The sequence below is a fragment of the Hibiscus syriacus genome, unplaced genomic scaffold (genome assembly GCF_006381635.1).
Source record: "Hibiscus syriacus cultivar Baekdansim isolate YM2019G1 unplaced genomic scaffold, ASM638163v2 tig00111129_pilon, whole genome shotgun sequence".
Classification (NCBI taxonomy): Eukaryota; Viridiplantae; Streptophyta; class Magnoliopsida; order Malvales; family Malvaceae; genus Hibiscus; species Hibiscus syriacus.
The window spans coordinates 437,697-509,785 of NW_024062990.1; the positions used below are offsets into that span (position 1 = coordinate 437,697).

At 35.7% G+C, this 72,089-nt stretch overlaps 4 protein-coding genes across 4 annotated transcripts; 3 read left to right on the forward strand and 1 right to left on the reverse strand.

Moving 5' to 3' along the window:
• The first annotated feature begins 15,376 nt into the window (after positions 1 to 15,376).
• On the forward strand, positions 15,377 to 15,965 carry LOC120154388. The gene is given in 1 exon segment (XM_039166161.1): positions 15,377 to 15,965. A coding segment is annotated over 1 exon segment (318 nt). The 5' UTR covers positions 15,377 to 15,469; the 3' UTR covers positions 15,788 to 15,965.
• On the reverse strand, positions 15,803 to 29,656 carry LOC120154404 (tubulin beta-6 chain-like). The gene is made up of 3 exons (XM_039166166.1): positions 29,360 to 29,656; positions 16,203 to 16,372; positions 15,803 to 16,049 (listed from the first exon to the last, which is right to left on the reverse strand). The coding sequence occupies exons 1-3, from the start codon at positions 29,654 to 29,656 to the stop codon at positions 15,803 to 15,805; spliced, it is 714 nt and encodes a 237-aa protein (XP_039022097.1).
• Positions 29,657 to 30,331: 675 nt separating this feature from the next.
• Positions 30,332 to 32,216, forward strand: LOC120154405. The gene is made up of 5 exons (XM_039166167.1): positions 30,332 to 30,606; positions 30,748 to 30,992; positions 31,069 to 31,166; positions 31,266 to 31,588; positions 31,898 to 32,216. The coding sequence occupies exons 1-5, from the start codon at positions 30,332 to 30,334 to the stop codon at positions 32,214 to 32,216; spliced, it is 1,260 nt and encodes a 419-aa protein (XP_039022098.1).
• A 3,736-nt stretch (positions 32,217 to 35,952) lies between these two features.
• LOC120154420 (rac-like GTP-binding protein ARAC3) lies at positions 35,953 to 38,008 on the forward strand. The gene is made up of 7 exons (XM_039166177.1): positions 35,953 to 36,309; positions 36,732 to 36,819; positions 36,910 to 37,019; positions 37,123 to 37,186; positions 37,317 to 37,381; positions 37,475 to 37,540; positions 37,644 to 38,008. The coding sequence occupies exons 1-7, from the start codon at positions 36,211 to 36,213 to the stop codon at positions 37,737 to 37,739; spliced, it is 588 nt and encodes a 195-aa protein (XP_039022108.1). The 5' UTR covers positions 35,953 to 36,210; the 3' UTR covers positions 37,740 to 38,008.
• Positions 38,009 to 72,089: the final 34,081 nt, after the last annotated feature.

Sequence of the window (72,089 nt, forward strand, 5' to 3'; positions counted from 1 at the left end):
ATGTGATAGAAGAATGTATAGATTATTATGCACTTTCTACGGCGATAGAAGTAATTTGACACATAGATATTATTTTTTTGGTAAAGAAATTATTAGTAACACAATTTAAACAGCCACAAAGCTCCGCATATCATCTTCAACCAGCGTGGTCATGTCACCCGACGCGACTTGAAACTTGCACTCATACATGTTGGAAGCACACCTCCCAATCCCGCTGTAATAAAGCCGAAACATAACCAAAATTGTAACCCCGTTATGGCCACCCTTAGCAACCTAAATCATCCTCAACAGCTCAGCACTGTCAACCTCCACGATCAGTCGACGACACCCCAACTCTCAAGCACATAACAACCCGACGTAGATGCCCCAAAGCTCTGCTTCAGCAACAGAGCAGATACAGATGAACTTAGCGAACCCCATTCACCAAATACCTTCATGATTTCGAATAACACCACCACAAGAAGAGATGCCAGAGCTACGATTGTGAGTCCCATCTGAATTAACTTTCATTCACCCAACTGGTGGCCATTGCCAAGACTGAGAACCATAAATCGGCTACAGTGGTAACCCCTAGTTATCAACTTAATGTTATCGCCTTGGTCGTCATCTCTAATAACTGACGGCTCTTAACCAAAATAGGACGAGTGTTTGTACCAACCGTACCAAACGTCATCGAATTGCGATGTAACCAGATGTTCCACACTATTGCTCTAAACAAAATGTCCCAACTCTCCAACTGAGCTATAAATTCCTTATTGTCACTAAGGTTCATCACTAGCCACACCTATATATCCATGGCAAGAAATTCCTACAACTTTGTTAGTTTAACCACCGCAGACCAGACCGACACAGAGGACGAGCAACCTCGCAGAACGTGGCTTATATCCGAACAACTTTTTAAAACACTTCTGACTTCGATTTAAGCCTAGAATCGGCTAAACCGTAGCTCTGATACCATTAAATGTAACACCCCAACCCATATTCGACCCGGATACGAATCCGAGGTGTTACATTGACCTTTCTAAAATATGTACTTGTATAAAATAGGGAGTAATTTAAAACTTTTATAACATATAAATGACTAATTTACATAAAAGACATTTTCATTATTACAAAACCAATCAGAGCATGTATATTTCACTTATTATTTACATATAACTATTCGAAACATTTATAAAACTGTTCATAGCTTAAACAATAGATTCTTTTGAAAACATGCTAACTAGAACTTTATATACTAAAATACATATTATTCACATCTTTTCTGATCTGACCTTTAGTAAGGAGAACTGACATGTCTTGCTCCACATTGCTCTTTACTCTTCTCGAAACCTACGTGTAAATCACTTACACGCTAACTCAAAGACTTAGTGAGGCATATAAACATATAAAGTAAAAGGTAATTAATAATCGTTCCTAAACAATTTACTACTATCATTTCATACCACTCATACTTTTACATGTAACAAATATATGCATACATATATGTCATTATCATTCATATCTCTTATCTCATGTTCCTATGATCTCTTATGTCCATGTCATATAACATATATCATAACCAATTGCACATATACATATCATGTCATGTAAACCATATATATATACTATCATAAAACACGTACACCCAAGCAACTATATTATCATCTTCATTTCTTTCTTATTTTATCACTATCATTGATTCCTTTCATCATATGATCTTATAAGTTACCATTTGTACAATCAATATCACACATGAAATTCCACAAGGAAACAAACATATTATCATATCACTTTATTAATATTATCTATTTAATAGCCCATGATACTCATGTGAGAACTAAAGATATGCGAGTACATAGAGGTGTGCACTAATGTTGTCACCACAGCTCATAAATTGCACCGAAGTGCACATATAATTGCACCGGAGTGCCGCGTAGAATTGCACCGTAGTGCCATATACTGTCCATAAGGACCACATATCATTCCTTAAGAATCATATACATATACTAGGGATTAAGTATGTGTCTCACCAGACTTCACACATGTTCCAAAGAATACATATATGTCCCGAAGGACCACATATCATTCCTTAAGAATCATATACATATGCCAAGGATCAAATATGTGTCTCACCAAACTTCACGCATGTTCCAAAGAATACATATATATCCCGAAGGACCACATAGACCCTCGACTCTTGGCATACCAACTATACCCCTAGCTCTCATGACACATAACATGGCATACCAACTATACCCCTAGCTCTCATGACACATAACATGGGCATTATCTTTTATATCCTTTTATATATTCATGTAATATCATATATCAATAAGCTCATGGTTTCATTCACATATACATGTAATCACGTAGTTCATGTCAATTCTCATATGAGTTCATATTCATATAAACATAGGATTCACCCTCATGTATCACATATACTTCTCTTTCATATGGCTCATAACATTTCTCATGTGTTCATATGACATGTAAATCATTGTCATCTTATCATGTTATCACATAAACATATCATCTTACAATACATACAAAACACATCAATACCTATCACATATATCTATCATTTCATTATCCTTATTATTATTCTTATCATCACCATTAATCCCTTTACTTACCATATTCATATCATAACACATACTCATGCACATATAAATCATAACAAATACATACTTCTATGAATTCATGTTTTTCACTATTGGAAATAGACTTATCACAAGTCTTATTTTCCCTGAACCTCATATACTAGAGAATGTGCACTCACCTTAGCTTTGCTTGATTCGATTATAATCCTTCAATTGATCCGGAACGGGATCACGTTCTATATCTACATCATCATACATAGATCTATATTAGTATATATAATACTCTAATGGTTCACTCTTTAGACTAAGAGAAAAGGCAATTTCATCTTTTAATGAAGGTATGCATCGATGCACTACTGATGCATCGTGCATAAAATGCTTCGATATGGTATTATTACTGGGATGCATCGATGCACTACTTATGCATCGATGCACGAATTGCATTCGATGTATTTTATTTTAAAAGTGCATCGATGCCTTCATGTGCATCGATACACCTTCAAACGATTTTTGGGTTTTAACCTGATGCATCGATGCACTATGTTCAACTTATCAACTCCATTCTGGAAATTCACTCAAGAACTCCAAATCTTTAATCTTCCCTAACTCATTTATCTTTTGATTTTAAGATAACTTAAGCTTTCCTTAAGCCTAAGTATCACCTAAGAATCATACCCAACTTTTAATTCAACAAATAACCAACTAATTAAGAAACTCACCTTTGAGTTGGAGCTTCACGCACAAAGAAGAAAGGAGGAGAAGAGAATTCTGGAAACATTGTTTCCCTCATTCCCCACGTGTAAAATATATATATCCCCACTATCACATTTTTTTTAATTCCTTAAATGATAAAATGACCATTTTACCCTTTAGTTCCTTTAATAATTACTAACAACTTTTAGGAAATACTTCCAAATAAATCACTGAACTAATCAATTCTTCTACTTTAGTCACCAAATTCTGAAACTTTATAATTTGGTCACTAACCCATAGTTTGGGATGTTACATTCATAGAGGCAGGCAAGAAAAACCTGGTATGCAGGTTGAAGAAGAGCTTGTAGGGTTTAAAACAAGCTCCTAGATAGTGGTACAAGAAGTTCGATAGCTTCATGGGTAGCAATGATTTTACCAGATGCCAAGCAGATCATTGTTGCTATATCAAGAAGTTCGACAACAACTTCGACAACAACTTCAATATTTTATTGTTGTATGTTGATGACATGCTTGTTGCAGGTTTAGACATACAAGAGATTATAAACTTGAATAAAAAATTGTCGAAGCAATTTGCTATGAAGGATCTGGGCGCTGCAAAGCAGATTCTTGGGATGAGGATTAAGAGAGACACAAAGTCGGGGACTTTGATGTTATCACAGGCTGAGTACATCAACAAAGTACTCTCCAGATTCAACATGCAAGATGCTAAACCTGTAAGTACACCTTTAGGTGTTCATTTTAGACTCTCCAAAGAACAGTCACCAAAGACGGAGGGAGAACGTGCACACATGGTGAAGGTGTCGTATGCCTCAGCAATTGGAAGTCTGATGTATGCCATGGTTTGTACTAGACCAGATATTGCTCATGCAATGTGAGTTGTTAGCAGGTACATGAATAATCCGGGCAAAGTACAATGGAAAGCAGTCAAATGGATCCTCAGATATCTGAGGGGTACTACAAACAAAGCACTTTGTTTCAAAGGTGGAGATACGATACTGACAGGCTATGTAGATGCTGACTTAGCCGGAAATATTGACATAAGAAGAAATACTACAGGGTATGTCTATACTCTAGGAGGAACCGCAGTGAGTTGGGTTTCTCAACTACAGAAGATAGTTGCTCTTTCCACAATTGAAGCAGAATATGTCGCTGTTACGGAAGCCAACAAGGAGATGGTTTGGCTCCAAAGTTTCTTGGAAGAGTTAGGCAAGAAACAAGAAAACAATGTTTTGTATTGCGATAGTCAAAGCGTTATCCATCTAGCGAAAAATCCGTCTTTTCATTCCAGGACGAAGCACATACAATTGCGATATCATTTTATCCAGTCTCTTCTGGAAGATGGGATTTTGAAACTTGAAAAGATTAGTGGAGCTCAAAATCCGGCAGACATGATGACAAAGACGGTGACCACGGAAAAACGGAAGTTGTGTTCAGCTTCAGTTGGCATGCTAGAGTAACAAGACCAGAAATGTTGCTGCATCGATCCAGGTGTGAAGACAGATTAAAATCAGTCTTCAAGTGGGAGATTGTAAAGTCAAAAAGGCGTATGGCATGGGTTTTTCAACAAAGGAAAAAGGCGCATGGGTTTTCAAAGGGTAGGCATCGGATTGTTGGAAATTCAACAATTTTTTGGCACCAAATAGTGCTTATTTCAAAGGTTGGAAATTTGTGTTGAAAATGGTAATGGTTAAAGCATACATTTAGCCATTGTATTTTAGGGTAATTACAAGATTAGTCCCTAAACTTCAACTATAAATACCCTTACCCATTTAGCTTCAAAATCATCCCAAATCATTTCTTTCTCCCAATACTAGAGAGTTTTCTTGAGAGTAGTAAGTGTTTTGTAAACACCTGTAAATTTTCTCTCTTTAGTAAAGATCTATAGCAGTCCGGAGACGTAGGCATAATTGGCTGAACTCCGTTATCAATTTCGGGTATTATTTTTCCACTTTTATTTCACATTCTTACTAACCTGGTTATAGGGAAATTACTCGTACTCATTTTATTTCCAAACAAGAAGTGACGTCTCACCCGTTCGACATTCTTCATAACACGGTCACAACAGGTTAACCACAGAAACATCTTAACCTTTTGGAGACCTCGAGCCTTATTGATCAACATCCAAACTATCTCTCCGATGCCCCGATCCTGATCCTCCATACTTGCAGAAGCTGAACCAACAGAGAAACAATGATCCTCTTGGAGATGTCAACCCACCACATCCTGACCATAACATGGCAAAGGACCCTTGGTGGCAGCAAGCTTCAACAGAATGTTGCTAAGAAGGAGCGACTCAATGAAGGCACATTTCCAATTCTCTGCATCGTCTATCATGTCTATAACCGTTAATCGGGAAAAATCGATAGCTCCAGCCTCCGTCACATGATCAATCAAAGGGACACAATCCGCAAACCAGACATCGAACCAAAAATCCACTGATCTACCTTTGTTGATGCACCAATTCATATGTTGTCAAACATCATACCAAATAATCGATAAGCCTTGCTAAAGCTTGGAGCTGCTTGCACGTCTAATATCAGCTGGTACCAATACTGTGCATTTATATTTAGCCCTTAAAACCTTACCCACAAATGGTCCTTTTTACTATATATTAAACGCAATCTTTATAATAAAATCATCATTTTGTCTAGTAAGATGCCGAAAACCCAATCCTCCTTGTTTAATTGGACGACAAACATCCTGCGATTTGACTAAATGGATTCCACCTTTACTATCAACACCGCCCCAAATAAAATGCCGTATGATCCTTTCAAGATCCATACATACTCGCTTCGGGATTATCGTAGATTGCTTCGTATACATGGGAATAGATGATAACACTGACTTGGAAAGCGTAACCCTTCCTGCCAAAGAGAGATTTCATTGGCCACCAACTCAAGCAAGCTTGAACCATCCAGATTAAATACTGATAAGAACCAGTCGTGACCTGACCATCTAATAATAGAACGCCAAGATACTTTCTAAAATCGATCACCTCCCGAAAACCAAAAAAATGGCTAAACTGAGAACGATCCATCAAGCTAACATTCATAGAAAATAATATTGTGGTCTGAGCCACACTCCCCTTTTTACCCGTAGCCGAGCAGAACTGCGAAAGAACTGTACGAATCAATTCTCCCTGGTTCAAAGAAGCTTAAGCAAATAAACATATCATCCGCAAAAAATAAATGAGATAGACCAGGTCCTGAACTTGATGTACGAAAAGGTTTCCATCAACTCATATCTATTTTTGCTCGAATCACTTGAACCAACCGTTCGATACACAGAACAAATAAATAATGGGGACAAAGGACCCCCTTGTCGAATACTGCAAGTAGAAGTAAACGCCTCGGTCGGGTCCCAATCCAAAGAATACGAGTACTCATGGTGGAAACACACCGCATAATTAATCTAATAAGTGAATCAGGAATACTCAGATCACCCAAGGTGTCTTCAATGAAAGCTCATTCCAACCGATCATAAGTCTTTTCTAAATCAATCTTGATGGTCATCCAACCCTGCTTTCTTTTCCCAATACGACCAAAATTTTACGCATTCCAAATTTTTACATTCTCTACAAACTCCTGCAAGTTAAGTCTCAAGATCCCCATTACCTCGCCACACTGACTGAAGAAAATCGTGAAACCGAAGGTGTTCATTCTAGGCCGTAATATACTGAAAAGGTCGACAAATCGCATTGAAATCCCTCGATTAGTTGCGAAAGAGAATGGAACGATGATCGGATCCCAAGTGATCAAGGTACCCAACTTGGGCATTCGAACTTGGCCACGAGATCACGTATAAGGTTGATCCTCATAATCTAAATCCACTATACCAGCGTCTTGAATAAACTCCACAAAGTGTTTACTACCCCTCACCACACGGCTCGCTCCCCCTTTCAATTCCTCTGAATTAGTTATAGAGTTAAAATCACCACCCAACAACCAAGGTTCAGATTCCCTCGGATCAAATTCCAATAAGGACTATCATAAATTCCTCCAAAAAAGACGGGAACTTGCATACACCACTGGTAACATACACCAAATTCCGATGCTCACTATACCGACAACGACAATGGATGAATTGATTAGAAATATCAAGAATATCCATCTTAAACAAATCGTTCCACATCACCCATAGGCCACCACAAAATCCTTTGGCTTCCACCTGAAAGGAAAATGGAAACTTCAACTTAGACAAAACCTTGTCCGCTCGCACACCACTTACGCGGAGTTTCAGTAAAGCAACCATGCTCAGCTGTACTTTGTTCGCAATATTATGAAACATACATCTGAAGGTAGGACTAGCCACCCCTTGGCAATTCTAAAACATGCAATTCATTAATACAAACCAAATAGAAGGGAAAGAAAAAACCTTAGTCCTGCATTGGATCCTCCAGATCATCCCTAATTTTGGACTCCTCTATCGAGTCACCATCACTCAGCAATCTCGCTTCAACAACCTCACTTGAATATGGGAGTCCAAGCATTGCATGTTACCATCGGTCAATTTCCCTAGCTGTTGTGAAAAACTCTACACCCATTCTTGAGCCATTAACCTGCCTCCCATATCATTCGTCTTTACATCTACCTTAGGTCCTCGAAGAACACTCCAATTAGGTGTAAGACGAACCCCTTTTAGTTGTTGACTCAGTTTCGGAACAAGAGACCTTCGACTATCTTGAACTTTTTCCAATATCAAAATTTCCTTATGCTTACCAGGAACAGGTGACATCGAATGCGTCACCGCTTTTGCTGATAGATTGTTTGCAAATGGTATCACCTGAACCCCCTCCAGCGTCTTACTGTCTCGACCCTTCTTCTTACTAGGATTAGAGGAAATATGTGTGACATTAAGTTTAACAACTTTCTATTGTTTGATCGTGGCATTGTACTCCACTACGACCTTCCCTTTAGACCTTTGTTGTGCCACTTGCTCATGAGGCACATTCTCGCCAACACTGAATTTCACCATATTGTCCTCACCTGGGCCATCGGCCAAAACAGAGAATCTTTACTTACTAGTGCCCTCTATCAACCTTTGAATATTTGTTTTCCCCTCTACCTCATTCGTCAACTTACGCTTTCATTTCTCTACTACCCTCCAGGGACCATAAAGGTATTCCCCCTAAGAATCCAACATAGGACCGGATTGAACTTTATCCACTTGACCCACTACTTCTGGGGTAATCCCCCTCAGGTCCGGACTTACCACACTCTCCGCTCGAGTGACCATAGGTGCCACACGAATAACAAATATTAAAAAGACCTTCATACTCTAGCTTTTGAATAAAGCTGTCAATCTCAATACCCGACTTCAACAGTTTATTTAAATCCAAAATCAAAGCTAGTCTGGTAAACTTGTCGCGGTCAGCCACTTGTGTATTGTAATCCACTTTCATCACTCTCCCCACAACTCCTGTAATACATCAAAATTAAGCATTTGAGTAATATCTATATTCTATACGAAAGCCCCTACAACCGTACCCAAACAAGCATTTGAGATGGATGTTTTTCAGCGAGTAATATCTATATTCTATACGAAAGCCCCTACAACCGTACCCAAACAAGCATTTGAGATGGATGTTTTTCAGCCTTTGAGAACGACCTAATCCAAGGCTGAACCATGAGGTAACTACCATAAATCGTCCAAGGCCCCTCAGTCAAGGCTTTAACATAATCTTTGACATTCGAAAACTTAGCTAAGTAATAGTTGTTGTCTAAGTCTACGAGTTGCACTTCTCCCATCGGCTTCCATAATGCCACAAGCCTTGATAACAAAGCTTTATACCCAATTGAACGATCAAGTAGCTGAATCATAAGCACTTGATTTCCATATCGCAGAGATAGGTCCTGAATTGTCCACACTCCACAGTACAATCCTCATTCAAAACCTCAATGTTATCCATATCGCATAAAAAACGAACCCCCTTCGATAACTATTGATTTCCTGTAACGATATCATTCAAAATGGCCTACTTGATTCCCCACCTATTTGCACAACCCCTAGTTCACCAAGCTGAGCTGACACATCCTCCCCACTATCGTCCTCCATATCAATTGCATCCTCTATATGATGCGCCTATAATCTCCTCTCTACACCACACCGTTTTTAGCGTCCCTAGACGCCTTCAGAGGTGAGCCTGGCCTCTCTAGTGCCGGCAGAGACGACAGCAGCGTCCTAGACTCCGTGCGACCGACCAGATTGGCCCAGAACTTGCGTAAGACTAGGGTTCACGTTAGGGTTTTTGTTCTCCATTTTAATTAATTTTGATATTTTTTATTATGGTTTTACACTTATAGATTTTATTAATTTAGTTGTAGTTTAGATATGCAGTTATGTTTTAAAGTTTAAGACTTAAATATATATCTGGTATTTGAATTAGATAATTTCTTCTAAATATGAACTGCAAAAAATATTTATTCCTTAGTTGGTATTTGAGTTAAGTGTACTTTTGATTTTTTTTTATTAACCGTGTTAAGTTTTGATATCGTGATAATTTAAGATTATTTTAATAACAAATGACCCTTGAAAAAATTGGTAAGATACAATCTTATGTATTGATGTTATTGTAAGTTAATATAGTTAATAAAAGTACGAAAATAATGGGGCAATTTTAACCAAAAAATTAAATAGCATCGATTTGATATCCTTTCCCAAATATTTACCAGAATAGCACCTTTTTTATACATAGAGGGAGATATGTGTTTCGTGAAACGCACCTAACTAATGTGGCAATAAAACGCTTTAAAGGGGGAGTGCATTTGTTCGATGTGTCCTACCATGGTGGAAAGCGCTTCACAGAGGATACGCCTTTGAAGGCGCATTATAATCCACATGCCTTTAAACCCAATTTAAGATTCTATTTCAATTGTTTAGGGTTTTTTAAGTTGAACATGGTTTAGGGTTAGGGTTAGGGTTAGATGAAAATTAAAAACATAATTCACTAAAGTTTACGAAAAACTAAAAAACATTAAATAAAAACATTTCAATTAATAAAATTCTATCGATTTCTCCTTCTTGAATGTGTTCCACATGGTGTTGGTTATCTATTTTGATAAGGGTTTATTCTTATAGGTTGGTTTTCATCTTCACTTTTCTCCTCCTCCTGCTTATCACCATTGCCATCATCGATAGTAGCTACATTTTGTTCATTAGGGATGTATGACAATGAAAGACGAATATAGAACAACGACCTTGGAGGTGTATGTTGAATCTATTTTGATAATAACAAATTTAAGAGCAAAAATGTTTTTGGGCTAAATTAAATTTATTCATAGTTTTTAAAAATAATTTAAAATCCATAAAACTTGAATTTGAACACAAAAATGATTTTCTAGAAAAGAAGTATCGATATTGTTCTTACAATATCGATAACACATGAACAATATCGATATTGTTCTTGTAGTATCGATACCCAAGGTAAAAGAGTATCATATTTGAACACAAAAATGATTTTCTAGAAAAGAAGTATCGATATTGTTCTTACAATATCGATAACACATGAACAATATCGATATTGTTCTTGTAGTATCGATACCCAAGGTAAAAGAAGTATCAATACTCTCATGGAAGTATCAATATTGTCTATTTGTTTTAAATGTGTTCAAATTCCAGTAGGCATTTTTGGTACAGATACTCAAACGAGTATCAATACTACTTTGTATAGTAGTATCGATACCATGACCTTAGTACCGATACTTCCAACCCAACAGTAGAAAAACGACTAGTTTTTATTAGTGCAGTATCGATACTCCAAACCCGAGTACCGATACTCCCTAGTTTGGGCAGTTTTATTTTACAACAATTAAGTCCCAACGGCTCCAAAACATCTTCAACGGCTAGAAATGGTCACAAACACATTCCAACATATAAAATGAAGTTCAAGACACTCAAATCATTTAGTACATTATGATATCCAAGCATTGATCATCAAGAGAAAAGCTTTCATTCTTTATTATTCATTTTCTCTTGTACTCTTGTAAATAGTATGTTTTTAGTGAGTTTAATTTGTAAACACCTTCCTTTGAGAGGTTTCTTGTTTACATTCTTTTTATCCTTTTGGAAAAAGGGGTTGGTTTCTTGTTTAGCCATTGAAAATTAGGGAATTGTAAAAGATTACTCTTGAGCCTAGAAAAAGAAAAAAACAAATTACTGAATTTGTTAGAAATCCTTAGTGTGGAGCTAAGGTAGTGGATGTAAACTTCATTGAGGAAGTTGAGCCACTCTAAATACTTGTGCAATTTTTTTATCTTTTCTTTCCATACTCCCAAAATTTTTATTTAGCTAATCCACCCCCTATTGGCACTTTTTCGGTTGATCGATGGAGCACCATGAATCCCAACAATGTATGACTAATCATACCACCACTCAATGAGAACTGTGAAAACTGTGAAAAAACTAACATCGACTTCTACGATCCATATTGAAGTGGAGGTGTTTATGGTGGAGCACCACCCATCAGATAAGGAACATATAAATCAAATGTTAGATCAATAGGCATGACCATATAATATCCACCATGAGTTTCATAAAATCCTTTGGGCTCTGTACGTAACATTGCAGTGGTGGCATATGAACCGATAGTAGTGGCATCTAAATTGGAAGTTGTGGTATCTTTACGTGGTATGGTAGCATCTGAACGTGGTGCGGTGGCATCTAAACTAGTGGTGTACCCATGTAAACTGGGAGGCTTGAGATGTAACTCGGGGTGCTCATAATTGGGGGTGATAGTGGATGTTGTGATAGTTCTGGTGGTGTTGCTGAGGACGAATCGAAAGCGTCTACTCTTCATCCAAGAGTGGGGGAAGATGATATTATGACGATGGATTTTTTTTTGACAAAGATGAATTGCCCCCTTATGCTCCCTCTGAAAGTAAAAACGACTTCCCATTTTCGTTGAACCGTTCAATATAATCATCTAAAATTGAGGAACTAGTTTCTAACATAAACTATCGAGGGGGCAAGCGTTGATATATGTTCTCCTACATTGATATCCAGTCTTTGTGCTTCATCACTCAATTCACCTCTTTCTTGCCTCGTCTATCAATGTGATTTTTAGATAAAATTATCAAACAATGGAGGGAAGTAAAATCTAGATATCAATTTGAGATTTTTTTTATGTGTCGACTTGAAAGAGGGTTAATTCAAGTATCAATTTGAAAACAAAATATTTAAATACCAACTTAAAAATATTTAATTTAAATACTAAATATATTATTTCAATAAATGCTTGATGGAGAACCGATGTGAAGATTGGTTAATAGAGTAGTTGTTATCACCTTAGTAACTATTATATTTTTCGTTCAAGTCTATATACGCACGTTAAATTTTTGGCAATTTTCCCAATAAAATACCGGTGATCGGTATATTTACCGATCTAACACCGGTCATATTATATTTTCTGATCTAACATCCGTAGCAGTAAAGCGCGCCCCCTGAACCGCGCTATACGCTGATTTGGCGCCACGTGGGTATAGCGCGCCCCCTGCCCTGCGATATACGGTGATCTGACGCCACGTGGGTATAGCGCCGCCCCCCCTGATCCGTGTTATACCTGGGTATCTGACACTTGGGGTATATCGCAGTGCAGGGGGCGCGCTATACCCCTAAATACCCAACCCTTCACGTCCCATCTTCCCTATAAATACCCCCATCCTCAATCACTTTTATCACACCAAATTCTCTAAATTTCTCTCAAATACTCTATCTTTTTAAGGTATATTTTATAATATTTTTACTATTATGTATTTACTTTATTTAATATTTTAATAATATAATTCTTTTGCAGATATATAATGGAAGGCAATCTACTTGATCAACTTGTTCAGCCAGCCCATAGTGTGAGCTTAAAGATTGACCCCGAACAGTACGCACTTGAACAAAATGTGCATACATCTCAATAGCGGCGTCTGAATAATTACTTTGAGCTTCAACCATCATTTGAACATTATCATTGTTCGAAAGTTCGAACGCTGTATAAGTTAATGGCAATAATGATGTTGGAAATCTGTACTGCAATGACGACATTCTTCTGTTACTTCCAACATGAATCTTCCTCGAAATCTTCGTTAACAGCTCCTCAAGAGTTATGTTTCTCTTGAATGATATTTTAACATGCTCATTTGATACGAAAAAACGCCGGTTTCATCTTCTTGAATTTCACCATTATAATAAACAATAGCTGAAAGTCGCGTCATTCTTTGAGTTTAAAAGTGCGTCAATATTATATCTGCAAAAAAAATAACTTAAACAAACCTGATTAAATAAATTATATATGAACGAAAATATAACACAAAATTTTTTTTACACATCAACGTAAATAATTTAAATAATAGAATTTTATATTATTACCTGCACCGCAAAACTATTTCGACGTATGCTCACGCTTTTCAATTTTAAAAACATAAAAATTAATTAAAAATAATTAGTATAATATTTTTTTCAAATAATGATAATAAACAATAAGTATAATTAAAAAATTATAACAAATTTACCTTATAACAAAAAATCGCACGAACTTTTAAATCAAATATAAGAAGATTGCCAGAATTATTACTCGTTGACGGAATTGTTGTATTAATTTATAAGAGAGGAGAGATGCGAGGAGATGTGAGAACCGGAGGAGTGTATTTATAAACATATAAGGCGCGGTACCTACACCGCGTTATATGTAATTATTATATAGCGCGGATCAGGGACCGCGTTAAATATAATTTTGGTACGACGTATAGCGCGGCCCCTGATCCGCGCTATACTCCTACGTGGCGTATAGCGCTGAGCAGGGGGCGCGCTATACTCCACGTGACGCCAAATCAGCATATAGCTCGGTTCAGGGGGGCGCTTTACTGCTACGGGTGTTAGATCGAGAAATATAATCTGATCGGTTTTAGATCGGTATATATATCGATCACCGGTGATTTTTGGGGAAAATCTCCTAAATTTTTAACTGTTTATAATATTTTAAAATTGTTTAAAATAATATATTTAAATTTAAATGTCAATTAATTATATATATTAAATTTTATGTTAGAATTTATTTATTTAAAAATAAAATAAAATTTGATTTAATTTTATGGTGAATAAATATAATATTATATACATATGAATGTAAATTGGTGTCACGTCGGTGTTAATGTTTATGAAAATTAAATTAGAATTTATAAGACTTAATAATTTGTTTGTGTCGTATTGACTGCAGAGCTCGAGGGTTCAGAAACCGAATCCAATAGAATGGAGGAAGCCCAATCTGCAGAGAGGAAATCTTGACCGTCCATATATTTAACCTTAGTTTTGTTCCAGGGTTTATCCTTGGTTAAGTTTCCAGCAACCCTAGGAAATTTTCCCCGGTTATATAAGGCTTCTGAAACTCATCTAGACTTCATCCTCCTCCTTGCTGCAAGTTGCTTCTCTCTGAAAATACTTAAATACTATTTTTATAGTAATACAATTCTATTGTTTTTTTGGCTGCAAGTTGCATATGATGAGGATCATTGTGTATGAGAAGCTCGCCAATATTTTAATGCGAGCGATGTTTGTACCTTATACTTCCATGACTCTGATGCGTTGAGTCTCTAAATTCATTTATTACTTGTCCTACATTCTTTATAGTTTTCCCTATTTTAGTACCTCTCCTCTGGAGTAATGTCGTGTGTCTTTTTCAATCCACAATTGCTTCCTCTGAATTTCTTTGGCTGTAACCTTTTTTTTTTTTTGAGAAATTCTTTGTGAATAACTATTTGTCTGCGAAAGGGTTTTTTTTCTGTTGCCGCTGTGCCTATTTACCACCCGCGCTTAATCATGAATTATGATTTTATTTGCTTCTTTTTACAATGAAAAGCCCAATTTAAACTGATGATGAAACACATGATTACTTAAGAAACAAAATTAAATTTTCATCTATGGGTGTCGTAAGTAAAACGGAATTTGTTTTATTTGGAAGTCTGAAAAAGCCAAACAATATTATCTCAGGAAATACAAGTGCAAAGCAAGGGAAAAAAATTAACAGTGATAGTCACGCAATTGTTCGTATATAGGCAGATAAAAAGTTGCAATTCTCATTCAGCAACACATTTTAGGACTCGAAGTTCTACTCGAGACCTTCCTCCTCGTATTCATTCTCATCTTCGATAGTTGCATCCTGGTATTGCTGATACTCTGCCACCAAGTCGTTCATGTTGCTTTCTGCCTCTGTGAACTCCATCTCATCCATTCCCTCACCGGTGTACCAATGCAAAAACGCCTTGCGACGGAACATTGCGGTGAATTGCTCGCTTACCCTTCTAAACATTTCTTGGATGGATGTCGAGTTTCCAACAAACGTTGATGACATCGTCAGGCCCTGTGGTGGAATATCACAGACGCTGGATTTCACATTGTTGGGAATCCACTCCACGAAGTAGGATGAATTCTTGTTTTGAACATTGATCATTTGTTCATCGACTTCTTTGGTGCTCATCTTGCCCCGGAACATAGCCGAGGCTGTCAGGTAGCGACCATGACGAGGGTCAGCAGCACACATCATGTTCTTGGCATCCCACATTTGTTGTGTCAGCTCCGGGACGGTGAGAGATATGTATTGCTGAGAACCACGGGATGTGAGTGGTGCAAACCCAACCATAAAGAAATGAAGACGTGGGAATGGTATTAAGTTCACAGCCAACTTCCGAAGATCGGAGTTCAATTGTCCGGGGAACCTTAGACAACATGTTACGCCACTCATGGTTCCAGAAATTAAGTGGTTCAAATCTCCAACTGAAAATTGAAAATGTAATTAATGTTAGGTTCAGCTAACCATCCATCAAAATGAAGATTATATCACTCACAGCTTGGAGTAGTGAGCTTCAGAGTCCGGAAGCAAATATCATAAAGTGCTTCATTGTCAAGGACCATGCATTCTCTACCTACTGATGCACAGAGAGGGTTGCATTATAAGGCTCCACCACGGTGTCAGAGACTTTAGGTGAAGGGAAAACAGAGAATGTCATCATCATCCTGTCCGGATATTCCTCTCTGATTTTCGATATCAAGAGAGTTCCCATCCCAGAGCCTGTTCCTCCTCCAAGTGAATGGCATATCTGGAACCCTGGTCCAGAAGTTAACAAACATAAACAAGTAAGAGTCATCAGCCAATTCAAAAATAGAATAACATTGTTTTAACTAGCCACTTTGACTTTATTGCTAACTTCTAACAGTTAGACTCAAGGATTGTTTTCAAACTAACCCTTCCCTAAAAGATTAAGAATTCAGTGGACAGATGAGATTATTTATCATGCTTTACTATTCATTCTTCAACTCTTGAATAAAAGATACTAAGGTGCTCATATCGATGCTATAATTTACTATGTGAATTTTTCGTAGGGGCAACCCATAATAATGTTCATATGATAGCTGGTAAGAGTGGCAAGGACCCTGAGGCTCCACCAAATGCATTAAAAAATTCATCGAATGCCCTAAGATCTAGAGTATTAAAAAATCTTTTCGGTACAATAAAGGACAGCAAGATACATGGATGGAGGAATCACCATCACAACAAGTAAGATATCAACTCATGTAGATAATATGTATATATCACAAAGGTTGATAACCCATGCCCTTCTTTTCCTTCACAGCGGACAAAAAGTAGCTTACTAATCACAGCTCAGTGAGTATCATCTACAAAATATGACTCCTGTTTTAGAAAAAAATACAATAGCTACATTAATATCCAACTAAAGATAAAAGGGTAGATAGTTGACGAAAGGAAGCAATCATTCCATATCATTTTCACCTTTAATTGTTATCAGGAATATGATTCAAGATCTTAGAATTCCTTAAAGTTTATATTGATAGTGAAAATGAGATTGTTTCCTCTCGACTTGGTCATCGCCAAAAGTTTAATAGCAAAAGCAGTTGTATAGCGCTGTCGCGGAAGTGATATGGCAACTCAAATGGATAAGAGTTTCGAGCTTTGCGGTAAAAGGGAAACGCCCATGAAAGTACATTAAAAGATTCAACGAAAAATCCATGTAGATTTGTATAAATCTGCATTTCTAAGAGAAAATGAAGATTATATATAGAGAAAATAACCTCAGTGACCAAAAATTCCATATAATATACGATTTTAACCAACTTTTTCGGATTTGCCAAAATGACCAACAAAATCGCAATGCGATCGCTAATTCGCAACGCGATCTCCATTATCGCAAATTCGCGTTGCATTTTCGCAATGCGATAGTTGAAAATCGCGTTGCGATGGTCTACAGTATCGTTGCGATTTTCCCAATTCGCAATGCGAATAAGTAAATCGCAACGCGAATTGGGAAAATCGCAATGCGAATAAGTAAATCGCAACGCGAATTGGGAAAATCGCAATGCGATACTGACTATCGCAATGCGATAATAAAAAATCGCAACGAGATACTTACTTTCGCAACGCGATACTGACTTTCGCAACGCGAATTGGGAAAATCGCAATGCGATTTTCAAAGCGCCATTAGTATCCTGGCCAAGTATTTTATTTTTAAATTCCAAACATGAATATTAATATATTGGAACACTGAATGTCCACAGTATATCCCGTAAATCGCAACTCATAACCTAAAACCTAAATCAACTCAGTCCCATCTCCATCTCTCACTCTCTCACCCTCTCCGACGAAATCCGTCCCCATCTCCGGCGAAATCGTCTATCTCCATCTCTCAGAGCCACCTCACAATCAGAAATGGAAAATCAACCAAATCAACCAACGAGGGTTAGTTTTTTTTAATTATTTTCTTTTTGAAATTTTTGCATTATTATTAGGTTTTTCATATTGAATTGATGATAAGTTTACTGGTAATTTCAATATATAGATTAACCATTTCACTTAGATGCTTATTAAATCAACCAAGAATCGCAACGCGAAATGCAAATCGCAACGCGGATTTAGTTTCGCGTTGCGATTCTCTCGTTGCGATAGTCATTTTGCGTGGTTGCGATTTTATTTAACTAAGTTATATAAAAAACTTAATCACATGGAATTTAGTCAAATGGGATAGAGAAGGAAAGAAGGCTCAGGCAAATGTAGTGGACCTTGAAATGACATAATTGGATTTTTACAGACAAAAAACAAAGATCCACTGGTTCCAAGAAGGGGATTTAAATACAAAATTCTTTCATCAAAGGTTGAGTCAAAAAAGAAGAAAATACTATAGAGTTATTAAGAATGAAAATGGGCAGTCCTTGACATTTGATGGCATGATGCTGAATTGCTAGATTTCTATGGCAAGCTTATTGGTGTTGTTGACCCTAAAGTTGTGAGCTGCTCTTCTGAATGGCTTAAGGATCTCCTGGGCAACTCCTTGCTGTTGATGCAGAGAGGATTCTTGAGGGAGAGGTTTCAGATAGAGAAATTAGGAAGCCTTGTTTAGGCAAAGGAAAGACAAAAGTCTTGGGCCAGATGGCTACACCTCCTGGTTCTTCAAGGTTGCTTGGGAAATTGTGCACAAAGACTTCCTCAGTGCAATGAGGTATTTTTTCCAGACCCTCATACCTTTTTCCTGCATTCAATACCACTTTAGTCTTAGTGCCTAAGTCTTTAAATGCTAGTATGGCCAAAGAATTTAGTCCTATTTCCTGTTGTTATGTTGTTTACAAAAACTATAACTAGGATTTTGGTCTCTAGGCTAGCCCAATTCTTTCCAAGATGATTTCTGCTAGCCAATCCGCTTTTGTTAAGGGCAGAAGTATCCAGATAACACTTTACTAGCACAGGAAATTGTTAGGGGTTATTCTAGAAAGAACTCTCACTAGGTGTGCAATTAAAGTGGACATGCAGAAAGCTTTGATTATTTAGCTGGGATTTTTTGTTAAATGTTATGGGTGCTAGGGCTGCCTGCTAGGTTCTGTAACTGATCAAAATTTGTGTTACACCCCAGGTATTCAATTGCTCTGAATGGAAGCCTTGTTGGGTTTTTTTCGAGGTGCTAAGGGTTGTTAGACAAGGGGACCCTCTGTCCCCTTATCTGGTTTGTGATAGTCATGAATGTGCTATCCAAATTGCTTGATGCTGCAGCCAAAAACGTAATTTTCAGATTTCATCCTAGATGTAAAAGAATCTCTCTTACACACATCTGTTTTGCTGATGATTTTATTTTGCCATGGCTACATGGATTTGTGCAGGGAGTGACAAGTATTTTAAATTGTGTTTTAATTATTATTGGGCTCAAACTCAATGTTATGAAGACTGAGCTTTTTACTTGTGGATTAATGGGGATGATTGGTATATTCAAAGGACAACTGGTTTTAGGGTGGTCAACTCCCTGTCAGGTACTTGGGGGTGCCCTAGTGACCCGGAAACTCTCTAAGAAAGACTGTGCAGCTCTGCTCGGAAGGATCAAGGACAAGTAAGGCAGTGGTCTAGTAGAAAGCTAAGCTTTGGTGTCGGCTGCAGTTTATAAAAGCAGTTTTGTTCAGTATTTTTAATTATGGAGCATGTAACTCATTTGCCTAAGGGAATCATTCAGGAAATATAAAAGAGTTGTATGAGATTCTTTTGGAAGGGCAGTGATTCTTCTGCTCGAGGTGCAAGGGTTAGTTGGAGCCAGATTTGCACAACTAAGTTTGAGGGTGGTTTGGGACTGAAGAGTCTGCCTGGGTGGAATAAACTTGATGTCTATTACTAATTAAAAACATTTTAGCAGATGTTGGTTCTCTATGGATTGCCTGGATTAAGGCTTACTGTCTTAAGGGTAAGGATTACTAGAACATGATAGCAGACCCACTTCAGTTCTATCGCAATGCGAAATAAAAACCGCAACGACAAAATCGCAATGCGAAATGAAATTGCAACGACAAAATCGCAACGCGAAATGAAAATCGCAATGCGATTTGTGTTTCGCGTTGCGATTTTGTCGTTGCGATTTCATTTCGCGTTGCGATTTTGTCGTTGCGATTTTCATTTCGCATTGCGATAGCCATTTCCGCGTTACGATAGTCTTTCGCGTTGCGATTTTAAGTTTCGTGTTGCGAAAGTAAACTATTCTTCTTCTGGAATGTTTTATATATGTTGTCCTTTTAAATGTTTATATAAGTGCTTACTTCTGGAATGTTATCTGAGCATTTTGTGAACTATGATAGAATAATGATTTGGGTGAATACAATGCTAGTTTGAAACATATTTGTCTTTGTTTAATATCATGTCTGTTTATTACTGATTTATGTATTAATTTTTTTTAGCGGCCCGATAAGGTGGATGCTTTACGTCGGGTTTTCCTTGCACGACGGAGTTCACGCATCAGACGGCGTGGACGTGCTATTACGTCTCCGTTCACCCCAATGGTGCGAAGACTCCGCAAGAAGAAGCCCGACTCACCGGTCATCCCTCAAGAGTCCCCTCCAATCGTTCAAGAGGCCCCTATTCTCCCTCAAGATTCCCCCCACCGTTCAAGAGGCCACTGTCATCGTTGAAGAGGTCCCTCCCACCATTCCAGAGCCCGATTCATATGGGGTAATATATCGAAGTATTGAGAAACCCCCACCGGTTCCGGACATGATAGATGAGAGTTGGCTCTCGTATGAGTTACCGGCTAGTACCCTTCCGGTATCTGAAGTGGAGGAGACAACTACCGGAAACAATTGTGGATAATACCCTTTGGGCTAAGACCGCAGTTGATTTTTATCTACATGAGCGGAGCCAAGGGTGGTTTACACTGACATCAGCAAACTCAACGATGAAATGTTTTTGTTGCTTGATCGGTCTTGGTGGGGTGTGCTATTAGGGGTTGAAGACAGTGGCTATTTGGATGGGGAGGTAAGTCTTATATTTGTCTTATATATGATTTTGATTAATTTGTTTAAAATTAATGTAATTCACTAATATATGTATTTTTTGTAAAACAGCATATCGATGCGTGGGTGTCACGTCTACTAATAATAAGGAAGCTTAGGAAAAATAAAAAAATTCGCTATATACAATAATGCCGACGGCTTTTCACGCAGTTCACTTGAAGAATCAACGAGATGAATCATTTTGTTGGGCAATGGACAAGCTAAACTTTATCCTACATGGTGGGAGGTCGATAAGGTTAGTGTTTATTTTTTAAATTTTTTAAAGGTGTTTATAAATAAGTGCGCAAATAAATGAATTATTACTTATGATCGCAGGTGTTTATCCCTGTTTTGGAACGTCGTCACTGGCTTCTCGTCCAACTTCAGCTCCCATCCCTGAAGATAATAGTGTATGACAACATGATCAATTACATATCACTGTCTGATTTGAGAGATATTTTCAAGGGATGGAGCTCTCATTTGGCTAAATTCTTGGATGGGATTAAGTATTGGAGTTATTCTGGACACAAGAAGCCAAAGAAGTTCAATGTCACAGTTGTAAGAGACGAGACCGCGCCACAGCAATCGCCGGGAGCCAGAGGGGATTGTGGTCCTCTCGTATGCCTTTGCTTGGCGCGTTTGACGACGGGAAGCAGAGTTTTACCTCCCACCGATAGAGATAGAGCTGCAGTAGGCTTGTGGTTTCGGCATTATATGGCTAGAGCAATATATTCGAGACGCTGCCTACCTGCATCCGCGTTATGAAAGTGTCCATTGTTAATTGGTAAGTCAAATGCAGGTTTTGTTAACATATATACTCCTTTTGGTTTGAAAATGTTTGGTTAAGTACCTAGAATTCAATAATTTGCTGTTTGTAGGTTTTAGATGTGTAGGAAGTCTTGTTTGAGCAAATGTTTGGTTTCTGCAGGTTAATCCTTAAGTGAGCTGCGTGAAATGGATGTACGGGGTCACAAAGTTGTTGGTTCATTGATTCAATAATTGATGAAGAAATAAGAATTATTATTATTTTTTGATTGTTTAATTGATTTGTAAAAGATGATTTGTAAATGTTGATTTGTTTAATTGATGTGTAATAATTTGTGTTGAAATGTAATAGTTGATTTGTTGTTTTCAATCTGCTTTATGTTGAAGGCAAAACAGACTATCGCAACGCGAAATGGCTATCGCAACGAGAAAATCGCAATGCGAAATGAAATCGCAACGAGAAAATCGCAATGCGATTTTCATTTCGCATTGCGATTTTCTCGTTGCGATAACCATTTTCGCGTTGCGATAGCCATTTTCGCGTTGCGATAGTCAATGATTGGTTAACATATATACTCCTTTTGGTTTGAAAATGTTTGGTTAAGTACCTAGAATTCAATAATATTGTTAAAAGTTTATGCATGTTAATCCTTGTTGCCTTTTTCATTTCGCATTGCGATTCTATCGTTGCGATTTGCATTTTCGCATTGCGATGGTCAAATGATTGCCTTTCGCAACGCGATTCTGACTTTTGCAACGAGATAATACAGAATCGCAATGCGAGTTTCAAAGTTCGTAACAGGTTTTAGTTTCGCAAGCCAAATTTTTTGTGTATATATATACGCAGCAGCAACAACTCATAACCTAAATCCCTAAATCGCAACTCATTCCATCTCCATCTATCACTCTCTCCGGCGACATCCGTTCCAATATCCAACGACATCCTTCCCATCTGGCAACAGGTCTTAGTTTCGCATCTCGTTTGTTTGTTACAACCATGAAATCATCTAATGTTGATCATGTTTGGATAGATTTGTGTTTTGGAGGGTCATGGGAGAATGTTCATGGTGTTTTACAATATATGCCTTTACCCATGAATCTTCAACTAAAACTGTCATTAAAGAAGTTAACTTATGAAACCCTAATGTTACGTGTTTCAAAGAAATTGAATTTAGAGCCCCTAAGTGGATTTAGGCTATCTTATCAGAGAAATGGTAAAGTTTATTTGTTAACCGACAATGAAGATGTTGAACGATTCATTGCTTACATTAATGTTTCAAGTGATGATGTCACATTGTATGTTGTTGAACCTAGAAGTAGTATTGTTGGGTCAGTAGCGGGTAGTAATCAACTAAGTGGGTCTCAAAACCCACAGCCTTTCTCTAATCTAAATCCAAATCAACTTTCAGCACCAAATTCCGGTTTTCGTATTGACCAATTAGACGATGAGCCAAGAGAAAAAAATGTGAGTACTAGTCAGTATTCGAAATTTGATCTTGGTCAATACCCGGACTTTGATATTGGTCAATACACGGATTTTGATGATGTTTCAGAAGAAGAAATAGACCATGCGTGTAATGATTTAAGACGTGTTTTGCCTCAGTGTGCTCAAACACTAGAAGATGTCGGGTTTGAAAGATGGTCAAGAGTACATCAACTTGGAGCAAGATATGGTTTCATGACGTCTAATAGTGCAGAATCAATTAACGCTCTAAGTCGTCATTCCTGGAAATTACCCATTACTATGTTAATGGAGTTTTTTTCGAGCCTCTATTCAACAGTGGTACTACAAGAAAAACCATGCAGGTATTATTTCTTTGAATTCGTAACTTATCATATATTTTACTATTATTTATATAATTTACAGGAACATTGGAACATCGTGTTACACCATGGACTAAAAAAAAGATAACGAAACGTGTTGTGAAGTCAACGTCATGGAGAGTTGAACCATGTTCAAACACTTTGTTTGAAGTACTGGATAATAACTTAAATGGGCTTGTCGATCTAAATGCAAGGACGTGTAGTTGTATGAAATGGAAAACATCTGGTTATCCATGTGGCCATGTTATAAAAGTTGCTCTTCATCTAAACCAAGATGATTCAAGCCATACGCTATGGATTGCTACACTACAGAAGTATATCGACAGACTTATGCCAAGATTGTACCCTATTTCACATCCTTCTGAGTGGGACATACCAGATGCTTACAAACATTTTGCCACCAGCCATGGACAGAAGGCTACCTGGCCGACCAAAAAGTCACGATCGTATACCGTCTAAGGGTGAAGAGAAGAAGAGATCGACATGTAGTCGGTGCAAGGAAAGTGGTCATACAAGGTTGACATGTGGATCCCAGTGCCATCACAATCATATTTTCCTCTACCAAAATATGGGATCATCATCAAAATCCAAAGCTCATATGGTGTCAAGAAAAAGGCAATCAAAATCGCAATCATCTTTAAAATCCCAATCACAACTGGCTTCACCTTTTGGGACTGTTAACTTAGGTGATTTTAAATGCAAACGTTGTATTATGTAGATTTATGTGTGAACTTTGAACATTTTCAGTTAGGCATGTATTAGTAACTTGAGTTTGAAAATTGATATGATCTGTTCCAGTTGTTATCACTTAATAGGCAATCATCTTAATGTCCATCGCAACGCGGAAATTACTATCGCAATGCGAAATGAAAATCGCAACGAGAGAATCGCAATGCGAAATGAAAATCGCAACGCTAATTTTGCAATGCGAAATGAAAATCGCAACGAGGGAATCGCAATACGAAATGAAAATCGCAACGGGAATTTAATTTCGCGTTGCGATTTTCATTTTCGCGTTGCGATTCTCTCGTTGCGATTTTCATTTCGCATTGCGATAGTACTTTTTGCCTTCAACATAATGCAGATTGAAATCAACAAAATCAACCATTACATTTCAATCAATTAAACAAGCACAATAAGAATTATGTTAACATCAATTAAACAATCAACTTTTACAAATCACCTTTTACAAATCAATTAAACAATAAAAAATAAGCAATAATTATTAGAGAAAATAACATTTCTACTATTGAATCAACTTTTGCAGCCATACATCATTTTCACGCAGCTCACTTCTGAGATTAACCTGCATAAACCAAACATTTGCTCAAACAACACTTTCTACACATCTAAAACCTACAAACAGCAAATTATTGAATTCTAGGCACTTAACCAAACATTTTCAAACCACAAGCCTATAAACATACCAATTGTTTATGGACATTTTTATAACGCGGATGCAGGTAGGCAGCGTCTCGTATATATCGATCTAGCCATATAATGTCGAAACTACAAGCCTACTGCAGCTCTATCTATATCGGTGGGAGGTAGATACTTTATACTTCCTGTGATCAAACGGTCCAACGCCAAGCATACGAGAGGACCAAAATCCCCTCTGGGTCCTTTCGTTTGTTGTGGTGCGGTCTCATCTCTGCTAACTGTAATATTGAGCTTCTTTGGCTTCTTGTTTCCAGAACGAGTCCAATAATTTATCGCATCCAAGTATTTAGCCAAATAAGAGCTCCATCCCTTAATAATATCTCTTAAATCAGCCAATGATATGTAATTTCATGCTGTCATATACTATTGCCTTAAGGGATGGGATCTGAAGCTCGACGAGAAGCCAATGGTTACGTTCCAAAACAGGGATAAACACCTGCAATCATAAGTAATAATTCATTCATTTGCGCACTTATTTATGAATACCTTTAAACTCAATCTAAAATAAACACTAACCTTATCGACCTCCCACCATGCAGGATAAAGTTTAGCTTGTCCATTGCCCAACGCAAATGATTCATCTCGTTGATTCTTCAAGTGAACGGCGTTAAAAGACGTCGGCATAATTGTATACCGTATTTCTTTTATTTCCTTAAGTTTCCTAATTATTAGAAGACGTGACACCCACGCATCGATATGTTGTTTTACAAAAAAAGACATATATTAGTAACTTACATAAATTTACAAAAAAAATAATCAAATGAAAATATAAGAAAAATATAAGACTTACCCCTCCATCGAAATAGCCATTGTCTTCGACCCCTAATAACGCCCCACCAAGACCGATCAAGCAACAAATAGATATCATCATTGAGCTTGCATATGTCAGTGAAACACCCCTGGCTTCGCTCATGTAGATAAAAATCAACTGCGGTCTTAGCCCAAAGGGTGTTATCCAGAATTGTGTCCGGTAGTTGTTTCCTCTCCTCTTCAGATAGCGGTATGGTACTGGCCGGTAACTCATACGAGAGCCAACTTGAATCCATCATGTCCGACACGTCAGAGGGTTTCTCAAGAATCCTACATATGACGCCATGTGAATCGGGCTCTTGAATGGTGGGAGGGACCTTCAACGATGACAGTGGCCTCTTGAACGGTGGGAGGGGACTCTCGAGGAATGATAGGGGCCTCTTCAACGATAGGAGTGGACTCTTGAGGGATGATAGGCGAGTCGGGCTTCTTCTTGCGGTGTCTTCGCACTATTGGGGTATACGGAGACTTAATAGCACGTGCACGCCGTCTGATGCGAACTCTGTCGTGCAAGAAAAACCCGACGTAAAGCACCACCTTATCGGTCCACTAAATAAAAATACAAAATCAGTAAATAAACAGACATGATATTTAAACAGTGAAAACAAAGATAAATATATTTCAAACTTTCAACCAAAAGACAAAACAAAGACAAATACTAACTTCACAGTGTTAAAGTAAAAGTTTAGCATTTTGGCAGCAACCGAATAAATTTACTAAGCAATCTAAGTGAAATGGTTAATTTAAGTGAAATTACGAGTAAATTTATCATCAAGTTAAATATGGAAAATCTTAAACTTACCTCGTTGCGTAGAGTATGAACCTCATTCTGCAACGATACTACCATCTCACGTAGAGCGGCAACCTCACCACGTAAAGTAGACACCTCCACACCCATGCACCATCGTTATCGCGTAGAGTACCGATCTCCTCACGCAAGGCATTGACCTCATCACGTAACTCCCTTGACTCATCCCGTGGAGGTGGAGAACAGGGAGATAGAAGTCGTGGCATCTTTGTCGGTCGCCTATCATGAGGTGATGGTGGAGAAGAGACTCGATGTGGGGGATAGGTGATGGCTCTCGTTGTAGAGGTGTATAGTCGGGTCGATCAGGTGATGGCTCTGGGGTGAGGTGATGGCTCTCGAAGGAGGAAGTGGAGGCTGCTCATCTTCGTGCCATCAAAAAAACGCTGACTAGCTTGCCACCAATCAGTGGCAAGCTCAGCCTCCGTGGGTGTCAGTCTCATTAATGGAGTGTTGGCCTCCTAAAAATATAAAAACTAAAATAAGTTAAACGTCTACTATTAATAACTTGTTTGTATATGATGTATTTGTGTTAACTTACATTATTATTGTCGCATATGGTATTAAGTCTTCCCAATCCAACATACGTTTCCTCTTCCAGGAAATAGCCCTAGGAATATCATCTGAGGATTTTAATGCATATGTCCGCATGGGAAAGCCTCGAATATCCAAATCTACAAACAATATAATAACAAACATTAGTAATTGTTAAATAATTAATTATAATTTTAAAAACATTATATAGAAATTCTTACCTTAAAGGCCCAAAAAGCCTGACAAAGTGTATTTCGACCCATCGCCCCGCAAACTTTTGCGGTCATCAAAGGCAGACGACAACTTAGTCCAGGTAGCTTTCCATATATACGAACCCCACGGAAACAGATTCCATGCATTCCTCTACCAATAATATTAGCTCCTGAGGAATAGGTTGTCTGGCCTCTCTGCCTAAAAAGCCGGCATACAAAAGTAGAAGGCATACTCGGACAACATCGACGTCATTCATCCGAGTAAAACCATCTTTCTTATTAAACAATTTCTTCATGTCGTCGACGTGTAAGTTCGGCTTCTCTATTGACTCATCAGGAAAAACCCTGGATAACCATGATGGGCGGGTGATGACGAGTGTACCGGCCTACATCATCGTGTCCGAATCGTAGACCAGTGATTAAGCAGAACTCCTTCCGCCCAAAACAGTATACGCCGGTGGAAAATGAAACCATATCTCTTCCTCACCACGTTGATACTGTCGGGTAGATCACTAGTCATGGTCTGAAGCCACAAATGGGTCAAACTAGCATCTCCACCCTGCTGTCTCAGCCATGGCCCGAAGCAGGTTTCTTCAAACAATTTCTTTGTGCAGGTGAAAGCTTCGAAGCAATTGTAGTGGCTAGGCTAACTTTATTCCTTAATGTCAATGAAGCCGAAAAAAAAAAAATTTCTACAAAAAAACAATAAACATACCAAGTTAGATATACCAAAATTACACTGTCAAGATATACCAAAAACAAAACAAAACATAAATAGTAGTTTATTCTTGAAACTAAAATTTGCAACACTATTTTTGTCTTTTGGTTGAAATGAAAATCGCAACGAGATAATGAGAATCGCAACGCGGAAATGACTATCGCAACGAGAGAATCGCAACGCGAAATGAAAATCCCAATGCGATTTTGGTTTCGCGTTGCGATTTTTTTTCGCGATAGTTATTTCCGCGTTGCGATTTTCATTCTCGAAACTATTCTTCTTCTGCATTACTTCAACCAAAGACAAAGCAAAGACAAATACTAACTTCACAGGATAAACAGTTTAGCAGTATTGGCAGCAATCGAATGAATTTAATAAGAAATCTAAGTGAAATGGTTAATCTATTATTGAAATTACCAGTAAACTTATCATCAATCTCAATATGAAAAACCTAAAATAATGCAAAAATTTCAAAAAAAAAAAAAAAACCTAACCCTCGGAGGTGATTTTCCATTTCTGAATGATTGTGAGGGATTTTTGACTGTGAATGGTTTTGTGAGGGATTTCGCCGGCGATGGGGAAGGAAATCTTCGGAGATGGGGAGGATTTCGCCGTAGAGAGTGAGAGATGGAGATGGGACTGAGTGTTGTGTTTTTGGGTTTGAGGTTATGAGTTGCGATTACTGTGGACGGTTCAGTTTCCGATTTATTAAGAAAATTCGTGTTTGGAATTTGAAAAAAAAACACTTAATACGAATGGCGCTATGTAAATCGCGTTGCGAAAGTCAGAATCGCGTTGCGAAAGTCAGTATCTCGTTGTGATTTTGTATTATCGCATTGCGATAGTAAGTATCGCATTGCGATAGTCAGTATCGCATTGCGATTTTCCCAATTCGCGTTGCGATTTACTTATGCATTGCGAATTGGGAAATCGCAACGACATTGTATACCATCGCAACGCGATTTCCAACTATCGCAACGCGAAATGCAACGCGAATTTGCGATAATGGATCGCGTTGCGAATTAGCGATCGCATTGCGATTTTGTTGGTCATTTTGGCAAATCCGGAAAAAGTTGGTTAAAATCGTATATTTATGGGGATTTTTGGTCACTGAGGTTATTTTCTCTTATATATATATATATATATATATATATATATATATATATACCTTGCAAGCAATCACAATACTCGACCCTTTATCAGGCCTAAAGATCTGGCCATAAGGACTGGATCTATTGGTACCGGGTTCAAGATCCATGAGAACCGCACGAGGAACGTACCTTCCACCGGAAGCCTCGTTGTAATACACATTGATTCGCTCCAATTGAAGATCAGAGGATCCATCTCCTTGTCCTTGGTACATTCCCATGGGATCCACGCCATGCTCGCCGCAGATGACTTCCCAAAACTTGGCGCCGATTTGGTTCCCGCATTGGCCTCCTTGAACGTGAAGGATTTCTCTCATGGTTGAAAAAATGGATGGATCTGAGGTTTGAATGCTAATAATATAGGGCTGAGAATGATGATCCTTCGTTTTTTAAGGATCGTCTGTCACGAGTCATGAGCAGGACAAATTGGCAAGGGTGAACGGCGCGCACTTTAGAGAGTTTGTTAAGTGTACGCGCCACCATTTCACAAATTCTAGATAATATTACCGAATTTCGGCGTGACTCAGTTTGATTAATTATGGTGCATTTGAAACAGATTGAAGTAGTAAGTATATCTTATTATTTTAAAATATTTATAAAATATAATTTAATATATTAAAAAGAATGAGAAACAAATTATATCATTTTTTGGGAAAAATATTTATAAAAAAATTAAACTCCAATTTTTTTAAATTTTTACATCCATCGATGATTCGTAACAATTATTTTAACTAAGTTATATATAAAAAAACTTAATCACATGGAAATTTAGTCAAATTGGGATAGAGAAGGAAAAGAAGGCCCAGGCAAATGTAGTGGACCTTGAAATGACATAATTGGATTTTTACAGACAAAAAACAAAGATCCACTGGTTCCAAGAAGGGGATTTAAATACAAAATTCTTTCATCAAAAGGTTGAGTCAAAAAAGAAGAAAAATACTATAAGAGTTATTAAGAATGAAAATGGGCAGTCCTTTGAGACATTTGATGGCATGGATGCTGAATTGCTAGATTTCTATGGCAAGCTTATTGGTGTTGTTGACCCTAAAGTTGTGAGCTGCTCTTCTGAATGGCTTAAGGATCTCCTGGGCAACTCCTTGCCTGTTGATGCAGAGAGGATTCTTGAGGGAGAGGTTTCAGATAGAGAAATTAAGGAAGCCTTGTTTAGGCAAAGGAAAGACAAAAGTCTTGGGCCAGATGGCTACACCTCCTGGTTCTTCAAGGTTGCTTGGGAAATTGTGCACAAAGACTTCCTCAGTGCAATGAGGTATTTTTTCCAGACCTCATACCTTTTTCCTGCATTCAATACCACCACTTTAGTCTTAGTGCCTAAGTCTTTAAATGCTAGTATGGCCAAAGAATTTAGTCCTATTTCCTGTTGTTATGTTGTTTACAAAACTATAACTAGGATTTTGGTCTCTAGGCTAGCCCAATTCTTTCCCAAGATGATTTCTGCTAGCCAATCCGCTTTTGTTAAGGGCAGAAGTATCACAGATAACACTTTACTAGCACAGGAAATTGTTAGGGGTTATTCTAGAAAGAACCTCTCACCTAGGTGTGCAATTAAAGTGGACATGCAGAAAGCTTTTGATTCATTTAGCTGGGATTTTTTGTTAAATGTTATGGGTGCTATGGCGCTGCCTGCTAGGTTCTGTAACTAGATCAAAATTTGTGTTACCACCCCAGGTATTCAATTCTCTGAATGGAAGCCTTGTTGGGTTTTTTCGAGGTGCTAAGGGTGTTAGACAAGGGGACCCTCTGTCCCCTTATCTGTTTGTGATAGTCATGAATGTGCTATCCAAATTGCTTGATGCTGCAGCCAAAAACGTAATTTTCAGATTTCATCCTAGATGTAAAGAATCTCTCTTACACACATCTGTTTTGCTGATGATTTTATTTTGCCATGGCTACATGGATTTGGTGCAGGGAGTGACAAGTATTTTAAATGTGTTTTATGAATTATTTGGGCTCAAACTCAATGTTATGAAGACTGAGCTTTTTACTTGTGGGATTAATGGGGATGATTTGGTATATATTCAAAGGACAATTGGTTTTAGGGTTGGTCAACTCCCTGTCAGGTACTTGGGGGTGCCCCTAGTGACCCGGAAACTCTCTAAGAAAGACTGTGCAGCTCTGCTCGGAAGGATCAAGGACAAGCTAAGGCAGTGGTCTAGTAGAAAGCTAAGCTTTGGTGGTCGGCTGCAGTTTATAAAAGCAGTTTTGTTCAGTATTTTTAATTACTGGAGCATGTAACTCATTTTGCCTAAGGGAATCATTCAGGAAATATAAAAGAGTTGTATGAGATTCTTTTGGAAGGGCAGTGATTCTTCTGCTCGAGGTGCAAGGGTTAGTTGGAGCCAGATTTGCACAACTAAGTTTGAGGGTGGTTTGGGACTGAAGAGTCTGCCTGGGTGGAATAAAACTTGATGTCTATTACTAATTAAAAACATTTTAGCAGATGTTGGTTCTCTATGGATTGCCTGGATTAAGGCTTACTGTCTTAAGGGTAAGGATTACTAGAACATTGATAGCAGACCTCACTTCAGTTGGATTCTCAGGAAACTAATCAAGTTGCGTGAGGAGGCAAGAAGGTTATTTACTGCTTCGGTATGTTGGTCACAAGTAAATGGGAGCTGGATTTGGGATAAGATTCGGGAAAAGAGAAGCAAAGTGGCCTGGCACCGTATCATCTGGTTCCCTGCCCATATTCCCAAGTTCTCGTTGATCACGTGGATGGCAACTCTTGATAGGCTGCTTACTAAGGAGAGGTTGAGCAGATTTGGCATGGTGGTTGATGCTAATTGTGTGTTTTGTGGTGCTGAGCAGGAATCCAGAACACATATTTTCTTGGACTGCTCTTTCTCAAATGAGGTATGAAACGTTGTTTTGTAGCTTTGTGGGCTGCAAAAACGTTGGTTGAACTGGGATGATTTGCTCTGTTGGTGGGTAAGGAATTTAAAAGGTAGATCCCTGCTTGTTCAAATCCTCAAACTAGCTTGGACTAGCTTCATTTACTACATATGGGAGGAGCATAATCACAGAATTTTTAGAAGTGTGATGCGTTCGACTGATTCTATTGTCAATATTATTAAAGAGGCTGTTAAAATTAAAGTGTATAGATATAGTATGAATAGGCAGGATAATGTAAATAGACAGTTGTACATTGATTGGGGCATGATATAATTGTCCTTATGTTTTCTGTAGCAGCTTGTTGCTTCTTTGGATGAATATAAATTGATTATCCAAAAAAAACTTAATCCCTCTTTGAAATCATCTAAACCCTGAATCATCATTTGAAATATTTTGATATCAAATATATCGTAAATGATAGCCAGTGAAGATTGAACAAAGGTAAAAAGGGATGATTATTATGGGAAAAAAAGAATATTAAAATTTTAGGTCAAATTCAAATACAAAAAGTTTCAAATCTTGGCGTTTGCGAATGGAGCAAACTGGGTTTAGAGGATGCCCTCGCTCTACAGTACTCGATCTGTATTAGTCGATCATTAGATCGGATATCAGTGATTAATTCAAAAAAAAATTAGGTCAACTTCAAATACAAAAAGTTTCAAAACATTTCTTCAAGGTTGCTTGGCTATCGTTGGAGCTGATTTTATTGATGCCGTAAAGTTTTTCTTTGGCTATTCGACTCTGCTTCCTGTTTTGAATTCTAAGGTCTCGGTCCTTGTCCCCAAATCCCAAAATGCTTGCAAGAATATTTTACTTACTCTTGTTGCATAGTGGTCTATAAAACAATCACTAGGATTATGGTTGACAGATTGACAACTTTTTCTTTATAAAACAATCACTAGGATTATGGTCGTCAGATTGACAGCTTTCCCCCCATATATTATCTCTCTAAGCCCCTTCATAAAGGGTCGGAATATCATCGATAGCGCAGGAGTAGGTTGTTGGGTACGCTCGTAAGTCTCTTTCCCTCGTCGTGCGCTTAAAGTGGAATCTTCAGAAGGCGTTTGATAGCCTTAACTAAGATTTTGTATTGACTATTTTGGATGCTCTTGGTTTATCTGAGAAGTTCAAACAGTGGATCGAAGCTTGTTTGACCACTCCTAGGTTCTCTGTTGCGTTTAATGAGAATTAGGTTGGTTTTTTAGGGTGCTAGGGGTGTGAGGCAGAGAGATCCCTTGTCCTCTACCTCTTCGTCCTCTCAATGAATGTTTTATCCCGTATGTTGGACATAGCTGCTTGTCGCGGCATCTTTTATTTTCACCCAAGTGTAAAAAAATTTAGCTTGACGCATTTTTTCTTTGCCGATGATCTTCTTATATTCTTCAATAAGATTGAACATGTGCTGGTATTGAGTTCTTTACTTCTTCTTCTATAACTTTTTTTAACAGCTTTTGAAAGCTGGCATTGGCTTGATCAATTACTCGATATATTCATTTCCTTGAACATATGATCAGCAAATTGTACATGTGTTGTTTGAAAATTTATTGGAATCGTTCTTCCTTTCTTTTCCATTTTTTTCCGATCAGTATCGATGTGTTTACCTCTCCTTGAACAACTGACCATGTCCATTTGCTCTTTATTTATTTATTTGGCAGTGGACTATTCAATATCAAAATTATGTTTACTGGAATACTCAGCAACATACCCACGACTATTTGAGAAACTCAATGCTCAACATAAGTCTAAGAGCTTTGTTTCAAGAGTCACCATTATTATATACTTACTCTACAGCAGTCACTTTATTCTCACTTAGTCGACAGACTATTCAATTCAACTCGATCATTTGAAGCTTTTTCCAATTACTTCAGGATGCAAAATAGAACATTCAACACCAATTCTTCATCTCAACAATAAAGACTAGCAACAATTTTAACATACTAATCTTCAGCAAGTAGTCCATTCATCCAACAAATCACGTGAAAGATACTAGTAAAGAAAAATGATTAAGATAACAACTGAAAGATTCCAGACCTTTAAACAAATCAGTGAGCAAGCATACCGGTGAAGAGTGACAAATCAGATTAAAGTGACAGACGTAAAATAGCAACACCAGCGCATCAGAATCAGATTAATAGATCAGAGACGGAGATCAAATATAGCAACAAATCTTCAACGACATGCATCAAATCTGATGAACAAAAACCAAGGAGAGATGAAGAGGCGTAGATGAAATTCATGACAGAAGGCAACGGTGTTTGAATCATTGGCATCAGTTTAATCAGACGTGTAACTGAATCGGCAATGAAGCGGAAGAGATGGCCACAAGATCATCGACGAATGATACCATGTGAGAAAGGAGGCATGGTGGCCAAGAGATGCCCAAAAGGTAAACGACAGTGAATGGAGATGAGAAGCTGTGAAAGAGTTGGCTAGAATTATTAGAGGACATTCTTTTACTCAATGTGAAAATGAATTACAAAATGCTTGGATTAAAACCCTCTTCTAAGCCAGGCTTTATATAGCCCAAATTACAATCAAATATTAACTACTTATTACTAACAAACTTCCATCTAATTATAGTTACTTCTAACTATATTCTAACATTATTTAACTCAAATATATTCAAAAATCAAAGTTTGACAAAGATATGATCAGTCGAGCGAGCCTATCTTTATCTTATATGATCGAAAAGAGTATAAATTTTTCAAACAATTTCAACTACTAATCTTGTATTTAATTTTAAAATAAATATTTTTTTCAAAAAAATACCTACAAAGGTTAGTTAATCAAATTCTAATAATCATAGAAGATTAGGGATGAGCATCGGTCGGATTTTTGGTCCACCCGACCCAACCCGAGAACAATGACTCATCCACTCGAGATCCGACCCGATCCGCATGAAACAAGATTTCACCCGACTCGAACCCGACCTGATATATAACTTAAAAACCGATCCGACCCGACCCGAAATAATAATAAAAATATTATTTTTATTCAATAAAAACAATTACTTAATTGAAAGAAAAAATATATAGGGGGATATTATTGTAATTATTCCTAAATATATAAGGTAAAATTATATTTTTTGCAGGTCGGATCGTGTATTTTCACCCTAAATCCGAACCTGACCCCGACACGAACATCACATTTTAAAAAAAATCGACACGACCAGACCCGAACTCGAATTTTTTATTTAAAAAAATCTGACACAATCGGGTCGGGTCGGAACCCTTCAGGTTCGGGTCACATGTCCATCCCTATGAAAGATATTAATGATATCATAAACATCATTAGAATCCAATAAGACCCATGGATTACTATATGTAATGCTAAATGTTTGAAATCATATCATTTAAATAATGTATATGATTCGAATATCAATATATATAAATTAAATAAGTAGAATTGAATTATCCTCATAATAAATTATATAATGTTTAATTTAAAAAGTAATTAAATATTAATGATTATAAAAAATATTTGATATATCATTTTGTGCTAAATGAAGAAAATAGTTGTAATTTTTATTTTTGAGAAAAATAGAAACAAGGAGGAGAAAAGATGATATTATTAGTAAGTTGTAAATGAGAGGAGGGGTTGTTGATAGAAGCTTACGCTCAAACCGCAATTGTTATTTGTGATTTGTCCTGAAATTCCTCCCCCCGTCTTTCCATTCATTTGGCCACATTTCCCCCTTCTCTTTCTCTCCACCTTTTCTCTTTCTTTTAACTTTGCTTTTTTCTCTCCAACCTCTCTTTGATCCTTAGGGTTTGCCTTTTGGAGACAAATGATGAAGCCTATGGATCCTCATTCATTGCTAAACATCAACTACAACAACGTCAACCAAATCTGAGAGGTAACAGAAAACGAACTTCAAATTTTGTGGAATTTTCGAAATAATATTCGACAGAGGAGTAAAAACCAGGATTTTGGCGGTTTTTTCGTACGGCGGCGAAGGAGTATGAGCGCCTCAAGATTCATAAAATGTGTCACCGTCGGCGATGGCGCCGTCGGAAAGACTTGCCTGCTGATTTCATACACCAGCAATACTTTTCCTACAGTGAGCCTGTTTCCTGCATTTTCGGATCTTTGTTGCTTGATTGAATTATTTATTAGCTTTTTAAATCTTCCGTCTGGTTCAAGCTGAATTTTTATATATGGATAGTATCAACTTAATGTGTAAAACTCTCTAATTTTACATTGATTTAAGATCATTGGATAAAATGTAAATTGATGTCTGACATTAACTCTTTGTGCATCGACTGTTCTGTATTTCTGCAACCTTGAATTTCCTGTGAAATTTAGCTATTTTTTATAAATGCTGTGAAGATTGTTGTTAATGCCATACAATGTAGGCATATGCATATCAGGTGCAACCTGATCTCTTTGCAATTACTGGAAATTCCTTTTGAATTTAAACCAAGATTGGTGTTTTATGCTCCTGCTACTGATTTTCTTTATTGGGTACATTTATGGCAACAGGATTATGTCCCAACTGTTTTCGACAATTTCAGTGCAAATGTTGTTGTGGATGGCAATACGGTCAACATAGGTTTATGGGATACTGCCGGTAATTTGGATAATAGTTTCTGGAATTCCTCTTCTATTTTTTTTGTTTTCTTTCTTGCTCTTGGTTCTGAAATCGTTTCCTTGAAAACAGGTCAGGAGGATTACAATAGATTAAGACCACTGAGCTATCGCGGGGCTGATGTCTTTATTCTTGCATTTTCTCTCATCAGCAAGGCCAGTTATGAAAACATCGCCAAGAAGGTCGAACCGTTGAACGCCTTCTCGTTCGAGATAATAATTTGGTACAGTATATCTGTAGTGCATGTCCCTACAATTCACGAGTGTTTCTTTCTTTCCATTTCAGTGGATTCCTGAATTAAAGCATTACGCACCTGGTATTCCAATAATACTCGTTGGAACTAAGCTTGGTATGATTCTTAATCTCGGGATAATGAGATTCTTATGTATTATTTCAATATCCAAGCGAATGAAACTATTCTCAAATTGGTGGCGTACCCTTTTATTAGTATTCGTGTTTTCCACTCTTTGCTCCTGCAGATCTTCGGGATGATGAGCAATTCTTAGCAGACCATCCGGCTGCAGTACCTATAGCCACGTCTCAGGTGAATATCTAGACATTATTAATTATCATTAGTATTTGTTGGAATATGTTTCATTTATTGAATATTTGTGTTGAATTTCTTTTTTTTCTTGAGGGAGAGGAATTAAGGAAACAGATAGAGTCCCCTGCCTACATCGAATGTAGTGCAAAAACACAACAGGTCAAATATTTCTCTAAATGCACTTCTTATTTTTCAAGTGAAAAACTGTGTTGAAGCCTCTCTTGTAGCTACCATGAGATTTTTTGTGAATGCTTTACTGCAGAATGTGAAGTCAGTCTTTGATGCGGCGATTAAGGTAGTGCTCCAGCCTCCCAAAAAAGTTAAGAAAAAATCATATGGTGGTTGCTCGGTATTATGATCAATAGAACTTTAAAGTCTTACAGAGATGGAGGACCTGTCAGCTTCTTTTTACTGTCAAATTTTTTTAATATTTTTTTTGGTATAATTCAAGGAAGCAGTAAGCCCATCATGTATAGTCTCAAACTGAAAATCCAGGTATTTCTTTGAAAGCATTATCAGGTGGTATGTTTCGTGTTTTAGTTATTTTTTAATGGTTCATATGTAATTGACGATAAGCATTTCATTTTATGAAGTAAAACTGCACTCATGTATTTACCAGATGTGAAGAATACCTAGCACCATTTTATTAAATCACAGTGTTGTTGCATGATGTTTAAAGGTTCATTTTGGTTCATCAACACATGCATTCTTCACCCACATCCACTTCACAAACCCCAACAAAACTTAAAAGAGGAAGTCTCGACTAAAATTCCATGAATGATGAGTCACCCAAGCCAAGCGGGATATCTCAGGAAAGGCGGGCTAATATACGCGTTACCAGATACATTAAAAGATATTTAATAAATTCGTTTAGTGTTACCGGAAATGTTGAGTAATAATAATGTAGTAGGTCTAAATCATGAAAATATTAAAAATTTGGCAACGGCAAACTTAGCTTGTCGGTTTATGTCGTTACTTTATAAAAATGTATCGATCTACATCAATATAATAGGAAAAAATATAACAAAATCGGTCACGAAAAGACAATCGATAAAGCGCTATCGGTTATATTGCAAGTGTCGATATTTGAATATAAGTATCGACAGATAGTGAATTTAAAGGAGAAGCAGTTTTAGCGCCTATAAAGTGTCGATTCTTTATAAATATGTATCGATCCACAACAATATAACATGTAAAAATATGACAAAACCGTTAGGAGAAGACAACCGGTAAAGAGATACCGGATATATTAAGTGTCGATACTTTAATATAAGTATCGACACTTTGTGAATTTAAAGGAGAAACAATTTTAGCGCCTATAAAGTGTCGATTCTTTATAAATATGTATCGATCCACAACCATATAACATGATAAAATATGATAAAACCGGTCTCGAAAAGACAAAACCGGTAAAGCGCTACCGGATATATTGAAAGTGTCGATAATTTAATATAAGTATCGACACTTTGTGAATTTAAAAGATAAGTAGTTTTAGCGCCTATAAAGTGTCGGTACTTTATAAAAATGTATCGATCCATAACGATATAAAAGGTAAAAATATGATAAAACCGGTCTCTAAATGACAAAACCGGTAAAGCGCTACCGGATATATTGAAAGTGTCGATACTTTAATAAGTACGCGTAATAAAGTCGATATTTTCAAAGAAATAGGTAATTATACTATTGAAAGTATCGACACATGACATAAAAGTATCGACACTTTTGTAGTTGTATCGATTAAATAGAAATTACAAATCCGTAAAAATATAAAGGGCATAGCTAAATATCCTCTGAAAAATAGATAGAACATACGAGTTTTTGAAATCGAAGCGTAATTGTTGCTGCATTTCAGAAGGCGTTTCTAAAGCGAAGTTTGTTTGTTTGTTGTTGCAGTCGAATCGAAAAGTACGTTGTCGAAACCCTAGTTTTTTATTATTACAGTAATCGAAAATAAGGTTTTTATGTGTTGTTTGGGGTTTTCTAAGTAAAGAAGCATTTGAGACTGATTATAGATAGAAAGTGATATTCTAGGTAAAATATAAATATAGATACTTTTATTAAATATTATAGGTAAAAAATGATATTATAGGTTGTATAAATGTGTCGAAACTTGAAGTATTGAGTGTTCTCATTCGTTTGAAGGAAATAGGGATTAGGGTTTTTAGGTTTGGTTTGGAGATTTTGAATTGAATCCAAGAAGGATTTGGGACCGATTATATAAATATTATAGGTATAAAATAAATATGGATACATGTATATAATATTATAGGTAGAAAATGTTATTTTAGGTTGTATAAATGTGCCGACACATTTTGTAGTGGTCATTCAAATTATTTTGAAGAAAACTGTTTTACCACAAGAGTAGTTATCTATATTTGTATATTGAATAAAGTGTATGTAACAAGTATTTGATTTGATTTGCTTAAACTGATATATGAAGGAAAAATGGAGTCAATGGGTGGAAATATTGTTGGTGGCGCAGAGGACTTTGAAATTGAGGCCGAGACTCGAAAGCAACCAAAGGGTGGATATATGTACTTCTAGTAAGTATCAATGTTTTTTTGTTATTATTGTTGAAATGGTAATTGGATTAAAGTATTTAAGAACTTCAAATTGATGATAAATTTTAAATGTTGACAGTATGGCCGAATGTAAAAGGATGAAGGAAGGTGACGAACACATCGGTTCAGTATGTAAATTGAAATTGACATTGAGTATTATTTAGTGTTAATGTATTGATTAAAAAACGTTTATGCTTAATATTAGGTGAGAAATGATGTGTTGGAGAAATGGAATTCGATGACTGATGCTCAGAAGGAACCTTACATCGCACGGTCAAAGATGGATAGTGAGGAATACAAAGAATGGAGGAAAGCACATGAAAAGAGGTATTCATTAAACTTGTAAATACGTTGATACAAAATATATAAGAACTATAACATTATATATTGTTAAAAAAATATAGGAAGTGTCGACAATGTGCAGCATTAAAATGTTGAATTCATTAATTATACACTTTAAGGAGAAGGGTCAGTTGAATGTGCTGTGAGAAATGGGGTTTGGATCATTGGTAGGAGAAAGGGATCGACCTATTCGAGGGAATTGTGTCGATCCTTGATGACGCAATTTGATGTCAAACAATGTATTGCTAAATATGGTGATTTTTTATTTCCTCTCGAGAACCCATGTGCTGCAGCTGTCTTGGGGGTAGGAAATGAAGGCAAAAGTGTTGTAGAAGTCTCTAAGAGTAAGGATTGGAAAGCACTTGCCTCCAAATATGGTTTGAAGCAGAAGGTGACATATGTTGAACTTGAAGAGGAAATCAAAAGTGTATCTTACGGGGGGATGAGTTGAAGGCCCGAGTTCTATTGTACATTGTCGGGATCTTTCTTTGTCCAACGGGTGATACGTCAACGAACAAGGACTATATGAAGCTCATTTGCGATGAAGGCTTGAAGGGTGAATTCAATTAGGCTGAATATGTCCATTCGAGATTGATTGAATCAATAATCAACTTTAAAAAGAGCAGCCAAGATACCTCAAGGGATACATAGCAATCTTAAGGTAAATGAGTATAAGAACGTTTTTGTTTTTTTATATAAAATGATAATATAGTTATTATATAAAATTATAAATTTTATTATAAATGCAGGTTGCATTGTTCGATTTTTGGTCGGGCTGTGAGGTAGTGTCGGCTTATGAAAGAACCGGAGTGGCATGCATCCGTGCATGGGGGAAGGAAGAGGTGGTTAGAGTGATGGAGAAGTTGAAGTTGGATAGACCAAGGAAGCAAGAAAGGGTAATAAATGTAATTAAATAATATTAAGAATATAATCAATGTCTTAATATTGTAATTTAATTTTGAAGGTTATTGGCAAGGATGTAGTGGAGGCAGAGAAGAAGGAAGAAGAGATGGTTGTATTGGGGGATGACAGTGAGGGAAAACAGAGTAAATTAGATATTTTGATGTTTGAATTAGCTGATATCAAAAAATCCAATTTGATATCATGCAAAGACAATCAAGAGTCGAAGAGAAACTTGAGAGAGTCGAAGAGACACTTGAGAGACATAAGGGGAAGTGGAAGGAAAAATAGATGGAGTGGTGAAAGAAGTTGAGATGTTGAGGGGTGAACTTAAGATGGTGATGGGTGAAAAAATTGATGGAGTAGTGAAGGAGGTTGTGGAATTGAGGAGTGAACTACGGGGGTGAAGGGGGTGGTTGATGAATACTTGGATGAAGGGGAAAAATTGATGGGTGAAATAAAATAGATGAAGAGCTATGTAGAGCAAAAATACGATGAACTGAAAAAATATGAAGAAGAAAATAGAGAGGAAGAAGAAAAGAGGAGGAAATAAGGAGGAAGGATGTCGATGTGATCTATACACCGGAGAGTGTTATAGATGCAGATTTGGATTCAGAATGTCCTGCACCCCAGAAGAAGAAGCAGAAGGTAAGTTGAATAAAAGAAAACTTAATTTGATCTTTATCATGTTGTTTGACAAAAATTTGTATGCAAAATTGTAGGTTGAAAAAGTGGATATTCCAAGCGGAATTGATGACATCGAAGCTGCAATTTGTGATTATTTATGGAATAGTGGGTTAGAATCGGGGTAAGTGAAATATATTGGTTTGTGAGTGATATTTAAATATTTCATGACAATATATTAATCCTAATGATTCATATAGATATTCTGTAATCTCATGGGAAATCAATTCGCTAATATATCCGACGTTGCAACGTTGAAGCCTACGGAATGGGTTGGCGGTGTGGTAAGTAGAAAGTACAAAATGTTAAAACCTATTGAATATTTTCTGATTGTGTAATTAATTTTGTTAGGTTATTGATTTGCTCGCCTGGACAGTATGCTACGATTCGAAAAAGTCACTCCGGGGATTGGCTATCTTCCATACCACTTAGCGGTGAGTTAAATTAATAAATGTTGAAAAGTAGTGTTATAGACGGTATATTAATAATGATTGTCGCGTAAGTGCAGCAACAGGCATTGGATGCCAACAACAAAGTAAGTGTTGAGAGTATTTCTAACTTTTGGGGTCTTATATTGGGTAACTATGTAAAATTCACCGACTGTGAGAATGTAAGACACCATACGAATTGCAAATGATGTTTTCGGATATAGAATGTTGAATTTTGTCAAATTGGGTGTGAAATTTGTTGAACATCATATCACAATAAACTACCATAATTAACATTGGTATATATTGGTGTTGGATATGGTAGATCGTGTTGCAACATTATATGATAGTTTGTTTACATCTGAAGCAGCTAAACAGAGAGTGAATGATGCTAAGTGATTGGTATGTATGAAAGGACAATATGTAAATTATAATGCATATTTTGTTTGGATCATAACTTCATAATTTTTAAAGCAGATGAAAATATTATATAGTTATAATAAGAAACGCAATTGGGTAGAAGAATGTGGATCTCTAGGAAAGTTCCCCTTGAAAAATTTCAAATTTATGGAGCATAAGAAGAATGAGCAATTGAATGGGTATGAGATGTTATCATAAATAGAAAGCTTAATTTATGCAGGTTTCATAATTGACATTGTGGTTTTCAAATTTTGTTACAGATATGATTGCAGCATGTATGTGATGATGTGAATGGAATCGATCGGTTCTACAGGGGCAACTGGTGATTTTGTAAGTGGAATTAAAAATTCGTTTGCGGTTAAATTATTAAAAGTCGTAGATTGAATGTTGTGGTTTACAATACTTAACGTACTGACAATTTGAATATAGGTTGTTGGAGAGTGGGATCTATCGCGAATATTAAACGATCTCGTAAGCCACAATCAAAATCAACGAAGACAGTAGATAACAAAAGCTGCCATGAGACACAAGAATAACAAAAGTAAGCGATGATGTAAATGTAGAGTTAATTTTGTATACGATTTATAATTTTGTATGTGGATGTAATTATGTATGAGATGAGAAAAGTTAGCAGTAGGTTATTGTACATGTTTCTTATACACAATAAGAGTCATGTTGATACTTACGATATATGGAGATCATTGTCTGCATTTTTTCCAAATGTCATAATAATTGTCATCATGTGCGGGACTGAATGGTCATTCCATATAGAGGGTATATACAATAACTACAAATTCAATAACTTTAAAGTAAAAGGTAAATTTACAATGTAGTTGGTAAAAATAGACTTTTTTAATGAAAAATTAATAAAAACAAAGATTTGTTTCCAACATTTTGTCCAGTATGGTTCCCAAACGTTAAGTTTCCAAAACATAGGTAATCATATGTGTCGAAACGTTTATAAAATGTGTCGATCCCAAAAACATCGAAACCCATAATTATAATGTAATAGGTAATTTTGTAATATAACCAATATAAATATACCGGTTTTATGTGAGAATAGGTCTACATAATGTATCAATACTTTTTCATTATGTGTCGATACTTTTTGTCCAGAATGAATGCCCAAAAAGATGAACGCATAACGTGTCGATACATTTATTGAAAGTGTCGATCCCAGAAACATCGAAACCCATGATTATAATGTAATAGATAATTTTTCAATATAACCGATATAACTAAATCGGTTTTATGAGAGAATAGGTTTACATAATGTATCGACACTTCTGAAATTTGTGTCGATATTGTTTCTCTAGAAGGAATGCCCAAAAGGGTGCACGCAAAAAGTGCCGATACATTTATAAACAAGTATCAATCCAGAAACATCGAAACTCATAATTATAATGTAATAGATAATTTTTCAATGTAACCGGTATACATATACCGGTTTTATGAGATAATAGGTGTACAATATGTATCGACACTTGTGTAATTTGTGTCGATACTTTTGGTCCAGAAGGAATGCCCAAAAGGGGTGCACCACTAAGTGTCGATACATTTATAATAAGTGTCGATCCCAGAAACATTGAAAACCATAATTATAATGTAATTGATAATTTTTCAATGTAACAGGTATACTTATATCGATTTTATGAGAGAATAGGTGTACAATATGTATCGACACTTGTGTAATTTGTGTCGATACTTTTGGTCCAGAAGAAATGCCCAAAAAAGGTGCACCACTAAGTGTCGATACATTTATACAAAGTGTCAATCCTAAAAACATCGAAACCCATAATTATAATGTAATAGATAATTTTGTAATATAACCGGTATAAATATACCAGTTTTATGTGAGAATATGTCTACATAATGTATCGACACTTTTTTATTTTGTGTCGATACGTTTTGTCCAGAATGAATGCCCAAAAATATGAACGCATAAAGTATCGATATATTTATAAAAAAGTGTCAATACCAGAAACATCGAAACCCATAAATATAATGTAATAGGTAAATTTACAATGTAACCGGTATAATTATACGATTTTATGAGAGAATAGGTCTACAACATGTATCGACACTTGTGGAATTGGTGTCGATACTTTTTGTCCAGAAGGAATGCCAAAGGGTTGCATGTATAAAGTGTCAATACTTTTTTAAAAATTGTCGATCCCAAGAACATCGAAACTGATAATTATAATGTAATAGGTAAATTTTCAATGTAACCGGTATAAATATATTGTTTTATGAGAAAATAGGTCATCATAAAGTATCGACAATTGTTAAATTTGTGTCGATACCATTTTAAATATCGCGTGTTTTTCCCCTTCATTATTTATAGATTATAATCGATACAAACTCCTCCATATCAATAAACCCTAAACCTAAAGGCAAAGAGACTCTTCCTCTCCGATGAATACTAGCGTTATCATAACAGTGACAATAAGATATTCAGGTAAATTTATCATTATTTTATGGGTTTGATTGATTTCCACATTGGAGTTTTTTTTCCTGAATGTATTTGTGTTCCAATGTAATAGCATCCACACCCAAAATGTCTCCAAAACGTCAACGTCAGAAGCACGGTCTTTCTCAAAGCTCTTTTTAATCCAGATCTTCTTAACCACAACCTCCTTCTCAAACAATCGCTTCTTCTGAGGAAACCAGGTCGTTCGAAACTCTGAACTTTAGATCCGATATGGAGAAAGAAAGATGGTAGACGAGTTTTAAAGTAAGGAAGATTCGTCCCGAACGTGTCATTGACCTGGGTTTCTTTGTAACACCCCCAACCCGTATCCGACCCGGATACGAGTCTGAAGTGTCACATTTACTTTTCAAACATTTATTCGTATAAAATAGTGAGTAATTTAAAACTTTTATAACATATAAATGACTCGTTTACATAAAAGACATTTTCATTATTACAAAACCAATCAGAGCATGTATCTTTCACTTATTATTTCCATATAACTATTCGAAATATTTATAAAACGGTCCATAGCTTAAACAATAGATTCTTTTGGAAAACATGCCAACTAGAACTTTATATACTAAAATACATATTATTCACATCTTTTCTGATCTGACCTTTAGTAAGGAGAACTGACCTTTCTTGCTCCAAATTGCTCTTTCCTCTTCTCGAAACCTACGTGTAAATTACTTACACGCTAAGTCAAAGACTTAGTGAGGCATATAAACATATAAGGTAAACGGTAACTAATAATCATACCTAAACAATTCTTACTATCATTTCATACCACTCATACTTTTACATGTAATGAATATATGCATACATATATGTCATTATCATTCATATATCTTATCTCATGTTCCTATGATCTCTTATGTCCATATCATATAACATATACCATAACCAATTGCACATACACATACCATGTCATGTAAACCATATATATATTATCATAAAACACGTACCCAATCAATTATATTATCATCTTCATTTCTTTCTTATTTTATCACTATCATTGATTCCTTTCATCATATAGTCTTATAAGTTACCATTTGTACAATCAATATCACACATGAAATTCCACAAGGGAACAAACATATTATCCTATCACTTTATTAATATTATCTATTTAATAGCCCATGATACTCATGTGAGAACTAAAGATATGCGAGTACATAGAGGTTGTGCACTAATGTTGTCACCACAACTCATATAATTGCACTGAAGTGCCACGTAGAATTGCACCGGAGTGCCGTGTAGAATTGCACCGTAGTGCCATATAATAATGTCCATAAGGACCACATATTATTCCTTAAGAATCATATACATATACTAGGGATCAAGTATGTGTCTCATCAGACTTCACACATGTTCCAAAGAATACATATATGTCCGAAGGACCACATATCATTCCTTAAGAATCATATACATATGCCAAGGATCAAGTATGTGTCTCACCAGACTTCACACATGTTGTAACATCCTCAATACAAGGTTAGTGACTAAATCGTAAGGTTTCAAAATTTGGTAATTTAAATTAAATAATTGAGTGGTTTAAAGACTTATATAAGAAATGAGGTGTAAGATCAAATTGAAAAGAATGAGGAATGAAAGGATAATATGGACATTTGCAAGGAAAGAAAAAAAAATATAATAATAATATATGTATATATATAGATACACGTGGAAGGAAGGAAAAGAAAGTTTAGAGGTTTCCAGAGTTCTCTTATTTCTTTCTTCTTCTTCACGTGTGAAGCCAAGCAAAGGTGAGTTTTCTTGTGATCAAATTCTTGATGAATTTAAGGTTTCTTATTGATCTTTAGTTGATAACTAAGCTTAAGGAAAGCTTAGATTATCTTAAAACCATAAGATGAGGAGTGTATGAAGAATTAAATAAAGGAAGTATAAAAGTGAAATTTTGGAATAGGGTTCTTAATAAGAATTAGAAGTGAAATTTGACTTGTCATTAAGCTAACTAAGAAGTATGAGGTGTTAGAATTCAAATTAGAACATGTTGGAATTTGGGTTAGATTCTTAAATTCTACATGGAGAATTAGATTTCTAAGTTTTAGAAGTATTTAATGGATAATAATTAGTTTAAGTAAGAGTATGCAAGTTAGGAAATAAGAAAGGGGATGATATATAAAGTATTAAGCTGAAAAGAGTGGATTTTCGGGCATAAAAGAGGATTATGGGCAGAGTGCATCGATGCACATTCATAGTGCATCGATGCATCAAGTTTAAAACCCAGAAATTATTTGAAGGTGTATCGATGCATTGGTAATGCATCGATGCACTCTTTTAAAATAGAAACATCGAATGTAATTAGTGCATCGATGCATCCCAGGAATAATACAACATCGAATGCATTTTATGCACCGATGCATCAGTAGTGCATCGATGCATACCTTCATTAAAGGATGAAATTAGCTTTTCTCTGAGTCTAAGGAATGATAGTTTAGAATATATTAATTAGTATACTGATAAGTATCATTGAATTATGTAGATATCGAGCCTAAACGAGTTCTGGAACAATCGACAAGTAGGATCGATCGAGGAAAAAGCAAGGAAATATAGGTGAGTGCATATGCATAGCATGGATATAGTATTATAATCAGTTCTAGACTTATGATAAGTCTAGATTCAATATTTTAATAGATGATTACATTCCATATTATGAAACATGATATAAGTTTATACCATATGCATTACATGACATGAATATGCGGGAAATGATATTCCTATGTGATAAAGGTATGAAAATACTATGTCTACGTGATACAAATTATGTGAAGTGTGAAAGCCCATGTTATGTAGATGAGAACTCTAGGTATAGTTGGCATGCCAAGGGTAGAGGGTCTACGCGGTCCTTCGGGATATATATATATTCTATGGAACATGTGTGAAGTCTTGTAAGACACATACTTGATCCTTAGTATATGTATATGATTCTTAAGGAATAATATGTGGTCCTTATGGACATTACTATATGGCACTACGGTGCAATTCTACGCGGTCCTTCGGGATATATATATATTCTGTGGAACATGTGTGAAGTCTTGTAAGACACATACTTGATCCTTAGTATATGTATATGATTCTTAAGGAATAATATGTGGTCCTTATGGACATTATTATATGGCACTACGGTGCAATTCTACGCGGTCCTTCGGGATATATATATATTCTGTGGAACATGTGTGAAGTCTTGTAAGACGCATACTTGATCCCTAGTATATGTATATGATTCTTAAGGAATAATATGTGGTCCTTATGGACATTATTATATGGCACTACGGTGCAATTCTACGTGGCACTTCGGTGCAATTATACGAGCTGTGGTGACAGAATAGTGCACAACCTCACAATACTCACATACCTTAGGTTCTCAATATGGTATCATGGGCCAATAAAATTATTAATACAAATTCATGAATGTTAAAGTAATATGTTTACAGGTATGGATATTGGTGATGTAAACTACATTGATTAAGTACATGCTTTCATCTCATTCCATATCATTATGACATGTTTATTACATTTCCTTGTTATTATAATATTATTGCCTCACTAAGTCAATGACTTAGCGTGTGAGTGTTTCACACGTAGGATCCAAGAAAGTAGACGGGACACGTTAAATAGCTGGACAACATTACTCCTGCAACCACCAGATCAGAAGCAACTTAATCAGTAGGTCATTTTGTTATGTAAATGGCAGTTGGCATGTAATTAAAGGGTTAAGTTGTGTATGCTCTGAATATTTTGGTAAACTTATATTACAATATGTATATTATTGTATTTTCTTAATATAAGTTCAAATATTTTGCTATTATTTTTTAAGAGTTGTGTTTTAAAAGTCAATGTAGTATCTCTGACTCATATCAGGGTCGGGTACGGGTTGGGGGTGTTACATTAATGGTATCAGAGCTATGGTTTAGCCGATTCTAGGCATAAACCAGAGTCTATAGAGTCTTTAAAAGGAATACATGCCAACAAATAGTGAGAACTTCTGATCTGGTATAGTATGAGTATGTTGTTTTGCTAATAGAACAATGTGTTTATTCTTATTAGATGTCCGGACATAATAGCTCCCGAAGTGAAGCGGGAGAAGATAGGCCTGCTGAAAGCAGTAATTCACCTGCCCTGGCCAGGCAAGGTGAAGAACAGGCATCTCAAGGAGTGCCTGTGCAAGATCAAGATACATTTTTCAGAACGTTAGACGCTATTTTGACGCGTCTTCAACCTCCTGCTCCACCAACTCAAAGGATGAATGTAGCAAAAGAGTTGAGAGGTTTAGGAGCTCCCGAATTTAAGGGAGAAACCGAAGAAGGTCCAGTGTCAGCGGATCTTTGGTTGAATGATTTGAAAATCATGCTAGATGGTCTCCACTGTTCCGAAGTGGAGAAATTAGATGGAGCTGTATCTTTATTGAGGGGTCAGGCGAGGATATGGTGGACGAATGTCATCATGAGGATGTCAACCGACCAGTTGACTTGGTCTTTGTTTTTAGAAGAATTTAAAAACAAGTATATTGGAGATCAGTTTATTCGACAAATGAAGCAGGAGTTTATGAATTTGAAGCAGATGAGCCGCTCTGTATATGAGTACGAATATGAGTTTAATAAGCTGAGCAGGTTTGCAGCTGAGCTTGTGCCTACTGAAAAAGATGCTTGCGAATGGTTCGTGGAGGGCTTGCGCCCTAGACTTAAAGAAATGTTGATAGTATTAAACTTGTCCTGTTCCAGGAGGTGATCAATCGTGCAAAAGCTCTTGAAAGGGCTCAGAATGAAAGATTTGGGGACTCAAGAGTTCAGACATCAAAGAGGACGACTACTTCTTCTAGCTCAGTACCATCAAAAAGGGAAAGAGACTCAGGATTTCGATCGCAAACTAGATCCGAATCAGTTGCATCATCAGCAAGAGGAGCAAGTCAGGTGAGACCTAGACAGACACAATCAGTGGGATCGGTGCTGAGAGATTCACTCAGAGTCAAGGGAGACAGTGTCAGCACTGTGGGAAAAACCATTTTGGGGCTTGTCGGATGGCTGCTGGGACTTGTTTTCGATGCGGAGATGCCGGACATTTTATCCGGGATTGTCCATTGATTGTTGGTGAGACTGCACCATCTGAGAGAGTTAGTTCTACCTCACAGAGAGGACGAGGAAGAGGTAGAGGAAGGAACCAGTCTGAATCCTCTATGCAACCGGAAGTTCGATCCACTGCTCGGGTATATAATTTAAAGAGAAGTGATGACCGTGATGATCCTGATATCATTGCAGGTACTTTTCAACTGTATGATAAATTAGTATTGGTGTTGATTGATCCGGGTTCTAACTATTCTTATATTACCAGTAAATTAGTAAAAGAATTGAGAGTTCCTATAGAAGCTACGAGTAATGTAATGATAGTAACTAATCCGTTAGGGCATAGTGCGCGGGTGGACAAGGTTTGTAAGGGGTGTCCCATAAAGATTCAGGGAATTGAATTCTCTGCTAATTTGATGGAATTACCCTTTGACGAGTTTGAAGTGATTCTGGGAATGGATTGGTTGTTTCATTATTATGGGAATGTCGACTGTAGATTGAAAAAGGTAACCCTGAAGAGTCCAGAAGGAATAGAAGTTAATGTGATCAGTGAAATGTGTAATCCTTTAGCAAATGTAATATCAGTGATGTCTGCCAAGAAATTAATGCTACATGGATGTCAGGGTTTTCTTGCAAATGTGATAGATTCAAGAGCTCAAGAGAAAAGGTTAGAGGAGATTCCAATAGTTCTAGAGTTCCCTGATGTTTTTCCTGCTGAATTGTCAGGATTACCTCCAGGTAGAGAGTAGAGTTCCAAATTGAAATAATGCCAGGAACAGCTCCGATTGCAATGGCACCTTATCGAATGGCTCCAAAAGAACTGCAAGAGTTAAAGAATCAATTACAAGAGTTGCTAGAGAAGGGATTTATCCGACCAAGTGTATTGCCTTGGGGAGCTCCAGTGTTATTTGTTAAAAAGAAGGATGGATCAATGCGTCTTTGCATTGATTATCGACAGCTCAATAAGGTGACAATCAAGAATAAGTATCCCCTTCCACGTATTGACGATTTATTTGATCAGTTAAAAGGAGCTTCGGTATTTTCCAAGATTGACTTACGTTTCGGTTATCACCAATTGAAGATTCAGGAGAAAGACATTCCGAAGACAGCTTTCAGAACGTGATATGGTCACTATGAATTCATTGTAATGCTATCTGGAGTAATGAATGCACCTACTGCTTTCATGGATCTTATGAACAGGATTTTTCAGCCCTACTTGGACCAGTTTGTTGTTGTCTTTATTGATGACATACTGGTGTACTCGAAATCCCATGAAGAGCATAGCACACATCTGAGGATCGTCTTGCAAATTTTAAGAGATAAAAAGTTGTATGCCAAATTGTCCAAATGTGAGTTCTGGTTAAAGGAAGTAATTTTCTTGGGGCATGTGATCTCCGTAGATGGGATTAAGGTTGACACTCAAAAGATTAAAGCTATAATGGATTGGGAAGTTCCTAAGAATGTGTCTGAAGTTCGGAGTTTCCTTGGACTTGCCGGTTATTATCGAAGATTCGTTAAGAATTTTTCGATGATTGTGCTGCCTCTAACCAAGCTGATGAGAAAGAACATACCGTTTGTGTGGACTCCTGAATGTCAAGAAAGTTTTGAAGTTTTAAAGGAAATTTTGACAGAAGCTCCTGTATTAGTTCAACCTGAAACTGGCAAGAATTTCGTAGTGTTTAGTGACGCGTCCTATAATGGGTTAGGGTGTGTGTTAATGCAAGAAGGGAAAGTGGTAGCGTATGCATCAAGACAGTTGAAACCACATGAAAAGAATTACCCCACCCATGATTTAGAAATGGTTTGCTGTAGTGTTTGCTCTCAAGATTTGGCGTCATTATCTTTATGGAGAGCGTTGTTACTTATATACGGATCATAAGAGCCTGAAGTATCTGATGACTCAAAAAGAGCTAAATTTGAGGCAACGTAGATGGGTAGAGTTCTTGAAATATTATGATGTGATAATTGACTATCATCCCGGAAAAGCTAACGTAGTAGCAGATGCCTTAAGCAGGAAAACATTTGCAGCCTTAAGAGCTATGGATACAAGATTATCTTTAACTGGAGACGGTGGTCTATGTGCAGAGTTAAAACTTAAACCAGCATGGTTGGATCGAATTAGAGAATTGCAAAGTAAAGATGAAATGTTTTTGAAAAGAATAGAGCAAATAAAGAATGAAGAAATTAAAGACTTTGAGGTTAAGTCAGATGGAAATTTGTATTGCAAATTGAAGAATTGTGATACCCGACAATAAAGATTTGAAGAAAGAAATATTGACAGAGGCTCATTGTAGTCCATTGACGATGCACCCGGGTGGAACCAAGATGTATATGGATATTAAGGATCGATTTTGGTGGTCAGGGATGAAAAGAAGCATCACTGAATTTGTGTCTAAGTGCTTAGTATGTCAACAAGTTAAAGCTGAGCACCAAGTTCCAGCTGGATTATTACAACCCCTTTCCATTCCTCAATGGAAGTGGGATAATGTGATGATGGATTTTGTTTCGGGGTTACCCTTGACTCCGAACAAAAGAGATTCAATTTGGGTCATCGTTGATCGTTTGACCAAATCAGCTCATTTCATTCCCGTCAGAACTAATTTCTCTATGGAAAAATATGCGGAATTGTACATTAGAGAAATTATTAGATTGCATGGAGTACCTGTTTCCATAGTTTCTGACCGAGACCCTAGATTCACTTTGAGATTCTGGAAATCTTTGCAGGGAGCGTTGGGAACTCGCCTTAACTTTAGTACGGCCTTTCACCCTCAGACGGATGGGCAATCAGAAAGAACTATTCAAATATTGGAAGATATGTTTCGAGCATGTGTTATTGAGTTTAAAGGGTGTGGGAGAAATATTTACCACTGGCAGAGTTCGCTTACAACAATAGTTATCAATCCAGTATTAAAATGGCACCCTATGAGGCGTTATATGGGAGGAAATGTCGTACTCCATTAAACTGGTATGAGCTCAAAGATCGAAGTGTAATTGGTCCAGATTTGATTCAAGATGTGGAAGAGAAAGTGCGAGAAATTCAACATAACCTCAAAGTGGCATCTGATCGGCAAAAGTCCTATTCTGATCTTAAAAGAAAAGGGATTGAGTTCGAAGTTGGAGATAAAGTTTTTCTTAAAGTATCTCCCTGGAAGAAAGTATTACGTTTTGGTCGGAAAGGAAAGTTAAGTCCTAGATTCATTAGGCCATATGAAGTTGTTAAAAGGATAGGACCCGTGGCATATCAGTTATCCTTGCCACCGGAAATGGAGAAGATTCATAGCGTCTTCCATGTGTCTATGTTACGAAGATATAGGTCCGATCCCTCTCACATCGTTGCACCAGAACAAGTAGAAGTCCAATCGGATCTGACATATGAAGAAGAACCAGTGATAATATTAGCTTATGAAGTTAAACAGTTGAGGAATAAATCAGTTCCGTTGGTCAAAGTTCACTGGAGAAATCACAAAGTAGAGGAAGCAACGTGGGAGCGTGAAGAAGATATGCGTTATCAATACCCCTATTTGTTCGTGCAATGAAATTTCGAGGACGAATTTTCTTAAGGGGGGAGATTTGTAACATCCTCAATAACGGGTTAGTGACTAAATCGTAAGGTTTCAAAATTTGGTAATTTAAATTAAATAATTGAGTGGTTTAAAGACTTATATAAGAAATGAGGTGTAAGATCAAATTGAAAAGAATGAGGAATGAAAGGATAATATGGACATTTGCAAGGAAAAAAAATATAATAATAATATATGTATATATATAGATACACGTGGAAGGAAGGAAAAGAAAGTTTAGAGGTTTCCAGAGTTCTCTTATTTCTTTCTTCTTCTTCACGTGTGAAGCCAAGCAAAGGTGAGTTTTCTTGTGATCAAATTCTTGATGAATTTAAGGTTTCTTATTGATCTTTAGTTGATAACTAAGCTTAAGGAAAGCTTAGATTATCTTAAAACCATAAGATGAGGAGTGTATGAAGAATTAAATAAAGGAAGTAGAAAAGTGAAATTTTGGAATAGGATTCTTAATAAGAATTAGAAGTGAAATTTGACTTGTCATTAAGCTAACTAAGAAGTATGAGGTGTTAGAATTCAAATTAGAACATGTTGGAATTTGGGTTAGATTCTTAAATTCTACATGGAGAATTAGATTTCTAAGTTTTAGAAGTATTTAATGGATAATAATTAGTTTAAGTAAGAGTATGCAAGTTAGGAAATAAGAAAGGGGATGATATATGAAGTATTAAGCTGAAAAGAGTGGATTTTCGGGCATAAAAGAGGATTCTGGGCAGAGTGCATCGATGCACATTCATAGTGCATCGATGCATCAAGTTTAAAACCCAGAAATTATTTGAAGGTGTATCGATGCATTGGTAATGCATCGATGCACTCTTTTAAAATAGAAACATCGAATGTAATTAGTGCATCGATGCATAAGTCATGCATTGATGCATCCCAATAATAATACAACATCGAATGCATTTTATGCACCGATGCATCAGTAGTGCATCGATGCATACCTTCATTAAAGGATGAAATTGGCTTTTCTCTGAGTCTAAGGAATGATAGTTTAGAATATATTAATTAGTATACTGATAAGTATCATTGAATTACTATGTAGATATCGAGCCTAAACGAGTTCTGGAACAATCGACAAGTAGGATCGATCGAGGAAAAAGCAAGGAAATATAGGTGAGTGCATATGCATAGCATGGATATAGTATTATAATCAGTTCTAGACTTATGATAAGTCTAGATTCAATATTTTAATAGATGATTACATTCCATATTATGAAACATGATATAAGTTTATACCATATGCATTACATGACATGAATATGCGGGAAATGATATGCCTATGTGATAAAGGTATGAAAATACTATGTCTACGTGATACAAATTATGTGAAGTGTGAAAGCCCATGTTATGTAGATGAGAACTATAGGTATAGTTGGCATGCCAAGGGTAGAGGGTCTACGCGGTCCTTCGGGATATATATATTATGTGGAACATGTGTGAAGTCTTGTAAGACACATACTTGATCCTTAGTATATGTATATGATTCTTAAGGAATAATATGTGGTCCTTATGGACATTATTATATGGCACTACGGTGCAATTCTACGCGGTCCTTCGGGATATATATATATTCTGTGGAACATGTGTGAAGTCTTGTAAGACACATACTTGATCCTTAGTATATGTATATGATTCTTAAGGAATAATATGGTCCTTATGGACATTATTATATGGCACTACGGTGCAATTCTACGCGGTCCTTCGGGATATATATATATATTCTGTGGAACATGTGTGAAGTCTTGTAAGACACATACTTGATCCCTAGTATATGTATATGATTCTTAAGGAATAATATGTGGTCCTTATGGACATTATTATATGGCACTACGGTGCAATTCTACGTGGCACTTCGGTGCAATTATACGAGCTGTGGTGACAGCATAGTGCACAACCTCACAATACTCACATACCTTAGGTTCTCAATATGGTATCATGGGCCAATAAAATTATTAATACAAATTCATGAATGTTAAAGTAATATGTTTACAGGTATGGATATTGGTGATGTAAACTACATTGATTAAGTACATGCTTTCATCTCATTCCATATCATTATGACATGTTTATTACATTTCCTTGTTATTATAATATTATTGCCTCACTAAGTCGATGACTTAGCGTGTGAGTGTTTCACACGTAGGATCCAAGAAAGTAGACGGGACACGTTAAATAGCTGGACAACATTACTCCTGCAACCACCAGATCAGAAGCAACTTAATCAGTAGGTCATTTTGTTATGTAAATGGCAGTTGGCTTGTAATTAAAGGGTTAAGTTGTGTATGCTCTAAATATTTTGGTAAACTTATATTACAATATGTATATTATTGTATTTTCTTAATATAAGTTCAAATATTTTGCTATTATTTGTTAAGAGTTGTGTTTTAAAAGTCAATGTAGTATCTCTGACTATATCCGGGTCGGGTACGGGTTGGGGGTGTTACACATGTTCCAAAGAATACATATATGTCCCGAAGGACCACATAGACCCTCGACTCTTGGCATGCAACTATACCCCTAGCTCTCATGACACATAACATGGGCATTATCTTTTATATCCTTTTACATATTCATGTAACCATATCATATATTCATATAAGCTCATGGTTTCATTCACATATACATGTAATCACGTAGTTTCTTTCATGTAATTCATGTCACTTTTCATATGAATTCATATTCATATAGGGATTCACCCTCATGTATCACATATACTTTCTCTTTCATATGGCTCATAACATTTCTCATGTGTTCATATGACATGTAACTCATTGTCATCTTATCATGTTATCACATAAACATATCATCTTACAATACATACAAAACATATCAATACCTATATTCACATATACCTATCACTTCATTATCCTTATTATTATTCTTATCATCACCATTAATCCCTTTTACTTACCATATTCATATCAATAACACATATACCCATGCACACATATAAATCATAACAAATACATACTTCTATGAATTCATGTTTTTCACTATTGGAAATAGACTTATCACAAGTCTTATTTTCCCTTGAACCTCATATACTAGAGAATGTGCACTCACCTTAGCTTTGCTTTGATTAGATTATAATTCTTCAATTGATCCGGAACGGGATCACATTCTATATCTACATCATCATACATAGATTATATTAGTATTATAATTAATATACTCTAATGGTTCACTCTTTAGACCAAGAGAAAAGTCAATTTCATCTTTTAATGAAGGTATGCATCGATGCACTACTGATGCATCAATGCATAAAATGTATTAGATGTTGTATTATTACTGGGATGCATCGATGCATGACTTATGCATCGATGCACTAATTGCATTCGATGTTTCCTTATTAATGGGATGCATCGATGCACTACTTATGCATCGATGCACAAATTGCATTCGATGTATTTATTTTAAAAGAGTGCATCGATGCACTACCAATGCATCGATACACCTTCAAACAATTTCTGGGTTTTAACATTGATGCATCGGTGCACTATGAATATGCATCGATGCACTCTGCCAGAACCTCTTTTGAACCCGAAAAATCCTTCTTTTTGGATTAAATCCTTCATATTTCAACCCCTTTCATATTCCTAACTTTCATACACATAATTAAACTCATTAATATTCATTTATCTCATCTTTAACCTTAATATCCTCTCCTCTTAAGGAATTTCAAGAATCATACCCTATTTTCCACATGTTTCAAATCCAATTCTAACACTTAATACTTCTTAATTAAGCTGATGGCAAGTCAAATCCAACTTTAGAACTTCAAAAACCTTTCTATAACAAAAGTTCATTTATAAACCCTTAATAGAAATTCCTTTCTAATTCTATCTCTTTGGTGTTTTAAACTTATATAAGCTTTACTTAAGCTTATATAACCCTCAAAGACTCAAATCCAACTTAAAACTTTCAAGAAATCAAAAGCTAAATCAAACTTACCTTTGCTCTTGGCTTCCACGTGAAGAAGAAGAAAAAGGAGAAGAGAACTCTGGAGAATTCTCTCCCTTTCCACGTGTATATAATTCCATTTTTTTCCTTAAATGATCAAATGACCATTTTACCCTTTATTTCCTTTAATAATTACTAAATAACCTTCATCATATATATCCAATAATCATTGAACTACTTCATTCTTCTACTTTAGTCATCAAATTTGAAACTTTACAATTTGGTCACTAACCCATAATTTGGGATGTTACAAATCTCCCCTCCTTTTAAAAAAATCGTCCTCGAATTTTCACTGCACATCCTGAAAAGGACATATCTTCTAACGTTCTCATGCTGCTTTCTAAACTTAATCTTTTGTATCATCTTTAATAACTTGGTTCTTATCTTTTCAATTATTGACTACCTTTTTACTTTATATCTCCTATAATGTCACTTATCAGATAGACAATAACATTAATTCTTATTACTTAAACTCATAAATCAATCAAATTCCTTGTCAATCTTCAATTGTCTTTCAAGAATCTCCAAACTTTTATTTCATCCTTACTTGACTGACTCCAAAACTTCCTTAATACATATAAATCTTTATTCATTTCTCTGACTACATCCACTTGACCAAGAAACATAACCTTAAATCTTCATCATAACTGATTAAACATACACTTTGCATAACTAAACAATTTCTCATATTACCTGACATGCCTTTCTTACTTCTGGTTAAACTTATAACCTATATCTCAACATAATCTTTATCACATCTAATTCTTTAAACTTCATCCTTTCATTTTCTTCATAACTCAAAATATTCTTATACGCCAATCATATCTTTGTTTCATGTTCACATACTTTTTCCTATCACTTAAACTTATCTCTGATTACCAGTCTTTATTATATCTTTATAATTTTACTAGTCAACTTCACTTATACAAAATTCTTATCGTATCTTTCTTGTATTTTCTTCCTTCAAAATTTTCTTTAAAACACATAAATATTTATCTCCTTGCCTATATCATATCTATATGATCAAAATATACAACCACATCCAGATTCGTATCTCATTTGATTAACTTACTTTATGTTTCCTTCAAATCTGATAATTCTAACATCCATGCCATTACAGCTAATTAATAACAACTTTTCAATCTAGGGCGTAAGCCCTGATCAAATTAATCTTACACATCATTTCAGTTAAAATCAACCCAGTGTAATTCACTTATTGAACCCATACTCTCATTCATATACAATATTATGCCTTGTCTCCTTTATTACCTTCATCGAACCATTCATATACATTCTTTGCAGTCAGAATTATTTCAACAATAGTTTACTTAACTAATCAAATAAACATTCAATCTCATACACCATTTCACTTCCATTATTCAAGCTTAACATTCTAACTTCCTTTATTTATAAACTGATCATTGATGTACACATACTTAAACTCTTCTTATCAATCCTTAGTTTTACTCAAACATTTGAATCCTCACTTCCTTCACTCTATCACTTTACTATAATCACAGTATACAATTGTATCCAGATTCACTTCATATTTGGTTATCATAACCTACCATATCTTGAAATCTTGTAATTTCAATATATTCCGTCCCATAATCTTGTTAGCCCACGCTAACTCTTTCCATCTTAAATATAAAAATAGTATCTACCTCACTTGATACATTTAAAATACTTCTTATCCTTCACATTATTTAATTTCTAGCAAAACACTTAATCCATTCCTTGATCTTTATCCTTTTATCCTTTTATAATCCGCATTGTCTTATACATAACTAAACCATATCATGTTCTTCATAATCCCATGCTCTTTTATATCACATATATTTATCCATAACTATCACTCCTTATCACATTTTCATTACTTTGATAGTCAACTTTACTCGCACAAAACCTTATTCTTTACCATTCTTATACTTATGTTTTCTCCACTTGTTTTAAAAAAAATCACCAGATTTCAATACTTTTTCTGCTTCGATTTACATAACTTCTAAAAGAGCTTTTAACCCAATTCACAAGGGTTGTCTTTAACCCTGACTTATCCTCAATTAACTCTTTGTTTAATCTTTCAAGATCAACCCTACTGTTGGAGTCTGTCGAACTCTCATCTGATTTGATTCTCTAACGGAGAATACAACTAATTCATGTCTGGTTTAAAGTTGAACCATAATCTCTACCTTTCTTTGATGGTGCTAAAATTCTATGAAGCACTAATTCTCTTAATCATCTAAGATTTTATTTCTCCAAACTTTTCGTTCTGAGCTTTTTTTTTCTCTTTAAAGCTTTAACACAATTAAACATTTCTTGAAACGATAACAAATTCAAAACCAGTAACACTCTTTTAATTTAAGGCGCAAGTCCTAACAAAATATCACATGTATCATTTTCAGTCGGAATTAACTCAGCAGCAATTTTGTTTAGCTTAATAAACTTATAATCATACTCATACAAGGTGTAATTCCCTTATTTCAAGCTCGTGTATTCCAGTTTCATCTGTTTTATAAACTAGTCATCAATTCACTTATTCTTGAACTCTTATACAATTCTAATCACATCATTTAATCTTTTAACGTTCTTATGGTGACAATTGTCCACCATACTCTAACTTACCAAAGTAGTAACAAAACTACTCAATTCAACATCTCCACTTTGAAGAAATGAAAACCTTCTATCATATCATTCAACCAAAGGTCTATCACAATAGAACCTTCCTCAAATCCACCCTTGAACTTGGGTGCTCGCAACTTTATCAACTAATTTGATACATTCATTCTATGAATTAAAGAAGTATAAATTGAAAACACATCAGAACACTCTTCAATCATGAAGAATAATTTTCCAAATTTTATACAGGCATTTCCTGAGGTGTTCGCTCTTCTCCCTGCCTGGCCAAGGCAGGTGAATGCTATTACCTTCAGGTTTATTACCTTTCACTTCTTTCGAAGCTCTTATTATCATACTTCTATTATCACATAATAATCTATTTTTTTTATTAGCAAGACAACATACTCCTTACACTATCAGATCAGAATTTTTCACTTTGAGTTGGCATGTACACTTTTTAAAACACTTCTGACTTCGATTTAAGCCTAGAATCGGCTAAACCGTAGCTCGGATACCATTAAATGTAACACCCCCATCCCGTATCCGACCCGTATACGAGTCCGAAGTGTCACATTGACTTTTCAAACATTTATTCGTATAAAATAGTGAGTAATTTAAAACTTTTATAACATATAAATGACTCGTTTACATAAAAGACATTTTAATTATTACAAAACCAATCAGAGCATGTATCTTTCACTTATTATTTCCATATAACTATTCGAAACATTTATAAAACGGTTCATAGCTTAAACAATAGATTCTTTTCGAAAACATGCCAACTAGAACTTTATATACTAAAATACATATTATTCACATCTTTTCTGATCTGACCTTTAGTAAGGAGAACTGACCTTTCTTGCTCCAAATTACACTTTCCTCTTCTCGAAACCTACATGTAAATCACTTACACGCTAAGTCAAAGACTTAGTGAGGCATATAAATATATAAGGTAAACGGTAACTAATAATCATACCTAAACAATTCTTACTATCATTTCATACCACTCATACTTTTACATGTAATGAATATATGCATACATATATGTCATTATCATTCATATATCTTATCTCATGTTCCTATGATCTCTTATGTCCATATCATATAACATATACCATAACCAATTGCACATACACATACCATGTCATGTAAACCATATATATATATATCATAAAACACGTACACCCAATCAATTATATTATCATCATTCTTTCTTATTTATCACTATCATTGATTCCTTTCATCATATAGTCTTATAAGTTACCATTTGTACAATCAATATCACACATGAAATTCCACAAGGGAACAAACATATTATCCTATCACTTTATTAATATTATCTATTTAATAGCCCATGATACTCATGTGAGAACTAAAGATATGCGAGTACATAGAGGTTGTGCACTAATGTTGTCACCACAGCTCATAATTGCACCGAAGTGCCACGTAGAATTGCACCGGAGTGCCGCTAGAATTGCACCGTAGTGCCATATAATAATGTCCATAAGGACCACATATCATTCCTTAAGAATCATATACATATACTAGGGATCAAGTATGTGTCTCACCAGACTTCACACATGTTCCAAAAATACATATATGTCCCGAAGGACCACATATCATTCCTTAAGAATCATACATATGCCAAGGATCAAGTATGTGTCTCACCAGACTTCACACATGTTCCAAAGAATACATATATGTCCGAAGGACCACATAGATCCTCGACTCTTGGCATGCCAACTATACCCCTAGCTCTCATGACACATAATGGGCATTATCTTTTATCCTTTTACATATTCATGTAACCACATCATATATTCATATAAGCTCATGGTTTCATTCACATATACATGTAATCACGTAGTTTCTTCATGTAATTCATGTCACTTTCATATGAATTCATATCATATGTCACATAGGATTCACCCTCATGTATCACATATACTTTCTCTTTCATATGGCTCATAACATTCTCATGTGTTCATATGACATGTAACTCATTGTCATCTTATCATGTTATCACATAAACATATCATCTTACAATACATACAAAACATATCAATACCTATATTCACATATACCTATCATTCATTATCCTTATTATTATTCTTATCATCACCATTAATCCTTTTACTTACCATATTCATATCAATAACACATATACCCATGCACACATATAATCATAACAAATACATACTTCTATGAATTCATGTTTTTCACTATTGGAATAGACTTATCATAAGTCTTATTTTCCCTTGAACCTCATATACTAGAGAATGTGCACTCACTTAGCTTTGCTTTGATTCGATAAATCCTTTTGATCCGGAACGGGATCAGTTCTATATCTACATCATCATACATAGACTATATTAGTATTATAATAATATCTCTAATGGTTCACTCTTTAGACCAAGAGAAAAGTCAATTTCATCTTTTAATGAAGGTATGCATCGATCCACTACTGATGCATCGGTGCATAAAATGTATTCGATGTTGTATTATTACTGGGATACATCGATGCATGACTTATGCATCGATGCACTAATTGCATTCGATGTTTCCTTATTAATGGGATGCATCGATGCACTACTGCATCGATGCACAAATTGCATTCGATGTATTTATTTTAAAAGAGTGCATCGATTCACTACCAATGCATCAATACACTTCAAACAATTTCTAGGTTTTAACATTGATGCATCAGTGCACTATGAATATGCATCGAGCACTCTGCCCAGAACCTCTTTTGAACCCGAAAAAATCCTTCTTTTGGATTAATCCTTCATATTTCAACCCCTTTCATATTCCTAACTTTCATACACATAATTAAACTCATTAATATTCATTTATCTCATCTTTAACCTTAATATCCTCTCCTCTTAAGGAATTTCAAGAATCATACCCTATTTTCCAAATGTTTCAAATCCAATTCTAACACTTAATACTTCTTAATTAAGCTGATGGCAAGTCAAATCCAACTTTAGAACTTCAAAAACCTTTCTATAATAAAAGTTCATTTATAAACCCTTAATAGAAATTCCTTTTTAATTCTATCTCTTTGGTGTTATAAACTTATATAAGCTTTCCTTAAGCTTATATAACCCTCAAAGACTCAAATCCAACTTAAAACTTTCAAGAAATCAAAAGCTAAATCAAACTTACCTTTGCTCTTGGCTTCCACGTGAAGAAGAAGAAGAAAGGAGAAGAGAACTCTGGAGAATTCTCTCCCTTTCCACGTGTATATAATTCCATTTTTTTCCTTAAATGATCAAATAACCATTTTACCCTTTATTTCCTTTAATAATTACTAAATAACCTTCATCATATATATCCAATAATCATTGAACTACTTCATTCTTCTACTTTAGTCATCAAATTCTGAAACTTTACAATTTGGTCACTAACCCATAATTTGGGATGTTACATTCTTGTTTGATGATAAATATGCATTTAGTTTTAAATCCATATTTACATCTTGGGGTTGGCTTGAATTCATTGGTGTAGAACCAAAATATTACCCCAACCTAGTTAGAGTCTTCTACAACAATGCTTCCTTACAACACGAGCCTAATAAAACTAATATAATAGGAATTAATACCCATGTTATAGGGAATGATATATATATATCTCCGGAAACTATTGCGGAAGGTCTAGGTGTCGAGAATAAAGGGGATTCAGATGAAAATAATTTAGATACTACAATACAACGGGTTGCTAGAAATAACCCAATTCACCTAGATGCAGAGTCGAGAGTGTTTCACAAAATGCTCTCTTGGTGTATTTGGCCTACTGGGGGAAAACATTCAACACTTCGAGACAGCAATTATTGGTGGATAGCAAAGTATAAATCCAAAATGTCTCCAAACATTGTTAAATTGATATTTAATACAATTATATATATGGTCAGAAAGGGAGCAACAATTTCAACTTCACTACCATATGGATGTGTCATCACCCATCTGTTGAATAAAAAATAATTTGATTTTTCGTTTGACGCCCCTGTTCGATTAACCCACAAGATTGACCTGCTATTTATTTAAAAAGTGGGATATGATTTTGTTGAAAAAGTCGGTTGGAAGCGTGTAAAGGAGGTCGGATTTAGATCAAAAGAGGGAGGAAATGGACCCCATTAGCCATGAAGACGACCAACCAATTGGAGACGCAATGATGGAAGAAGCTCCAGAAGCTCTAGTTGGAGAGGATGTCACAATTAAGACGGTGATGGAATACATGGTCAATTTTCGAGAGCATATTGATTCCCTTATGAGTGGAATGCGAGCCAATATTTCATCATTGCGCAATGAAGTCTCCATGTTACTTGACGAATTACGTCAACAAAATCAAACGAATTAGGTAATTAATTATTTATGTTTCTAAACATTTACACGTTCTGAATGTATTTTATTTTCTTTTAACAAATGTGGACAACCAAGAGGTCAATGATGATGATGATTATGATGATCCAAACAAGTATATCGTGTCTGCAACGCCGCCTGTAAGAAAACTTATAATTTTTGATGTCAATGGTGTCCTTGCCTACATCCCAAGACAGCCAGAAGGTTTTAATTCTGTTCTTTTGTATCCATTATTTTAACATATATGCATAAAACTTTAATCTCATTTTCTTTATGTTGTAGATGTTGTCCTCAGAACATGATTATATGAATTTATGCATTTTTGCGTAGACAATTTTGTTGTTGCCATTTGGTCTTCCAAGATGAGGTTAGAACTGTTGAATTACTGTAGCCAAAATTGTTAATATACAATTAAATGTTAACATTCAAACTTGATTACAATCTCAGCCATAACATCGACCCTGTACTTAAGAAACTACCTTTGATGTCTGACCATTTTCTATTCACTTGGGTAAGATGAATCTCATTACAGTTTGCTGACTTTTATTTGTCTATGATTCCTACATATTTATGTTCGACTGTTTGTGAACAGGATCAAACAAATTGTGTAAAACATACGATAATGTTACCTACTGTAAAGATCTCAATGATGTTTGGAGCGCGTTTCCTTATTTTAACGACCTAAATACACTGTTGGTTGAAGATTCACAGGAAAAAAATGATTTATAATACGGTAAGTTACATTTATGCAATATGTTTTTCCAGTTAAACATGTGTTCATACATTGATTGATTAACAATTTATGTGTTTATATAGAAATACAATTACATATGTCCAAAGTCCTTTGATGATGCTTTCCCTTCGGGCGACAATACTTTAGGTATGACACAAATTTATTCATGCTTATGCGAATTTAGTAGTAAAATTGTACCTCATTAGTTTGATAATTGAAATTATTTATATATGTCTTCAGAAAAAAGCGATAACATATGAGAGTATTTGGAAAATTTGTTGAAGGTGCCTAATGTTCCGGACTTCGTTAGAAATAACCCTTTTTATCGAATTAATTTCGTTGTGGATACATTATTTGAACATTGTTATGTATAAATTATTTGAACATTGTTATGTATAAATTTCTTGTGTACGTATGTTACTTGAACAGTATGAATCAATTATGCAATTTCATTTATAAGGTAACAACTTACCTTTTTCAAAACTTATTAACTTAGCTAATATGCATGTTATCATTGATTATTACATATTTGCTTCTCTGTATACAGATACATTTAAGGATTGTTGAAATATCAATACTAGTTATTAATGTATTTTACATCTGCGTGCAAATGTATCGAAACACATTATTAAAGAATCGTTTTCTATAATCTCCACAACAAAGTTTTCATATATAAAGTTTCCAAACTTAAAGTTTCCCATAAAGTGTCGATGCAGTTTTAAAAAGTATCGATCTCAGAAACATCGAAATCTATAAATATAATGTAATAGGTAAATTTACAATGTAACCGGTATAACTAAATCGGTTTTATGAGAGAATAGGTCCACAAAATTTATCGACACTTCTGGAATTTGTGTCGATACTCTTTCTCCAGAAGGAATGCCCATAAAGGAATCACTCATAAAGTGTCGAAACATTTTAAAACATATCGATCCCAAAAACATCGAAACCAATAATTATAATGTAATATGTAATTTTGTAATATAACCGATATAAATATATCGGTTTTATGTGATAATAGGTCTACATAATATGTCGACACTTTTTAATGTTGTGTCGATACTTTTTGTACAGAATGAATGCCCAAAATGGTGAACGCATAAAGTGTCGATACATTTATAAAAAGTATCGATCCCAAAAACATCGAAACCAATAATTATAATGTAATAGGTAAATTTACAATGTAACCGGTATAAATAAACCATTTTTTGAGAAACTAGATGTACATAATGTATCGACACTTGTGGAATTTGTTTCGATACTTTTGGTCCACAAGGAAAATCCAAAAAGGGTGCACCCATAAAGTGTCGATACATTTTTAAACAGTATCGATCTCTAAAACATCGAAACTCATAAATATAATGTAATAGGTTATTTTGTAATATAACGTTTGAATGATGTGTCGATACTTATTGTCCAGAATGAATGCCCAAAAGGGTGAACGCATAAAGTGTCGATATATTTATAAAAAGTATCGATCCCAAAAACATCGAAACCGATAATTATAATGTAATAGGTAAATTTACAATGTAATCGGTATAAATATATCGGTTTTATGTTAAAATATGTGAACATAATGTATCGACACATTTTAGATTTGTGTCGATACTTTTTGTCCAAAATGAATGCCAAAAGGGTTGCACGCATAAAGTATCGATACATGTTTTAAAAAGTATCGATTCAAAAAAATTGAAACCGATAATTATAATGTAATAAGTAAATTTACAATGAAACCGGTATAAATATACCGGTTTTATGAGAAAATAGGTGAACATAATGTATCGACAAGTTTTAGATTTGTGTCGATACTTATAAATAACGTGTTTTTTCTTCCTTGTTTATATATATGTAACGCTATAAACCCCAAATCGATAAACCCTAAAGGCAATTCTCTTCTCTTCCTATATGACGAATACCAGAGTTCATAACAGTTACGATAAGTTATTCATGTAAATTTCTCGATATTATGGTAATGATTTCCAGATTGGACACTTTTTTTCCCTTCTTTTGTTCAATAGGTATGTTGTCGAAACTCTAATTTTTTAGAAAATCTTCGGAAAAAAGGGTTAGGTTTTAAAGTTTGCTGTTTGTGAATGGTTATAGGTTGCAAGTTCAATCTTTGTTCATGAAGATGATGACCTTCAAATGGAGCCCTAGCGTATCAATATTGAAGAAATCGAAAGCAACCAGTAGTATCAATGTATTCATGTAATTGTTTCGAATGGTAATTGATTAAAGTATTTAATCCAATTAAATTGATTCAAATCTCTACAGTCTTACTTAATGCGAAATGATAAAGGAAGCTCATAATCATGTTGACAGCATAGCCAATAAAACCCCTTGCAGGGTCCAAATGGTAAGCTACGAATTGGTAAAGCATGTTTTTTTTAGGGTTTAGGGTTTAGAGTCATCAAACGTAAATAGTGCATGATTGAACATTACGTATAATAGTTGTATTCAGTTGTTGAATAATTGTTCTTAATTTTATATAAGGATAGTCTTTATGATATACGTTCACGTTTCGGGACCAATTAGTTAGATGCGTGCAGTAGCCTATATCCTCGAGGCAGAGCACAAAAAATCTGGCACTTAAAGATTTACCAAGAGTGGTAGCTTTTGCTCTACATGAAGATCAAACCTATAATCAACTTTGCAATTATGTCTATCATGCTGAAGAGAACCTGCTGAATAATAGGATTTGCACACAACTAAGTATTTTAAACCCTAAAACCCTACTCACATTGAAATTATGCAACAACAGAGATGTCAATCATTTTTTGGAAAATTTTCCATGTGAGGAGTAGGGTAATTTTGTATAAGTTACATACGATTTATAATTTTGTATGTGAATGTAATTATGTATGAGAAGAGAAAAGTTAGCAATAGGTTGTTGTACATGTTTGTTATACACAATAGGAGTCATGTTGATACTTACGATATGGAGATCGTTGTCATCACGTGCGGGACTAAATGGCCATCCATTCCGTCTTCGAAAAATCAGTTGATGTAAGCTATGTACTTGTATTCAAACTGAGCTTGACTTGAGGACATGTTAGTTTGTTATGTCCCTCACCGTTGCAGTACCCACATCACCTAATTTTCTTCTCGACTTTGTTCTTCGGTACTTCTTTTCGCTTGCGTTATTTTCGTTGAGGGTCGCGAACGTTGTTTACTACTACTCTGATAGACTGAATCATTCAACCAAACGAGTTTTCAAATTCTTCTATTAGACTTTTTCTCATCTCTTGCGGTTTTGAAAGATGCGTCTGTCTTTGATGCAATGTAGCATAACCTACTTGACGTTGACGTAGAGCAGCGAACCTTGCCATTTGCATCACTTCTGGAGTACACAGTCAACATAACTGGGTGCAGAAGCCTTCGCATCCTTAGTCCACCTACTTTGAATCAAAGTCCTGAGCAAATATGTATAATCCAAGTGCTTTAAAATGTGAAATTGATAGCGACACGGAAGTCCAACGGTCTCGAATTTTTGAAGGAGTAAATTAGGGTTTCTATACGAGAATCAAACCAATTTCAAATGTCTATTTTTTTCTTTGTACTTTGTCAAAATATATGTTGACATTCATCTGATAAGGACTGAATCTCTTCCTCAATTCGGTACAATGTCTCCCATTGAAGTTCATCTTAGAACGCACGAAAAGATTCGCGGGTAAAAATCTCAGCAGCATGGCTTTCAAGTTCGACCAGTTTTGTGATCTGGAAGGGCTTCGTCTGGGAACTTAAGTAATCGCTTTCAACTCGTTCATATGCATTCTACTAATTCCATCTTCAATTGCACAAACAACATCTAAATATGTCTTCTTGTGTTTCAGTACAATCACTAGTGAAGTATTCATAGACTCGCACCTTTGTGTTGAGCGAATATTGGAAAAGAAATGACCAGTTAGATATGTTTGTGCCCATACGTGCCGAGTATTTCCATTCTCAATCACACATGGATGCTTTTCGACGTTGAATTCTGAAACAACCGAACGTCATTGAATATCGAATTCCTCAGTTGTCCACCAGGAAGCCATGCATTTTGAGAATGCTGCTGTAAATTTTGGGTCACCAATGTTAGCTTGTGCATTGTGAGAAAGATGCCAAAAACATAATTTGTGCTTAGCATAAGGGATAACATATTTGATAGCCCTCTGCATTGCCCTATCCCCATCGGTGACAACTGAAATAGGCGATTTATTCATCATGGCTTCTAAAAAATTCTGTAGCACCCACTCGAAAGATTGGGATGTCTCGTCAGCGATTATGGCAGTGGCAAACACAATTGTGTTATGGTGATGATTGACACCGACAATAGGCATAATTGGTCGACCATACAAATTATCTTTGTACTTTGTGTTGAATACAATTACATCACTAAAGCATGTGTAATCTGATATCGATGTAGAATCCGATCAAATAAGATTATGCAATGCCCCTGATTCGTCTACCGAGTATGTCATAAAAAACTCGGGATCATCATATTTCTTATAATCATAGTAAGCAATAAGCGCATTCATATCCCCATCGACGATTTCCTTTGCTTTACCTCTTTGAAGTGCATTGTAGAGGTCTTTATGTGTAAATTCAACATTATTGTGCATTGTAGAGGTCTTTATGTGTAAATTCAACATTATTATAGTCCCATGCCTGCTGCGTTAAATAGTTCATTACTTGTGACGTGCCAACACCGACCTCTTTCAATCCTGTTACCTCATCGATATCAGCCTTACTTACAACTCTATTAGAACGCATAAATGGTGTCATAGCAGGTGTGCACAATGCATGATTATGTTTCTGATAAGATTTACTTATAACCCAGTGATCGTTTGTATTTGTTGCTGTAACTACGACTCTAGCATTGTATCCTGTTCTTGTGACTGACGTATGAACACGTTAAGCCGTGTTGTTCCCTTACGTGCATTAAACTCATGTTCTCGTATGAATCCCTTGTAAAAGTACCAGGCTTGATCACGTGAAGAGAAAAGCTGACCAACCAATCTGTCAGATTCATCAACATTATGTACTTCATGGCATTCCTCGGTTGGCTTAACATTGTCTGCATCAGTATGATCCATGGCAAAAAATTTGTTGTGCAAGTTCAGTGGTCCTGGAGTTGATGGAGATGTAAGTAAAGGTTCATTCATTCAACATGTTTCAGTCGGGAGTCGTGCTTTCAATAGAATGTGGTATTGGTAGTGGTAGTTGAAGGGTGGGTACAACATTAAATTCGTGTGACATATTTAGGTGTGTACAATAACTACCTAAATATGGTCGATACATTTTCTAAAAGTATCGATCCAAAAAATATCGAAACCAATAATTATAATGTAATAGGTAAATTAACAATGTAACCGGTATAAATATACCGGTTAATTAAAAACAAGTCAAATAATGTATCGACACTTGTGTAATTTGTGTCGATACTTATTGTCCGAATGAATGCTCAAACGAGGTGCACGCATAAAGTGTCGATACAATTATTAAAAGTATCGATCCCAATAAAATCGAAACTGATAATTATAATGTAATAGATAAATTTACAATGTAATCAGTATAAATATACTGGTTTTATGTTAAAAATAGGTGAACATAATGTATCGACACGTTTTATATTTGTGTCGATACTTTTTGTCCAAAATGAATTCCAAAAGGATTGCACGCATAAAGTGTCGATACATGTTTTAAAAAGTATCGATTCAAAAAGCATCAAAAACCGATAATTATAATGTAATATGTAAATTTACAATGTAACCGGTATAAATATACCGATTTTATGAGAAAATAAGTCATCATAAAGTATCGACCCTTATTAAATTTGCGTCGATACATTTTGTCCATAATGAATGTCAAACGAGTGCACGCATAAAGTGTCGATACATTTATTAAAACTATCGATCCCAAAAACATCGAAACCAATAATTACAATGTGATAGGTAAATTTACAATGTACCAGATAGAAATATACCATTTTAATGAAGAAAAAAATAGGTCTAAATAATGTATCGACACTATTTAAGTTTATGTCGATACTTTTTTCCAGAATGAATGCCCAACGAGGTGCACGCATAAAGTGTCGATACATTTAAAATTGTATTGATCCAAAAAACATCGAAACCGATAATTATAATGTAATAGGTAAATTTACAATGTTATCGGTATAAATATACCAGTTTACTTATAAAAATAGGTCAATATAAGAGCTACCTATTACATTATATAAGTGTTACCTAATATGTTATTGTACTTGATAATATTTCCGATTAAATGTTTATTTTATTATATAAACGTTACCTATTACATTATATAAGCGCTACCTAATATGTTATTGTACTTGATAATATTTTTAATTAAATGATATAATATAACCGATCTAAATTTTAATTAGTAACTTATTTAACCGGTCATACCTTTTTTTTTTTTTTTAAGAGAAGTTCCCACCCAAGCTCCATCTCTGAACTGTCGGTTACCATTTACTGAGTTTCAAGGAGGATACGGCATTGGGACATGCACTTTAAACAAGCTTCGATTACGAGGCTGAGATTTGACACCACTTCCCACTTACTTTGAC

Excerpts from the sequence above, each read along its gene's own strand:
- LOC120154404 (XM_039166166.1), bottom strand. The coding sequence starts at position 29,656 with ATGAGAGAAATCCTTCACGTTCAAGGAGGCCAATGCGGGAACCAAATC. Across the intron at positions 16,373-29,359 it reads GTATTGTGATTGCTTGCAAG|ATATGCCATTCACTTGGAGG; the intron begins GTATATATATAT and ends CCAGGGTTCCAG. Across the intron at positions 16,050-16,202 it reads GCAACCCTCTCTGTGCATCA|TTGGAGATTTGAACCACTTA; the intron begins GTAGGTAGAGAA and ends TTCAATTTTCAG.
- LOC120154405 (XM_039166167.1), top strand. The coding sequence starts at position 30,332 with ATGGATGCTGAATTGCTAGATTTCTATGGCAAGCTTATTGGTGTTGTT. Across the intron at positions 30,607-30,747 it reads GACTTCCTCAGTGCAATGAG|GATTTTGGTCTCTAGGCTAG; the intron begins GTATTTTTTCCA and ends AACTATAACTAG. Across the intron at positions 31,167-31,265 it reads TTGATGCTGCAGCCAAAAAC|GGAGTGACAAGTATTTTAAA; the intron begins GTAATTTTCAGA and ends GATTTGGTGCAG.
- LOC120154420 (XM_039166177.1), top strand. The coding sequence starts at position 36,211 with ATGAGCGCCTCAAGATTCATAAAATGTGTCACCGTCGGCGATGGCGCC. Across the intron at positions 36,310-36,731 it reads CCAGCAATACTTTTCCTACA|GATTATGTCCCAACTGTTTT; the intron begins GTGAGCCTGTTT and ends TTATGGCAACAG. Across the intron at positions 37,541-37,643 it reads GTAGTGCAAAAACACAACAG|AATGTGAAGTCAGTCTTTGA; the intron begins GTCAAATATTTC and ends GCTTTACTGCAG.